This window comes from Phoenix dactylifera, chromosome 8 (assembly GCF_051530095.1).
Source record: "Phoenix dactylifera cultivar Ajwa chromosome 8, Ajwa_hap1_PhDact_Kaust_v1.1, whole genome shotgun sequence".
NCBI classification, from domain to species: Eukaryota; Viridiplantae; Streptophyta; class Magnoliopsida; order Arecales; family Arecaceae; genus Phoenix; species Phoenix dactylifera.
In genome coordinates this window covers 20,535,544-20,607,632 of record NC_143197.1, presented here as the reverse complement: position 1 = coordinate 20,607,632, position 72,089 = coordinate 20,535,544, and the positions used below count along the sequence as shown (strand labels likewise).

At 42.5% G+C, this 72,089-nt stretch overlaps 2 protein-coding genes across 7 annotated transcripts; one reads left to right on the top strand and one right to left on the bottom strand.

The window, feature by feature from the left end:
* Window positions 1–5,463: 5,463 nt before the first annotated feature.
* LOC103721715 (transcription factor bHLH112-like) lies at window positions 5,464–11,719 on the bottom strand. 5 transcript variants are annotated; one of them, XM_088703018.2, is made up of 8 exons: window positions 11,215–11,718; window positions 10,556–11,105; window positions 10,341–10,454; window positions 10,170–10,250; window positions 9,993–10,058; window positions 9,837–9,887; window positions 9,563–9,708; window positions 5,464–6,005 (listed from the first exon to the last, which is right to left on the bottom strand). In XM_088703018.2, the coding sequence occupies exons 1-8, from the start codon at window positions 11,562–11,564 to the stop codon at window positions 5,993–5,995; spliced, it is 1,371 nt and encodes a 456-aa protein (XP_088559144.2). In that variant the 5' UTR covers window positions 11,565–11,718; the 3' UTR covers window positions 5,464–5,992. The 5 variants fall into 5 exon arrangements, with proteins under 5 accessions (XP_088559144.2, XP_088559146.2, XP_088559145.2 ...); XM_088703020.2 differs by having other exon boundaries at window positions 5,641–6,005; window positions 10,170–10,235; window positions 11,215–11,717; XM_088703019.2 differs by lacking the exon at window positions 5,464–6,005 and having other exon boundaries at window positions 9,046–9,708; window positions 11,215–11,717.
* A 36,822-nt stretch (window positions 11,720–48,541) lies between these two features.
* LOC148702732 (uncharacterized) lies at window positions 48,542–66,126 on the top strand. 2 transcript variants are annotated; one of them, XM_088703014.2, is made up of 3 exons: window positions 48,542–52,447; window positions 65,227–65,346; window positions 65,637–66,126. In XM_088703014.2, the coding sequence occupies exon 1, from the start codon at window positions 50,605–50,607 to the stop codon at window positions 52,273–52,275; it is 1,671 nt and encodes a 556-aa protein (XP_088559140.2). In that variant the 5' UTR covers window positions 48,542–50,604; the 3' UTR covers window positions 52,276–52,447; window positions 65,227–65,346; window positions 65,637–66,126. The 2 variants fall into 2 exon arrangements, with proteins under 2 accessions (XP_088559140.2, XP_088559141.2); XM_088703015.2 differs by lacking the exon at window positions 65,227–65,346.
* The last annotated feature ends 5,963 nt before the right edge of the window (window positions 66,127–72,089 follow it).

Sequence of the window (72,089 nt, the reverse complement as noted above, 5' to 3'; positions counted from 1 at the left end):
CATACTAGGAGAAGACTTAAAGAAGGTCGTGTATAACCTTTTTGTTTTGGAGAAATTTCTGGATCTCATTGATCTAGATCTTAAGTACCTCTAAAAGCCTAGTATTTTAACCATACATTTTCGTATATTATTAATGTAGCCCGAATCCGATCTACCAATCGCGAGCTGATATGTTGCACTGAGATAAAAAAAAAACAAAAGAAGAAAACTTTCTTTAGTTTGGTTTAGTCTTTTTAAGCCGAGAGACCAAGATTCTGTTTTTCACTTGAATTAAGACTCAAAGGTCCAACAACATCTATAAAAAAAGGCTTGATATATCAAGTACGGATACAATACTATACGACACTTTCTCCTCTTTTTCTTTCAGGTCTTATTCTCCTTTGCTGGTCCCCAAAACCATTTCGCTGACTTAAACACCGAAGGGTTCTTGTTGGATTAGTTTCAGCAACCTTTTGTCTTCATTCTATATGCAGGTTAATTGGCATTCTTCCTCTCGCATAGGTCAATCGGCATTCCTTGGACTTTTAGATTGGGTTTTGGCTGCAACAATTATTATTAGAAATTTGTTTCTAAAATTTGCTTCTTGACTGATTACTATCATTATACATTTAAATGCATGGTTTTTAAATATGTGCTATGTAAATAGCAATAATATTGTTCCTGAAATTGACTTTATGGAATTATTTTTGGAAATTTCATGCTTGAAACTAAATTTTATGTTTATTCACTATAAAGAAAATATTTTAAAATATGGATAAAGGGAGAAATATTCTGCTTAAATACGGTGATGTATTTTAAGAACATATTGGTTTTATTTAGCGTGATGAAAATTTGTAAAATGAGATAGTTTAATTATATTATTGTAGTGGAAATATGTTTGAAAGTTCGTGAATATTTGAAAAGTCTATATATAGTATGTGACAGAAGTTATCGTCTGCTTTGACTATGGTTTGGGTCTAGTCAACAGAATTGATCACCGACAATATGCATTTCAAATTAGTTTCTTTTCGGCTTCCATTGTAGGGCTAAATATAATTTCGAGCCTATACCACAGGCCTAAATATAGTTTTAGGCTTTATCTTTGGGCTAATCTTGGCCATAATCACAAAGAATAAGAGAAAATCTATCAATAAATATTATTGAAAATTTTATAAAAATGTGCTTTCTCGATAATTATATTAAATATAGCTTTCATTTAGTATTTTGGAAGGTTAACCATTAAGTTGTTGAACATCTATAAGCCAAACACCTGAATTGGTAAAATGTTTTTTAACAAATCTACAATGATCTATATTTATTGAAAAATTTTCAATACTATGTGCTTGATCCAACCAACATTGTAGAGGTATCTTACTAGACTATTAGTTCATTATCTACTTTCTTGTCATTTGTAGATGCTAAGGAATAGTGCGAATTGCATCATAAGTTGTATCCTCAAGAGCTTAGGGTCTATTTGATTTTCTTATTTAGATTAAATTTTTGTATTGGAAAAATGTTGCGTACAACCATTTGATAATTTGGAGGCAGTGTCTTGGTTAATCTTAAATTATTAAAAAGGAATCATTAATATGATTTTTTTATGTTAGAGGTTATTGATGCTCTAATTCTTTTACCAGTTTTTGTTATAGTGCACAGAGGATCTATTTTGGAATTAAGAAATTGAATTTTTTTGCATGAATACCTTCCTAATTATCAAATTTTATATGAATACCCTTCCAAAATTGATATTTGCATGTATACTTTCGTAAAACACTTGTTTTGCTATTTTGTCTTTTTTTATCCTTGTTTTTGCATATGTACCCAGATCATCTAACATCGTTAAAAAATTAATGGTTTCAAATTAGAATGACTAAAATATCCTTAATGGGTAGATGTGCAAAAAAAATTATTTATAAGGCGATCGCAATGGGAGACCAAAAAGTAATTTCAAATTTTTATTTAATTTTTAATTAAAATAAATATTGTTCTTATTAATGGTGTTAGAATAACCGTTATATTAGGGGGAAAACAGTATTTTATGACAGTACAAAAATAAATATAAATTTTAAAAAGGTATTCATGCAAATTTGAATTTTTAGAAGGATATTCATGCAAAAAAACTCTAAAAAATTCTAGTGAGTCCTTGCATGTCTTATCGGGCCAAGCCCTATCGAATGTGTAGTAGTCAATCACGTGCCCGGCTTATGTAGTGAGGATGAATTGCTGATGGTGATATACCAGAAGATGGACTCCTTTAGCTGGTAGAGCAGCTCCCTCATCTAGAGATGATCTAGGATGAGCCTACATGGTGATGTAGAAGATTGAGTACTTGTGTAGAGAAAGTAGCCCTGTTAGTTGGAGCTAACTTAGGGTGAGTTTACTGATGTTGGTGCGCTAGCAACTTGAGTATCTGATAAGGGTTAAGTTCATGTTGGCTTATAGTGTTCCATGGGTCCAATTCAATCCCATAAAGAGGCCTACATTGTTTTGGGCCTATTGTATGCCAGGTGGTCAGCACATTGGTAGGAATTTCCCAACTAAAGTGAGATTTTTTTGGCTCCCATGCGTGGAGTGAGGGAAAAAGAGAAAAAAGAGAAGAGAGGGAGAGATTGGGGGTTGCTCTAGGCTTTTGCTAGAGAGAGAGAGAGAGAGAGGTTCTTGTACCAAAGCAAGGAGAAGAGTTAGAGAAGGGAGCAAAGACTAGTGCTATTCCTAAGTTTAGACAAGCTTCGAGAGAGGTCACTATAGGGTGAGAGGAAGAAAGGGAGATCGGTCTTATGTACCCCAAAACCTAAGGCAAAATTTTGAGAGATCATCAGATTTTTATACTGGAGTTCTCTTCCTGCCCTATGGTTTTTCTTCTGTATGAGAGTTTTCCACGTAAAATATTGTTGCTTTGTTACCGTTCATAGACTCGGTTATATATTAATGATACATCTATGATGTTGCTTGATCAATTTTCTCTATAGTTCTTAGTTGGATATGGTTGTTTTTGCCTATGCCATCTCCAACAAGTATGTTTTTTTATTCCCATCATGGCCAAATTCGACTGCTCTATTTCTACCTCATTCTAGCTATTTGCATATGTTTCTACCTATGGTTGCATAATTTAAGAATTAGGTTTGGACTCCTATTTCCATGGAGACCTGTTCCACTTGGACTTTGTGATTTCCTAGATTTTAATGACTGTGGTGTAGCGAATCAATGAAGCAAATGGACTCGATGGAGCAAGGCGTTGTGTTTGAGCGCGGACTTAATGTGGTGCACTTGAATAGAATTGAGTAGTAGCTCAGATGCAAGAGGGAGCTGAAGAAGATGCAAGTGGTATTCATACATGAGAGGAAGATTTTACTATCGGATGTGGGGCTAACTTTTTACACAGGAATTCTCGATATTTTCCTATTATCTTAAGCTTATAGGTTTAATTGCTTAGCTAATGTAAAACTAAAGCTCAGGTTCGCTGGTGGTCACAAGTTTGAATCACACTGATGCCAACTGTTTGTTTAATTTATCTAGTCCGTAGTCTAGTTTTCCGCATGCATGTCGGATTATGATGTCACTATAGAAAAAGCTAGATTTTCCGATGCTTTTTTTTCCGATGCTAGGAGGAAGCGTCGGAAAATCTTTGTTCGGCGCCAAACTTTGCCGACGCTTTTAAAAACGTCGGTAAAGCTGAACCTAAGACGACGCTTAAAAGCGTCGCCGAAGGTCTGAACGTAAGACGACGCTTATAAGCGTCGTCGGAGGCCAAATCCCTTCACAATCTCGATTGATGCCCTAACTACACCCTGCACCGACCCAATCCCTTAAAACCTCTCCTCTCCTCTCCTCCTCTCATACCCCTGCGCCGACCTCAATCCCTTAAAATCTCTCCTCTCCTCTCCTCCTCTCATCGTTAGATCTCTTCCCTCTCAGTCCCAGCCGCCATGCCCGACTCCTCCCTCCTCAAGCTCTCCCTCTTCGTCGCTGGCGACCCCGCCGACCCTCCGGCCGCCCGCTCCCCCCGGAGCTTCGCCGACGGTGCTGTTGGCCTCGACAACTCCGTCAGGAAGAGGGCGTACTTCGGCGACAGCTCCAAGGTCGTCATTGGAACCGTCCACAGGGTTCGTGTGGTACTCTTCGAGATGCCGCCATCACTGGGGCCTTCCTCCTTTTGGGTGAGCAACCTGTTTTTGTTCTTCGTTCTAGATTTCTTATGATAGTGTTTGGAAAGAAGATTCATCTTTCCCATTAACAAGCCTCTTTCCCTTCCCAGCCTTCTTTGAGCAGAGAAACACCTTCGGTTGCTTCAGAAATGCTTTCTTGGTTTGCTCGGCCATGATTGAATCAGGCGGAGGAGGGCCTTCGAGCGCGGGAAGGAGACGCGAGCAGCGGCGGTGGTTGTAGTGGGAGAGAGGCGGCAAAAAGGAGACTCTAGTGTTGCAGCCTCCCGAATAATCCATGGTGAGTTGTGGTTCTTGTGGTTTCTTGATAACAATCACATGGTGAGTTGCAGCCTCCCGAGTAACCCACTTTCATGGCTTCGACGCCGAGGTTAGGGCAGCCGCTGAGGGATCGAGCTCCGACTCGTCTTCGTCCTCACCGGCGGCTCATCTTCTGAAGAAAATTATTTTTTTAAAAAAAATTTGAGGCTTTTAGCGACGCTTCTAGAAAGCGTCGCTAAAAACCGATCTTTTACAATGCTTTCCCAAAGCGTCGAGAAAAACTTTTTCCACTCATGTATCGCCGACGCTTCAGCGACGCTTTTGATAGCGTCGGACGGACCTTTACCGACCCTTATAAGCGTCGGAAAAGACCTTAAAAAGCGTCGCTAATTCCCCTTTTTCTTGTAGTGCGGGAAACCAGCTATATATAATTTGCTCCAGGTCTTGTCCCATGTGCATCATCCTTCGTGGACTAGAAATATATACGCCATTTTTTAAGCCCTTAATATCAAGGTTAAACCAGGTTTGCTGACCTCTTTCCGGATATCATTCAACCTAAGATCGATATGGGGCTCCATCCACTTGAGCTTTAGCATTAGATCGATATTCCCGAATTGGTGTAATTGTTCCTAGAAACTACTATATTTTTATTTATATAAATATTATAAAAAAATAATCTACTCGAATAAAATCAGAAGGTTGAAAAATTAAAGCTTGTCTAGATCAAAGCATATGATATACACTGTTCTAAAAACATGATTCGCCCCTACAAGTAGGTCTATGGCGATTTTGTCCCCAAGGTACAACAATCCGGCTCAACTCGATCCTCCTTTAACGAGTACAATCACTGAGGAGGCTTAACTCGATCGACTCTTTCAGTTGCCCAGATGAAAAGAAAATTTTAAAAAAAGATTCGAAGGAAGAGAACAAGAAAAAAGAGATAAATTCTTTGTTTCACCTAAAGAAGCAGAGAAGTAGTAATGTGGATTGAGTATTTTAAAATATTGGATCCATGCATAGCCTATTTTTAGAATCTGCCTGGTGACCGAAATGGTGCAGTATTTCCGAAGAAGCAATGTTTTAGAAACATCGCAAACCAATGTTATCGCAACTCTTCTGAAAGAAACATCTGAAAAAATAGATAAGAGTTTTAAAATTTTTAAACTATTTAAAATTTAGAAAATCAAATTAGTATATTTATTTTTTAAAATTATTTTTTTAAAGTTAAAACTCCAACGGTACTAAGACATCCTTCTTCTCCAAAATGAATGAGGCTCTAGTACGCTCTACTTAGGTTTCTCCTCCTCCCGTTTGATTAAAATACTCACTCCCATGCATGCATGCGTACGTACAAATCCACAGATAGACATACTGAATGCAAAAGATGATAATAGAACTTTTTCCATCCTATTAAGCTAGGTGATACTTAAAAACTGATTTCTATTCAGTAACAAGGTTTTATTCCAGCTAATCTGGAACCTCCAAAAGCCCATGTCAGTAGAATAATTAGTCAGCAAAACTTAGGCTTGTCTTCCATGAGCAGCGTGGTTTAGTATTTGTCCCAATACGACTTGTCCTTTTTTAACATCTTAGACCTTGCACCTGCAAGCATTAAAAAATAAGGACTGGAGCAGTAAGAACTTAGGTAGATACGCATGATGAACTTCTAGGAAATGCTGAAAAACGATGATATGAGTTGTAAGGGGAATTATGCAAGTAATTCATTTTAAAGAACATATGCTCCTTCTAGATTGTGCCCTAGCTAGGTTGGACCTAGCACCTCTTGGCATTTCTATAAAATGTTGTAAGAAATCCAGACATACTGCTAACAGCATTTGAATACCTTTAAGTTACTCTATTTTAATTTAGGGGGATCATAACATACATGTACGTACATATGTATGGACATAAATGCATGTGTCTGTGTGTAACCGAATATTAGCTTCGTTAACATCCAGAGAACTCCATTAAGATGACCATTTATCTAGCTGTGATAATCAAGATCAATCTTGGCATGGAATAAATGGACAATTCTTGTGCAACATAGCAGCAAAATTTAGGGGATACAAAGTTGAATTTTGTGGGATGACCCCCATTCTCCCACTCATTTCTCAAAAAATGATATAACTTTGAATCTTGGATATTTTCACCATAAAAATACATGATCATTTCATTTATCTGGCTGGACTGTTGATTATAGAAAAATATTCAATACTTCAAGAAAGTTTTCTTGAATCAAATTTTAATTTTTGCTTAGTTCCTTGTGGTCCCAGCTTGCATTATATGTGCACCAAGCAAATGCTTTCCAAGCAAAAACAATGATAACCATTTTAATATGAAATTCAAATTATTGATCATGATGCATGATATCTAAATTTGTACAAAAATAAAAAGTGAACTGTTGTGGAGTTTTTTCAAGTGATCACAAATTGATAATAGTGATCACAAATTGAGTTCATAAACTATTGCAAGCTATATAATTTTAGAATGCAAAATGTTAATCTAGATCTACAAATCTTCAAGTACATGCAAACCAAAATCCAATTGATTTGGATGATTATAGACCATAAATCAATTAAAATATGTACAACATTTTTGTAGCTATCTACTTATCTAGGAAACCTCATAAACAATTGATATTTTACGTTTTAAAAACTCTAGATGTTGTAATTTAATTATGTTCAAAAGTGTAGAATTCCATCTTGAAATGGCCGTAACTGATTTTTCATGAAATATATTAGCATGGTGATGGAGGACCGTCCATTAATAAAGAATCTAGCATTAATGTTAGGCACAAATATAAAAATTAAAAAAAATTATTTTATTTTAAAATTAAAAAATTTTATTCTATTTGGATTCTAAAATTTTATTTGGATTCTAGAATTTTATTTTTATGCACTCATATTAAGGTTTTGGGTTGTCTATATAAACCCATTAATATATCAATTGAGAGCACAATTCAAATTATTAAGATTATAGGATATTGTGAATTCCTTCTTCCTCTCCCCCTTCATCTTCCTTTCTCCTCCTCTTCTTCTCCTTTCTCTCTCTCCTCCTTCTTCTATCCTGAATCACATGGTTTTTTTACGTATATGATGATGTGATGGTGGTGATGATGATTTTTCGAGAAAAATAAATAGCAAATTTAGAGCAGCCATTATTCTTGGAGGGCTTGGGCCATATTCAGAGTCTGCAAATCTCTATCCATACTTTATGAGGAGATGGCGTCGGGCAAGTGCTCCCCAAAGTTCACAAAGAAAATGCCCTCATTATCTTAAACAATTTGTCAAAATCTTATTGCAGGTTTGATGCATTGTTTAAGGATGAGGAACCTTGATTTTCTATGATCCTTTTCCTTTTCATTTCACAACTCACAAACACATTTTGCTTCCTAGTATAATTTTTTTTCGTATATGCAATGGAGAAACAATATTGTATGCTACTGAGAAAGGGCAAAAAGCTCTTTAATAATTAAAGAAAGCACATTAACAGATGCCATGGCGGAGTCCTTTAACAATTTTTCTTTACTTATCATATGATACTTTTTCTCTTATAATTTTGGAGAATAACTGTGTGACCAGGTTTTCTAAGAGATGTCTAAGGTTGTGGGCATTACTTGCTTCAAAAGATGGGGGAAAGGTTGCAGGCACTAAAATGTTTACACATGAAATTCCTAAGCTTCTTCTAAATTCATGGAAAAAAAGATTTTGTTGCACAAGCGAATGCTTAGGTTGCATTTTCTGAGAGGCCTACTTTTTCCCGTTTCTTGTGAAGTACTGATATTTAGGAATCATATGAAGGAAAAACAAATCCGAGGGGCGTTCCTCAAACCTACTTCCACTACTTCGTCCATTCCCTTTCCATCCATGTCTTCCTTCTTGACACTAGTTCCATTAGATGACCTCTAGACACCATCAGCATGGATGCTCCAAATTTTTCCCGCAACAGCACCATAGTAACACATTATCAGCTTTCAGATAAGGTATCAACCTAATAGATAGTAATTTACGCAAAAGAAAAGGGAAAGCACCTACTTGTTAGTGGTGCCAAGATAAAAGCTGAAGTATTTGGTATTTTCTTCTTCGAACCAAGTTAATAGATCTGTAAAGCCATTAAACCCTCCAACTGCATTACAACCCAAAAAACGAACATACTTCCAGACAAAAACTATAGCTTTACATTTTTTCATCTAAGCTTGAAGAAATTACTTTTTCTCTCATCTTGTGTACTTCACATTCTAACCCAACAACTACCCAATTAACATCTATTAGTTAGAGGACTATGTAAGTATACTTAGCTGGCTGCGGATGTCTATTCTTCTCTTCCTTTTCTTTCTTTCTATTATTTCTTTGATGCAGTACTGCAGATCTCATTTAACAAAGAAAACATAGATTAAGAGAAGTTTTGAGAGGGATAATCAATACTTGGGAATATTATCATGCAACAGAGATTGAAGCATTCCCCACCCTTCCATGCCTAAATATTCAAGAAGAGAGAGAGAGAGAGAGAGAGAGAGAGAGAGCTAATGGGCCTCCCTCTGACTTCCACTTACCATACCCACAACATTTAAATTAACTGAAAAAGTTATATCCCAGAACAAAAAGACCACAAACCTGTACGTCCTACTCTGGAACTCAAATGATTTCTTGTTAATGTTATTATTTTTATAAAAAAGAAAGGTGGTGGCAACCTTTAAAGTTTATACAATATACAAACACCATACTGGAACAAGACCCACTTCTCTGCCCCTTCTTCACCTGTGTCCACTCCCTGGTGCTAAACTCAGAAATTGACAACAATGTCCCCACACCCTAAACTAATCCCACATTCCCTGCCACATTTGGCACCTGTTCCCATTCCAATATCCCACCACTAAATATAATACAACACTGAATTATTCTCTTCCAGAGCTCTCAACTCTATGGCCAGCCTTACATCATTCCCCTTAGAGCTGTCCCAACATACCTTGTCTGTAATGGGCCATCTCCTTTTGCTTTCCTTCCTCTTTTCTCCCTCACCACTAAATGTCATATGGAGTTATGGGCTACATCCTTCTTCTCCTAATCTATCATTCCCTACATTCCTTTGTGTTAACAGCATGCTATTTATAGAAGAGAATACTCTGTTGTTCCTCCTCAACAGGCTAGCTTTTACCTTACCGATATGTTCCTCCAAAGGTTGGAGTCCAGAAATCAACTGGAGTCTCGCTTGCCACTGCAAACGTGCTGGATAACGGCACAAGGCAAAGCCCTCGGCTTTTGAGGTCGAGCTTTGATCCTTCTCCATCCCTTGTTTTATCCAAATTCTGCATATAAAACCCAATCCTAAACAGTTCATTGTGCAGCTTAAACTCAGGATATTGCATTCACTCCTTGAAAAGATAATAAAGCTAATTGGAAAAATATTTCTTCATTAAATGAACACTTAAATTACCTGCGAGTGTTGGATTTGATGGCCATTCTTCAAATATGGAGCACTGAGAACCTGCAATGATATAAAAGTATCAGTGAATAGAGTTTCTCTCTTGTACAAGAATAGAGCTAGTAAAGTCCTGCTGCTTGATAACAAGGTGTCCAAGGAGAGACTTACACCAACTTGTTCATGAAGAAACTTGATGTAATCAATGGCCTCGTGGAGAACGGATGCAGTATCGGTCTGGAAAAAAAATGGAATTCAGTTATAAAGGCGATAACAATGCTTATACAAAAACCTAACGAAAAACTTCGAGCTCTACTCATCGGGGGAAAGGGAAATCAAAGGCCTCACCTTTCCAAAAGGCGAAACCAGCTGCTGTAATGCAGTGACCCTGTCCCCTAGCTTCTCTTTCCTGACCTGGTGCAATAATAACTTAAAGCTCTTATCAAAGTTCACATAGTGAAGAAAAGAGAGTGCATCAGATCTCCATTGATTAAGATCTAAAATAGAATCCGATCGTACCTTAAAAGTTGGCAATGGAGATGGTGTCTCTATCCTTGGCTTCTTGAATGCTGGTTCATTGCCACTTTTCTTCATTGCGTTCGAGCTAGAATCCCCAACTCCCTCTGAATTAGACTACATATAATCAAGAAAACCCCATTCAGACCACAACAAGCCTAATTATCTGAACAAGAAATAAACATTTGCCCGTCCAAGGGTCTGATGGCAACACTAACCTTCACCAAAAGTTTACTGCAATTTGTTTTTCCCTTGAAGGCATGTGGGGCTATCTGAGTTGGTGTCGAAGAGTAAAGGTTAGAGGTTGTTTCAGTTGTGGCAGTAGCTGAGGGATTCCAGAAGGGAGTATTGTTGGCGAAATGGAGTTGCTGCTTCATTGGCAAGGCCATATTGAACTGTGGCAATTTAGCCACTTGAGATTGCAACGACTCGTTCAAGCCACCCTGATAACTCATCGGAGAATCCATCTGCTGATTGTTAAAAGGCTGCTGAGGTTTCATTCCGGGCCCCAAGAGACCTTGTAGCAGCGTTGGAGGTAATCCAAACGATGCCGGAAAGAGTGGGTAGCTATTAATGCTGGAGCTATAGTGATGTTTGTCTTGCATTAGCCCTTGATTCAAGTCCTTTAAAAGGTTGAATGAGGAACTTTCAACATTCATATGAGTTTGATTGGATTCGATCGCCGGTTCTTGTTGAAGATTGGGTCTTGAGTTCATGCCCTCTTGGAGCAAGGCATGTAAATTTGTCTCAGATCTTCCACTAGTTGTGCTACATCAATTTATCATAAGATACAGATTTAGACATCAAAAAAAGTCCACAGGCTGATATATAAAATGATAAATGATCCAAAGAATGAGAGAAATAAGGGAATACTTACAACAAAGGTTGATGCCAATTGATTGATGGGGAGGAGAGGCCAAAACCTGGTATTTGTAACGTGGAATCCATTATTGGGTCAGCGACCAATTGATCGGAGGCTTGGGGTTTGTGGGTGTCTTGGAAGGTTATAGAGCTGTTTGAGACTGATCCTGGTGACTCGTCGGAGGACCTCGACTTGACCTCCACCATGTCAGCAGGCACCGCCCAATTGACGCTCCCACCGATGCCGGTGAGCTCCGTCGAGCATGAGACTGATGTCGATAACATCGGGCCATCGAAGCTGCTGGTCCTTGCGGTGCTCCACCAGCTACTACTACTACAGATCCCTCTCTGGAATTCTTCTGCCATGGCTCTCTCTCTCTCTCTCTCTCTCTCTCTCGCGTTGGGAGGTCTTATTGGTTGTTAGCTGTGATGGAATGACTAGAATTTGCGTTGGTGGTGCTTAGCTTTATATAAACCGTGGGGAAATGTGGATAGCGTTGGAGGAACAGGTTCCGGTTTAAGATTTGCCATGTTAGAAAAGCAGACAGACGATTAGATCCATCTTATCATGGGAAAATATCATTTCTTCCACTTATCTCTAGGTTTTTCTTTTTCTTCTTTTTTTCTTTTTCCCTTCTTGTCCACCTTGCCCTAAAGTTCAAGCAATTTTACTGCCACTTCCATGCATGCGTCACAAGAAGTTGTACCGTCAGCTTTGCAATCGAGTAATTTAGTTGAAGGTTTCTAATATTGTAACAACCCTGGACCTCATCCAAAATGGTTAATCGAAAAGTATTATTTGGGTTCATTGATCCTATATAAGTACTCAAGATATACCCAGCGAATAACCGATGTGGGACTAAACACACGCCCGCACGGGTCCTCACATACTCCCTCCGTTCAAGCCCTGACGTCCTCGTCAGGCTAAGGATTCAAATCTATTCAAATCTAATCACAAATACCATGATTAGCCCATGGTCAGCCCCAATGGATCCGTGCTGTAGTGTCCCCTAATCCACATAGGTTATGGGCCGGGTCCGCTCTGATACCATTTGCAACAACCCAGGACCTCACCCAAAATGGCTAGCCGGAAGGTATTATTTGGGTTCCTTGATCCTGTATAAGTACTCAAGATCTACTCAGCGAATAATCGATGTGGGATTAAACACACGCCCGCACGGGTCCTCACATACTCCCTCCATTCAAGCCCTGACGTCCTCGTCAGGCTAAGGGTTTAAATCTATTCAAATCTAATCACAAACACCATGATTGGCCCATGGTCAGCCCCAATGGATTCGTGCTGCAGTTTCCCCTAGTTCACATAGGTTATGGGCCGGTCCGCTCTGATACCATTTGTAACAACCCAGGACCTCACCCAAAATAGCTAACCGGAAGGTATTATTTAGGTTCCTTGATCCTGTGTAAGTACTCAAGATCTATCCAGCGAATAACCAATGTGGGACTAAACATACGCCCGCACGGATCCTCACAAACATACCATCTTTTACTACTAGAATTCATATTTCTTAAGATTGTGCAAATTCTCTGGTTACTCCTTTACCACCTCTAGGACAATTCGTAACTTGCTTTTCTTTCATAAACTACTATTATTCTCTTCTAAGTACAGGTGGCCACTTTATACAAAATTTCAAGGATGGTTATCCTAGACTTGAATATATAGTTGTTTAAGGAGAAAGAAACCTAGTAAATTAATTATTTATGCCCTAGGACCGATGGTGCTAGGTAGCTTGTTGTTGAAGTATTTTCGTGGTTGTGTCAGCGGCTGATTGGGGTTTAGCAAGCATGCATTATGCAACTACAACAAAAAAAAAAAAAAAAAAAAAAAAAAAAAAAGGCAATGAAGCTTTGACATATATTTAACAGTAAAAATAGAAGAATATAAAAAAAAATTCTTTATGGGGCGTGAATGATAATGTTTTTTTTTTCTTTCATTTCCTTTTTTCCGTGGAGCCCAAAAAACTAAGCGCCAGCCAATTAAACAAAAACAAGGGGGCAACACATGGCTAATGAAATATTTGGTGCTTCCTTGCATTTTACTAAATCATAACTTCTTTTAGCAAATGACGACAACCTAATTCTTCTTTCGTATAAACACAAGGTTAGTAGAACTACAATCAATAAGGTGATGCTAGAAAAACCTAAAAAAAATATTTTAGGAATGAACCTAACCAACAAAAGAGCAGAAAATTTTTGAGATCAAGTGATCTAATATATATTGCATATGTGAGAGTGTCTTACTAAGTTAATATCTCATCATAGTTTATTCGGTTCATGCATTGGCTAATTCTCTATTTCCTTTCCTCTCAACGACTTTTCCGACCACTACAAGATAAAATCTATGTCACATTCTTTTCAAATGACCAAAATATCCTTCTTCATCTTGGGCCTTACCATTTCTTTCGATTACATCAATACATAGATTTAATCTTTTAATCATGCCCCTAATCTTCTAAGACCTTTGCTTATAAAGGATTATTGTTACCACACTTGAGTTTTACCATTTGTTTTGGTGCACATTGTATAACATTTTAGGCATGTCCCCATGAACAATGTTGTGCAAGAGGAGGTCATTTTTGTCTGCAACTTATTTCTTTTCTTCTTCTCAACAACTATGACTGGTGGATTTGACCATAAACATCCAAAGCTTGCGCACAAAACGTGATGCATGACACAAGCCAAGGTCGAAGGCAAAGCAATTCTCTTGTTTTTGCTTTTTTTTATGTGGTAAGAAAGATAAAGTAATATTCTTATGTTAATACTTAAAAGTTTATTCTCATAATTTTAAATTTCAATTCTAAATTATTCGACCGGCGACTCCCTCCACTACCAACCCCTTTTCTTTAATGTCCTTCCCCTTTAGCAGGCCAGCAGCCCACACTTCATTATTTCCTATGGAAATTAGCAAGCTGGAAAGAGGGAGCATGTATTAGAAATGGGCGTGCCTTTATCAAATACTTAGCAAGGGCGAGAACCGGCTGACGCCATGCTCGTGACCCGGGCAGCGTAGGTCAAACCTGGGACCCACGTGACTTGCACGCGTGCCGGGGCTCGGCCGCCCCACCGGAGTCAAATCCCGAGAGCGACTCCTTCTCAACCATGCGCTGGCGTAGCTCGCACGTACCGACAAAACTTTGACCAATTTCGTCTAATCCTCCAATTCTTTTCTCGTGTACCAAATTAGTCAAGATTGCCTTGCATGACACGTTTCACAACGAGCTTAACATTCTCTTGAGAAAATAAAAAGTTTAACATTAATTATATACTGAAAAAATCTTTAATACTTATAATATATATATATATATAATAGCTTTTTTTAATAAAATTTTGAGTCGTGTAAGTATTAAAGGATTTTTGGATTAATCACAAGCTAATTATAGTATCATCTATTGCGGTGTCTATTTTCCACCACTTATTTTTGTTTCTTATCCTATGAACTGTACTATTGGTTAGATTGCTACCTTTTGCATAACTAATAATAGCCTGTGATTCAACTCCCTATTTTTCATAAGAATGTAGTTCATCTAATTAGAGTAAGTAATTTAGGACTCATCCGTTCTGTGCATGTAAAAAATTCTGGCACCAGATGATTAGTATAACTAACAATATTAATATATAGGCCAAGCAACTTTAGGGCGCACAAAAAAGGCACCCCAAAGCCTTTCTATAGTGAAACTTAGAATTCCTAGTTGGTTAACCATGAGTGAATTGATGTAAATAGGTTGACAATATATGATAATAATATCCATTATGTAGTCCTTTTGATGAGGATTAATATCTCTAGTTATACCAGAGATCATGTCCTATATATATTTACAATCTTGCATGAATGTAGATTGAAGAAAATAAAGTGGTGTGTAAAATTATTGCTCGGTTGGCAAGAGGTAGCATGATGGTGCTCCTAGACTTTTTGGTGGAGAATTACGGTGGGATCACAACTTAGCATGACTTTAAGGAGGGAGCCCAACCTAACATGATGCTTTTACTTAGTTGACTTCACTGCTAACAATTTACAAAGAACAGGTTCCATTTCACACGTGCTAGGCTCACTCCTCAGGGTCAATTATTTTGCCAGAAATGCCGAGCCAGGCAAAAGAGAAGCTTTATTAGACAAGGGCACAAAAGAATCCCTTTCAATCATGCCTAAAGTTGGTCGATCGATTTCTTCTTCTTTATTTTTTATTTTTGCTAATGTATATATGGTGGGAAGATCCTGATGTTACTAGGAGCTCACATTACGAGCCCATTAATAAAAGTTTTGACCTTTGGTGCAACCTGGTCGCATCTGGTCTTCCAAAAGATGAAGGGGTCGTACCCTACCACCCAATCGCCTTTTTGCTTACGCCTTCGTATGCTCTCTCTCTCTCTCTCCAAATATTCTGGTTCTTTAAATATTAGAAAAATTGAATTATGAAATGAGATGTTAGTGATCATGTGTCATTGTGCACCAAAAATGACTGAAAGATGAGTTCTAAAGGATGTTAAAAACAATGCACAGGCGTCCTATTTTCAGAAGATAATGATGCTGCTGGTGTTAGTGGTTGGCGCCAATTGGCGGGATATATCATAGAGTTTAAGAAATTAACCATGTGTCATGTTTTTGTGTTTTTACGTGGAGTAAATAACTGTGGTTATAATTTTTTTTTCAACAAAAATGATCATAAATATTTTATTTCTCAAAAAAATCAGGAAAAACATGTCAACTAGTTTTAAAGGAAAAAAAAAAAAAGGCACAGAAAGCAATAGAGTTAAAGCTCTCATTTCCATACAAACAAAGTGAGAGATGTTTAAGAACTATGAGTTAAATGACTTTCAAACTACATTTTGATGACATATAAATGGATTGGGATGAATATATTATTCTTGCTACAGCTTGTTATTCAAGATTGTTTTGGCAAGTTGTAGCTTTTGGCACCTTCAAATTGGACATTCTCATAAAACTAAATTAATAGTGACTTTCTAGGATGCTACATAAATTTATTTCAAATAAAGTTCGATTAATTTGATTGGAAAATGGTCGACAATTAATCATAATGTCCTATCCCTTTCTCTCTCAGATGGCCTGAATTATACACGTTGTAGATGGTCATCAAGAAAGAGCTTTTGTTTGGACCTCAAAAACTTAAGCTAATAGGAAAGGCCAACAAAATGTATAAGGTATAACTGAGTTAAGAAAAACCAAAATCAAGATAATAAATAACCAGGAATAATTAAAAAGGTCCAATGATGTATATCAGGCTTAAAAAAGTTTTTCAAGAAGTTATGGTGACTAAAACAATGAATAAAGATGGTAGAAAGAAGGGACAAACATCAAAACTCGGTAGTCCCAACAGATGTTGCCTCATATTAGTAGTGGACTAAATATTCTTCGTTTTTTTTTTTTGGGTAAAAATGGGTACTCATGTCATATAAATCTCACGTGAGTACAATCTGCTAAATCACGAAAAAGGATATTCTTCATGTTTAGAAAGACTGTATTTCTTTAAATCTTCTTTTTTTGAGAAAACTTTTAAATCACATACTTTTATGATTAGTTTATTTAATTAACTTATTGTTTAGTTTACCACTAAGAACTAGGAATTAATCCTCTTCTCTAAGGTATTGAAGCATATTATTTAGGACAACCTTTGCCTGCAAGGTCAGCTAGGTACTTTCATTACCATCGCCCCTATCATCTACATGGCATATACTTGAGAAGGATATATTAATACTAAGCTACTAAAAATCTTTTGCCATTCTCAATCAGACCATAATCACATAGTCAAGTTGATGCCCAAACCTAAATATAATGGAATGCTTGCATGGAACTACGTAACAATGATGTCAGGCTGAGGTGAGAAGATGAGAAAGTGAACAGCTAGCGGCAGAAGATAGGAAGAAGACGCGGTGCTGGAAATAATACAGAGCAGGCCGTGAAGAACAGGGTAAGGTGGTCCTCAGTTCCAGCGAACCACAGGCGCGGTGCAGAGAGAGGCGTTCGGCCCCACTCATGTGAGTAGAATCCCGTGTGGGGAAAAGAGGAGGAAAAATAATAGAAAAAGGGGTTGACAAATCCCATTTGGACAGAATGAATCAATCGATCAATGACTTTCCCCAAGTCAAAACGCGGTTTTGGAAATTGTGCACCATCCACTCTGTTTGCATGCTTCAAGCAGCTGTCCCGTAGATCAGTTTGGCATTCTAGATTTCTAGGTGGGTCCTCGAGCCATTTCAAACAAGAAAAATCTGAATACGTTTTCCGATAGTTTTATCTGTCTGCCATATTCTATTTTCTTTCTGAAATATAAGTCTAACTGAGATGAATAGTTGTGAATATCATTTGGTTAGATAGGCAAGAACAAATGGATGAAAGATAAATTTTTCAAAAATCAAAATGAGTGAAATCACCCAAATAACTTGAATTATAAAGTTATCCAACCTTCTCCAGCTGATTATTTAAATTCTGGTACTGAAACAAAGACTACGTACGTGGGTTGCATTAAAAGGAAGAAAACTATGATATTTGACTGAATAAATTTGTGATTCATGATTTATATTTCTGTTAGTACTATAAGACGAGGTGGTCTAGGAAGGCATGGGGGAGCAAATATATGCCATTGTAGGATAACCATATTGGAGGTACCTTCACCGAAAGCCATTCGTTCATGGCCATATCTTTTCTGCATTTTTTACTGTTTAGTGGATATCTGGTTGCATTTGGATTGGACCGTCGTTTAGTCCTGCACTCCTTATAAGTTTAATCCAATCTAATTCATATTCAAAAAATATCAAGCAAAGATGGACATCCACTTCGGCTCCTCAGATTAATGCTCGTTTAATCAGCACTGTCGTCACTAGTGTATGCTCAAACATTATACATCTGTTTAAATGTATATACATGCACACGAGGAGAGAGAGAGAGAGAGAGAGAGAGAGAGAGAGAGAGAGAGAGAGAGAGAGAGGAATAAACATTATTGAGTTGTCAAAATACTGTCTAAGCTATAATATTTATGGGATTGAGGTTCCATGTAGGATGTATTCAACTAAACGAAGACTTCCACATAGTTTGATTATAGTGGGTGGGTAAAGTCATTCAATTAGTCTGGCAGATGGGAAAGTTGGGCAAATTGAATGATGACAACAAAACTACATGCTTAGAAAGTTCGGATCGGATATACCAAGACTAAAGTAAGAGAAGAGAAGTCTAAAGCATGCTTCTCACTTCACCAACTTTATATTAAATTCTTACATTGGTGGCTGAGTAGCTTGGTACATGCAGGCTCTCTAACAACGCCCACTTCTCTTTCACAACCTTTGACAATCCCTAGAATTAGTTGTTCCAGATGCATCCTCTAGACTACAATCTACTTTTTCTTTAGATTGACTTTTCTTCCCTTTGGAGTTGAAACTTTGTGCTAAGTTTCAAACCTAAAGAATTCATTATCCATTGACCTTAACAACATGAAATTCCACAATCATTAGTAGTATATTTGTGCTACACATGCAACCTAGGGCTGGGTACTGCTCCAACAACAACAACAACAACATAAAAATAACACAAAAATGAAACAAATTCCTATTACTTGAAAACTTGCCTTATTTTGATGGGCCAAAAATTTATGACAAAATTCATTTCCCTTATAAAAAAATTAATCACTCTAATGAATTATTATTGGATGAGACCCAGTGTTTTGTAGGCAATAAAAATCTGCCATATATATGTCTATAGGACTTTTCTTCTGAGCTGTGGTTTTAGTGGATTCGTAGACTTTAAAAAAGACATCAGCCCATTGTTGGTGCATCTATGTGCCCTCATGCAACCTCTAGGAACATGAAAACGTTTCATTCTTTATCTCCTCATTTTTACTTCAATTGTCACAAGTGTTCTATCATATTGAGAATTTTAATACTAATCAATCTTTTTTTTTTTTTTTTTAATTGGTTATCCTACATGCACGAAGGTATGCAGAAGGTGGTGCTAAATGTGTGGCTGTCCTATTAATCCAGACATAAATATATGAATTAGGAAGAGCTCCAATTCTAAATCTAAGAACATGATTTCCATGAAGTGTCTAATTTATCATTTCTGGTCATCCAAACCACATCTCTATCCACCAACAATAGCATCCCAGCGGTGCATTGCTTTCCTTATTAAGTGATGATTTATACAAGCGGAGAGGACTATTCCACAATGTAATAGATTGAGTGCTTGTAAAAATTAAAAAAAAGAAATCCACATCTTGTCTACGTAACAATTATAACTTTTTTTAACTTATCAACAAGATAGATTATACATGACACCAAGTGCCCCATAGGAACAGTCCGAGATGAGATAAGGGGACGACAATCCAAGACGAGCCACATGATGAATGAGGCTTGTAGGAAGGTGAAATCTGATTGGCATGGTGCACTGTTGATATGGTACACTTAGTGTAGGGTATAATTTTCCTATGAAGAGGGGGATAGCACAAAAATACAGAATTCCAAAATTTAAGTTATGTGGAAAAAAATGGCTCTGAATTTGTAAAAGGATTCTTGCTAGAAAAGGTTCACTTTATTTTCATTGTTGGAGTTATAAGTGTGAGGACCCGTGCAGGCATTTGTTTAGTCTTACATCGGTTATTTGCTGGGTAGATCTTGGGTACTTATACAGAATCAAGGAACCCAAATAATACCTTCCGGCTAGCCATTTGGGTGAGGTCCTGGGTTGTTACAAATGGTATCAGAGCGGACCCGGCCCAAAACCTATGTGGACTAGGGAATACTGCAGCACGGATCCATTGGGGCTGACTACGAACTAATCGTGGTGTTTGTGATTAGATTTGAATGGATTTGAACCCTTAGCCTTACGAGGACGTCAGGGCTTGAACGGGGGAGTATGTGAGGACCCGTGCAGACGTGTGTTTAGTCTTACATCGGTTATTCGCTGGGTAGATCTTGGGTACTTATACTGAATCAAAGAACCCAAATAATACCTTCCGGCTAGCCATTTTGGGTGAGATCCTGGGTTGTTACATAAGACACATTCATTAGTTACTTGTTCATTTAATTCCAAGAGACAGTCTATTTTGGATTTTGTTGTATCATACTCATTCCTTCATGAATACTATAAGAAGAAAATTTAGTCGTGTACTATATACGTACCCTTTCCATCACATCAATCATATTGTGTGTATATCTGTTAGCCATATGTATGCAGCTATGAGCTAAATATGTCCATTTATTTTAGACATGGGGTATAATGGTTTAGCAAAGTCCAATAAAAAATATCCTTTATGGAATCAATAGCAATCTTTTCTAGCCAAAGCAAATTTTTTTTTTTAGCAAAATCCATATATTAAGATCTAATCAACTTTCTTAGAATTTTTGAAATTTTATCATCTCACCAAAAATGTCATCAAAATTTTTTCTTAAGAAAAGAGTTAAGGCGTCCTAACCTCAAAATATTGTTAGTAAGTAAAAAGAGAAAGAGGTTACATGGCAGGGAAGATTGTGATTATATGAAGGAGATAGATAGATAGATAGATAGATAGATAGAGATAGAGAGAGAGATAGATAGAGAGAGAGAGAGAGGTAGGTGGTAATGAGGTGTAATTTAGAAAGATGGGCAAGAATTAAGGACAAGAGGCAAGAGGGAGATTTCAAAAGGGTGTTAGAGCCAACAGAGGTCCAATCTTTGTGAAGGAAGAAGATTTGCCGATGACTGCCTGTTGCTTGCCAGGACGAGGGCAAGGGATGCACGGGCCTTCCAGAGGGTGTGACTGAGTATTGTGCAGCGTCCGGGCAGAGAATCAATCCCAGAAGTTATCTATACATTTCAGTCCGAGCACGGAGCGGAGGGTGGGACAGGAGATTAGGGCTATATTGGGGATGCAGGAGCAAGAGGGGGCACTAGACTACGTTGGAGTCCTCATCATAGGGAGAAGGTTGCAGATGGCGGAGTGCTCCACTTTGGTGCAAAGCAGGCTTGAGGGTTGGAGGGCCTCATAACTCTCTATGATGGGCAAGTTGACGCTGGTCAAGTCAGTTCTTTGTTCCATGCCTGTTTACCTTATGGCCCATACTGTTGTGTCGAAGACGGTGCTGGTGGGGATAGAGCGGCTCATGCGCAGCTTTCTGTGGGGCTTCTTTGGGAGAGGCCACGTGATACATCTAGTAGCCTGGAAGAGAGTTTGACTGTCACTAAGCGAGGGTAGTTTGGGGGTGCAGTCACTTCTGGCGAGACGAGAGGCACTTCTGGCGCGGCGGGCAGTGCAGATCATTCTGGAGCCATATGGACTCTGGAGTCTGGTCATGATAACGAGATATGGTTGGGTAGGCTCAGCTGACCAAGTGGTGGGCAGCCGGAGGAGCTCCTTTATGTGGCGGGAGGTTGGGAGGTATTTGCCTATGGCCCTGGCACATTCCATATGGTTGATTAGTGACAGACGGAGCATTGATGTGATGGAGGACCCATGGATAGATGCACTTCCGTTGAGTTTGTGGCCGACGATGATCAGTGGTGAGAGGGTTGCGGGGCTCCGGGTGTGCGACCTCCTCAGGCCGGGGGAGGCAGAGTGGAACGACGACGGACTGGGTTAGTTATTCGGGGAGCACTTAGCAAAACAGATATGGGCTCTCCCCATCCCGAGATCAATAGGTCCAGATTTAGGGTATGGAGCACCACCTGCAAGGCTAGAGTTAGGGTTGGTGATATTTCTCGGGTTCTCCAGCAGGAGTCAGAACTGGGTAAGGATTGTGGCTGGGTATGGAGATTTGGGCTACATCAGAGGGTTGCACTATTCCTCTAGAAGGTGGTCTGGGACCGCCTGCTGACAAGTTCGGTGCTGAGCCGACGTGGTGTTAGCATCCCTCTCTTGTGCCTGTACTGTGAGGTGGACAAGTCAGTGGATCATGCACTATTCCAGTGTGTTTGGGCGAGGTGGACATGGAGGCTGTCCGGAATCCCGGAGGGTGCTTGGAGCCGGAGGGATTGCTTTCTGGAGGAGGTTCGGTGTTGGTCTAGCTCCCCTCAGATGCGCTTTGTGGCTATTAGGGCGTCCTGCATAGCTTATCAGATATGGATGGCCAGGAACGTCCGAGTTTTTGGCGAGCTTAGTCCGTCCCCATGGTTCGTGATGGAGCGAGCTCGGGCACAGGTAGCAGAGTTTCTTCATACAGGTTCAGATCATAGACCTCTGATAGCTCGGGACACCTGAGGTCCCCATACTGCTTCGGCAGCTTCTCACACGGTGTTTTTCACCTGGGAGCCCCCAACCCCAAGTTTCCTCAAGGTCAATTTTGATGGTTCAGTCCTGGATAGAGGCAGGAGGGGAGGGGCCGGAGTTGTTATTAGGGGTCCGAGCTTTAGCACGGTGGCAGCAGCAGGTTATCAGATCTTCGACACCTCGGTCACAGAGGTAGAGCTACGAGCGGCTTGAATGAGACTGTGGTATGTGCAACGTATACTTCAAGCGAGCTCCATCCTCTTGGAGGGCGATTCGGCTACGATGGTCAGCTGGATCCGGAAGGGCCCTTACAGCGACGAAGGAGTTTATCGTTTGCTCCGTGATATATGGTTGATGGTGAGGGAGGTGATTACTTTTCAGGCTATGCACGTATATCGTAAGGCTAATAGGGCAGCGGATTGAGTAGCGGCGTATATCGCGAGCCACTCAGGAGGCACCCTATGAGTTAGAGAGAATGACTTGCCTGGTGCATTCCAGAACCTTTTGTTTGCAGATTCTATTGGGTGTATTTGTACCCATGTTATATGAAATGCCCGTTTTAGCGTAAGAAGAAGAAGAAGAAGAAGAAGAAGAAGAAGAAGAAGAGGAGGAAGATTTGCCGATACCACTTCAAATTGAAGTATCCTCTTGTTGCTTTCTTTCCAAAGACACCAACAAATAAATAAAATTAAACTGTTCCAAGCTGGAGGAGGTCATCGTTTTTTTTTTTACATCAAATTGTTCGTGTAATTTTTCTCAAGTTCCACAGGATATTAACTGACATGATGTTTGGTCCTTCATTGAGTCAGCTCTGAATCATCCTATGGAATTTCTGAGATAGGGGTTGTACAGTAAGGAATTTCTGGAGCAGGTAGCCCATGGTGATTGAGAGGATTTTAATAAAACAATGTTAGCATGAAATTTATGTGCTCATCTTTTCTGAATATCAATGATAGTTCTGTTCTCAAAAGAGAGGTGATAGTACATCATTTACATTTGAAGATATGTGGTAAAAAGGATAGATTAATATATAAATTGTGCTTGTTTCTTTGGAAACATCAGGCTTAACTTAACTTTCTCTAAACTAGATATGATTTTGTCCTTCATTGGGTCAGCTCTAGGTCCCCTGAAGGACCCTTTAATTTAGGAGCCACATCATAAAGTAAGGCATTTTGGGTGTAGGGATTCAAGTTCTTTTAAGCAACAAGGTCTTGAAAAATCCATTGACCCATGAAATTATTTGAGGGGCCCATGAGTATGCCTCATGATGGTAAGAAGGAGACTGAGGAATGAGTTGGACCTACTCCTCGCATTTGCTTTCTTCATTACCATCATTACTATGGAAAGAAGATACCTTGTTCATACCTATTTGTCCCGATACATCTCTATCTCTTTTAGTACTCAAAAGCAAGCAACAACAGGATTTCTTTGCCCACAAGAATGCAATAATAATATATACGATGAGGTCTTCTTCAAGATGCAAATTTCAATGCTATGCTATATCCCTAGCTCCCTTGATAAGGATAAGGTGGAACTAAACCCGATGCCTTCTTGTTTAAAAACCTTGAGTTTGTTTCAGGTATTCGAGAATCAAAGGAGAGTAATAATTGTTAAAATAGTTTAATCTGGGCAGTAGCATTATTGAAACCATTATAAACTACTATCCACTGTCTTTAAAAAAGAAAAGAGAGGAAGTCTAATTACCCCTTGTAGGACACCTCATGGTAGAATGTTTTGTCATAGTTTATAATTCTTTATTGGTAAGAGAATATGAAATGCCATCTCAAGCCACCAAGGAATAACTGAAGTGTCATGCAAAGAAACAATCCAGACATATTTATTTCAAGGAGAATAGACAAATATTCTACTAAATGTTCTCTAGAGTTCAGAGGAGATGTTCACATATTTGTTTCTTTTAAGGAGGGCCCAACCAGCTGCTTCATTAAGATAATGAAAACCTAAATTACAAAGGGTGGTGCCTTCAAGAGACCACACACCAAGCAACAGAAAGAATGAAAACTTAATAAAAGCAAAAAAAAAAAAAGCAAAGAGGAAAAAAACCCCGAAATGGCTGGCATGGCCATAAGATTTTCTTTAGTTAGAGAGGATCAGACATCTACTTCAAATTCAACACCTTGAACACAAGAAGCAAATTCTCTTTGGTTACATTGGTGTCTTCTTTCACCAATCTTCTGGTTAACACTGAATAGTCTCAATTAGCTACTAACATGATCACTTGCTAGTGTTTAGAAAAAAGAAAAAAATTCTGACGTCCTATGCTCCACCAAATGACCATTAGAGTATCCCACCTTGTCTTCACTCAATGCTAACTTTATTCAGACTCCACATCAAGTCCATAAATCCATCAGACTGTCTGGAACCAAAAGGAGAGACACAGGCCAGCCACTCATTTAAATGCCTAAAGAAAGCAACATGGTGCATATAAAAGAGAGACAAACGAACCAAAAGATAAATTGCAGCTAAAGCTTTAATAGAGCCGAGGTTGAGCTAACCTGTGCTTTTGGATTAATATCAAGCCAAAAATGACACTCCTTGATAGTACACAATGTTCCCTCAATACGTATCTCACAGAACAATCACAAGTCTGCTGATAATTGTTTGCAACTTGTTGCTGAAGGAGATCACCAGTCTTCTATCCTTGATATGTGATTTTTCTTTTTTTTTCTTTAATTGTAAGAAGAATGATCATCATATTAGAAAGGAATGAACAGTCAAATTGATTTAAAGTGATCAATCAAAGCTATTGACCATTTTGACTACCTTGACCTTACTAATAGCTCATCAGTTTGACTTGTCCATTGCTTTGATAAAACTTGGGCAATCTAACTACAATGACTAGTTTACGAGTCGAACTAATTTAATGAATATAACTGATTTGCTTGACCAGTTAGAGATTTGAGCAAGTTTAACTGACATAATCAGCTTACCTGCTCGGCAGACCGATGACATAAGACAGCATCTACTTTGCATCCCAAATATAGTCAAGGAACTCCAGTTCCATAGATTAGAATGGGATTTCCGATATCTTATCCTTGTCAACCAATACATATTTTCCTGATCGTTACCCATATGTGCATTTATTAAATGTCCATGCATTATTGATGCCAGTGCTTGGGCACGTTTATTAGAATGCTTTTATATTTTTATAACAATCATTATAGTTTTTTGATGTAAGATACTTCGAAAACAGAGACAGGGATATTCAACTGTACCATGCGCCGCATATTAGTGCAGACAAATGCAAGCCAACATTCACTAAGAAGACTCTCCAAGGGTTTAGACCACCAAATCTCAAGTTTTTGCGACCTAAGAGTGTCGATACTTTGAACACAAAGAAACAGACGCATTGGTCGACCAAGGGAAAAACAGCATGATCTCAGTTACTTTCATACTAAGAGACAGTATTAGTTAAGCTCCAAGGATCAAATCCCTAGATAATCCAAAGGAAGGTTACAACTGCTCTTAGACCCGGTACCATGTCCACTGAGAATCTTTACCTACTTTATAGGTACCCCATCAGTTGCCAACCCTTGCGGTTGGGCAGTTGATCATCTGGTGTTCCAAGAATCATTGTCAGATTATGGTATGTTGGTTGGATTAGCTAAGCATAACATATTGGGTCAATTTGGTGAAAGCTATGGTTGAAATGCAGTTGAAAGCCCTTTTGGGCTTCTCTGTCAAGGTCTCAAGCAGTTGAAATGCCACTGACGTATTGAGGTTGGACCATCATTCTCTTGTCAAGGAATGTTGGCAAACACCTAACCTAACAAGTAACTTGTCTTGAGAAGACTTCAACATGAGAGTCATCTGAATGAGTGCAGTAGTATTAAGAGTCTCAACCTCTATTATGAACCTAGTTTGGTTTGCCTTCCTTTGATGGAATGGTGGGTCACCTACTCTAATGAGAGTATCAAATATTCAGTGAAATTTAAAAATAAATTCTGGCCTGGGGAGAGTTGGCCCAAATCAAGAACCATAATCTGAGCCGACCAGCGCACCTGCTTACTTCGCAGTTTCGTCTCCAAGCCACGCCGCAACCGTAACTCAACATCTTCTCTTTGCCGTAAAATACAAACCGGTATGGTGACTTTCGCTTGGCTGGTCCTTGCCCACACGTGAAATCATGGGCCCGAGTTTATAGACTGGGCTGGACCTCTTTGGTCACCATGCCAACGAGCAAGTAGAGCGGGCACTTTGGAGCGCTGTGAAGCAGCTTGGAATGATAATTTTCCCACTCATCTTACCTCCTGAGGGAGTTACTTTCATGAGATTGTAGTAAAGTTTCTATAGGAAAATAAGAATATGTAGAAAAAAAATATTATGGAGAACCTTTTTTCTATCTACTTCATTAGGTAGTCATAATGTATATTTATAGTTGAAAATGTACAAGAAATTACAACTAGGATGATATAAATATAGAAAGAAATAATAAATAGATTCCTAAGATCAATCCTAAATTTATCATATTTAAAATTTAAAATTCAAAATTCAAAATTCAAAAATTCAAAATTTAAAATTCGAAATTCAAGATTCAAAATTTCTAGAATCATAGATTTTTGGCATGTGGCTCGATATGAGGCTGAGATGAAGATACTGCCAATACTCGCCCGCAAGCTAAAGTGGGTACCACAGAGAGCTTTGAACACAACTGCTGAAAGCGTTGGGAGGCAAGTCCTTTAGTGAATATATCAGCAAGTTGGTCATTGGAGGAGACGAATTGGACATGAAGCTGACGATGAGCCACTTGCTCTCGAGCAAAATGAAAATTAATTTCAGTATGCTTGGCCCGAGCATGAAATACGGGATTGGTAGTGAGAGATATGTCTGATAAATTATCACACCAAAGTATAGCGGCTTGAGAAAGTGAGATACCCAATTTCTGTAGTAAAGATTGAATCCAAATTAATTCAGCAATAGCGTTGGCATGCCCTTTGTATTCGGATTCGATACTTTAACGTGCCACAACGCATTACATTTTAGCACTCTATGATATGAGATTATGACTAAGAGAAAATATTGAAGCTACTTACAGAATGTCAGTCATCAGGATCATCGACCCAATTGGCATCGGAATAGGCATGAAGAAAAGAGGATGTGCCTTCGATTAAATAAATATCATAGTCGATAGTATGTTTCAAATAGAGAAGAATACACTTGACTGCAAGCCAGTGCATGAAAGCGGGTCTATTCATGAACTGGCATATTTGGTTGACTGCAAAGGCAATGTCAGGATGTGTAAGAGTAAGGTACTGAAGCACACCCACAACACTTCGATATTGAGTTAGATCAGAAAGTGACAAACTATCAGAATGAGAAAGTTGGGACCCGATAGATATAGGTGTCGAAACAGAATTAGAACTATCTATATTGGTTTTGAGAAGAAGATTAGAAATATACTTTGATTGGGTCAGATGAAGTCCATAAGTTGTAGTCTTAGCCTCAATGCCCAAAAAGTAGTGAAAAAGGCCTAGATCTTTCGTGGCAAATTTAGTTTGTAAAGAAGCAATAAGATCATCCAATGGAGCAGTAAGAGTGCTAGTAAAAATAATATCATCAACATAAATTAGAAAAAGTGTCATATATTCTTTGGTGCACTTAATAAAAAGTGAGACATCAGTCGTAGACGCGTGAAAGCTAAGAGTATGTAAGTAAGAGCTTAATCGCTGAAACCAAGCATATGATGCTTGTTTAAGACCATAAAGAGAACATTGTAGCTTGCAAACATAAGTAGGATGATCTGGGTCCGTGAAACCAAGAGGTTGTTTCATATAAATATCCTCGGTGACATGTCCATGGTGGAATGCATTTTTGACATCCAATTGCCAAATGGGCAAGCTTTCGAAAACTGCAAGAGAAAGAACAGTGCAAATTGTGACAAGCTTAATAACTGGGTTGAATGTTTCATTATAATTAATATTCTCTTGTTGATTGAAGCCTTTAGCAACTAGGAGGGCTTTGTAGTGCTCTATAAAGCTATTAGATCGTCTTTTGATTTTGAACACTCATTTGCAATTAATAACATGTTGTGAAAGAGAGGTGGAACTAAAAGATAGGTACCATTAGAGAGCAAGGCATTGTACTCATCTGCCATTGCTTCACGCCATTGAGGATCACGTTGAGCTTGAGTGACGCAGGTGGGCTCGATAGGGATTGTAGAAGCCACAAGTGCCGAGGGATATTTTGTGCTAAAGCGATGTGGCTTGAGCGTGCCATCCTTGGAGCGTGTAACCATATGATGACTGCCAATGTGAGAAGAAAAAGTCCCTAGTTCAGGAGCAACAAGTTCAACAATGGCTATAGAACAGCATGTCGTAGTTGGATCAATGTTATTTTTTGTAAAGAACTAGGCCGAGTTTGAAGACTTGAGACTAAAGATATGGGTGGATTAATGTGGGTTGATGTTACTGGATCATTGGGCTCAGGTGTAAGCCATGGTAAATAAGAGTCATTAGGAGAGCTACTGGTTGACTTGGAAGTGTCACTAGAAGAGTTCTGTGCATAAGAAAATACTGTCTCATCAAAGATCACATCATAAAATTTGAAAATGCGCCTAGAATAAGGATGATAGCACCGATACCCATGAAAACTTGTAGGATATCAAAACAGACACATGGAAGAAACGATATTTTAATTTATTTTTATCATAGGAACAAAGATAGGGAAAACATAAGGAGCCAAAAAAAGGAAGAAAATTATAATATGACTTTTTATTAAACAATTTTTTCTAAGGTAAAGTAAAATGAAGTGCATGTGTGGGTAAATGATTAATGAGAAAATTAGTCGTTTCAAAGGTTGTATCCCAAAATTTAGAAGGAAGATTTGATTGGACAAGAAGAGCAAGGCCTACTTCTACAGTATGGCGATGTTTGCGCTCTGCAGTCCCATTTTAGATTGCTTACCCTATGACTTGACCCGAACCTGGTATATCGTTAGGACCCATAGGGTCTCCAACTCTCTATTCCTTTGTTCTTCTTATTTTGAGGACGAGAGAGAATATAAGAGACTGTCTTTTGGGTACTGTCGAATGGCATGAATTTTATATTAAGATTTAGGTTAATTACATTAAATGAGAATACTATTCTATTATGAAGGAAGTTCAGACTAATGAAGGCAAAAAAGAGTATAATTTTGCCATATGGAAGAAAATGGATTCATGATGAGTTCTTTGTAGCTATTGAACTTTGTCATGTGTCATTATCAATACTATATTCCTCATCTTGGCCCATGCATGCCTTTCTAGTAGTATGCTTAGAAAATATAGTAGTAGATGCATTCTGACAAATTCGGGAGATAGTACTGTTAAATAAAAAGCATTAGAATAGATGCAATTATTTTGTACTCAAAAAACAAATATTCCATGCATAAACAGATTTTTTTTTTAATATCTAATAAGGTTGAGCTTATTATTATTAGGTTAGTTTGTTATGGCATCCTTGATACGTAGGCACTTTCATTTGTACGGTCATGATTAATTTGCCTTTTGTAGTTTTCACTCATTGCAAAGACTCTAAGTACAGGAAATGACAAGTACAGGAATCCAATCCAATCCTGACTTGGATCCGACTCAGACTCGACCTAGATTCGACCCAGAGCAAAATTTTTTGGGTTGGAACCGAGTTATACATGGACCTGACCCGACTCGACCCGAATGACTGGTTGGGTTAGAAATTATAGCCGTAGACTCGATCCAATCTTCTATATATTGGGTTGGATTTGGGTCCAATATTAAGATTTGAACAAGAAACCGAGTAGGGTCGGGGTCACTTATCACCCGGTCTGACCCAACCCATTTGAACCCAGAGAGTATAGTATTATAAATATGGAAAGAGAATTATGTGAAGTGTTTGGAGAGAGTTTTGATGTGATATATATGACATAAGAAGATAATTCTTTTTGCGTGTGGAACATCTTTACGTAGGTTTCTTTGAGAGAGGGAGCCAAATTCATTGTTACGCTTTTATTTTGTATTTAATAAATTTGTTTTCTCTCCCAATTTTTTTTTTCCAATATTATTTTTTCCTTACAATTCTCTACAAATATTTTTTTTTATGTTTGGTGTTTGTTTTAGAAGTTAGGCCAACATGGCCGATCTACTTTGGGTAACATGCTGTTCTGCACCTCTTACACGCTTCTTTCTACTACTTCTTATGCATGCACAAAATTGCAAATGGAACTGCATAGCATTCATTTTCCTTATCTATTATTTTATTGGATTTTTTTTACATATACTCCCTTGCACACAATCTTATTATATATAAGGATTGCAATAGATTGATATGGACCGCCTAAACTATCACCCATACTCGCCCGTATTTATCTTGGAGCGGGATGAGGAGGTGAAAGTCTTTAGATGGGATATGACAGCTAGAGTTAAATAGAACAAGTTGGATAGATCGGCTTAGGTAAAACTACAAATTTTTTCATGCAAATCATTTTTTTCTTTTTTTTGCCTTGGGGAAGGTTCGTGATATATTTTCTATATTCGAATTGGGTTCGTGGCAAGTTTTACCATTACCCATACCCACCCCAATCCATAGTAAAATCTGCATCGAGTTAGATCGGATAACCGATGGGGTGGAGTAAATCCCCACCCCTAATTATATATTTTATCCTTCAAAACCACTATTTGCTATATACCTCTGGCAGTATCATATTTTTACAACAGTAACCGACCCTTAACTATCCTAAATATTAAATAACTTTATGTTCTTTTGCATAATACCCTTAAAATATTCACGTAAAGTATACCTCTTCACTATAGACGAGATATACAATTGGGACAGACGAGATACCACGATCAAGCTCGTTAATCTTGGCATAACGACACACGCAAAATAAAAAGGCTTGATCCAAAGGAACCATCGATGGGGTCGGCCGGGCAGGGTTCAACCTTGATTTCGGCCCCAAATATGAAATCTCTTGATCAGGGCCAACAATGAAATCTCTTGATCAGGCCCAACAGGGCCCGCAACTTGGATCAAAAGTGACCAAAGTTCCAGAGTTCACCTCTTGGGCGTTCCCCTTTCCCACTCCCCGTCTCTCCCTACCTCCCTTCTCAACCACCCCCAATCTCTCAATCAAGCAAGGTTTCCGATCTTGTCTGAGGTCAGTGATCAGCTAACTTTGCATCCTTTGGCTTCATTGATTTTTCTTTCTCTTTCTCTAATCTTCTTGATCTCGTCTTTCCTCTAATTCTTTGAACAAATGGCGGACTACGCTATATTTTATTTCTTGCTTTGTTAACTACAGATTCTTAAACGCCAATACTGACGCTTGATGTTTTATTGCTAAAGAAGATGAAAACTGCTCGTTCGGTGGCTCATTATTCAGGTTTTCTCCCTTGTTTTCACCCTTTCTTTTCTTTGGATTATATATTTCTATATTTCTTGAACTGAATTTATTGTCTTTTAGGTTTACTTCCGTTTAACAGGCATAGACCATCCATTTCGATTCGGCAATCCAGTAGGACCAATTTCCAGTTTGTTAAGGTCCACCGGACATTATGCTGATATTTTGGGGAATTTGTACATCTTGCAAGCTTACTTAATCCATTCTGTAATTTATTTGTTTTCTTTGCAGATCTCAGGGATACCAATTCGGCAGTCATCTGCCAGTTGTAGGCAAATAAAATGTGCTGCAACTGGAGGGAATGGCCATCGAGAATTGATGTCTAAAGATGTATTTGATTCTTCGGAGCCGTTTTGGTTGAGTATGATCAAGGATGTTTCTTGGTAACTGATAAATTTCCTGGTTCTTATGTAAATAAATGTTTGCTATTTTTATACTTGATCTAATTTATTAATTTTGATGAACATATTTATTTTAACTGTTTTTTTTGCAGGAGTCTGAGATCGTTGGCTGTCTTTTTTGTTGAGCAGCCTATTCAGTTAAAGTATATAGAGTGGCCAACCTTCCAAGGCACGGTATGTGTGTCTCCCTAAATGAAGAAGGAAAAGGAAACACTTCGTTCATCATTATGCATATGTTGTAGGAATTTTTGTTTTTACTAATGTGTCGGTGGAATATGTTCGTCATTTGTGTGTTAACTAACCAGTTGACCCCAAAAGCTTAAGGTGTTAGGGAAGGGGTCAATAATTTATATCAGGCCTTAGCAACGCTGCCAACACTTATTGGGTGCTGTTTTTAGACGGCTGATCTTGATCAGGTAGATGATGCCTAATATGATGAATCTAAAGTCCCAACTATCAGGCAGGACAAGGTGAAGTTGACCCTTAGTGTGTTAACCAGAGGAGGGCAACAACAAACTCCAAAAGCAAGCACATACCATGTCAACTAACCAATGGACTCTAAAAATTTGAGGTGTTAGGCAACGGTCAACAGAGTATATCAGGCCATAACATTGCGGACACGCCTTTCCAACATTTATTCTCGTGCTTTAATTGGTAATTACCTTAAAATCGAAATGATACTTTGATGACTGGAGATATTGGAGAGATGCTTGTACTTATGTTATAGAGGGAGTCAAACATTATGCAAAGACACTGGTCGAACTAGAATTATGATTATTGGTAATAGTGGCAGTCTTGTTTGACACCAAATGCAGTGAGTCAGACTTTAAATGTTGATGTAGTGGAGTAGGTAATTCTTCTTACTGTGTGCCAACTAGTTAGAGGTGGCAAGTGAGTCAGGTCGAGGTGTAGGTACTCAGGAATAATTTTCAAGTTACACATAGCATGTCTAATAAAGAAGTCAGAATTTTATCTTTGATCTCCAATCAAAGTTTTGAGATTTTGGTCTTCACATTGGACTAGTGCATTTGTAGAAATTAGGACACATTTAAGAGAGCACTTACTTACACATTTTCTAGATGGAGGAGTGGTTGTATTTTGATGATCAAACAAAAGACAATATAGAATAGGTAGAGGATAAATTTGAGTTTCGAGGGGCTGAATAGTCAACCCTATCTTTATCTTTGTGTTTCTTGTGTGATAGTTTATAGGAGGGTGTTGCTGGGGGTCCAAACCGAGAACGATTGGCACAGCGGTGTGAACGGGGTTCCCTTTGAGTTGCTTTGGTTGCGCTCCGCCTTCCGCCGTGAAACCTGCAAGCAAGCCTCGCACCACCATCGGGGTAGTGGGGGCCCTTCGACGATCAAGTCAGAGGAGATCGAAGGAGAAGGAGAAGGAGAAGGTAGCAGGTGAGATGATACTCTGGAAGATATATCTTACCCTCCCCCTTCCCCCCCAGCCTCATATATATCAGGCTGGGGGTTTTTCCGGGGATTCGTCATCGTGTGGCACGATGGGGCTGCCACTGACATGGCCGTTACAGGGCGTCGTGGGGCAGCGCTGGGTACAGCCATGGCAGGGCATAGTGGAGCTCCGCTTTGTACGGCTGTTACAGGAGATCGTGGGGCAGCGCCGGATACGGCCGTTGCAGGGAGTAGTGGAGCAGGGGGCCGCGGCGTGCCTCAGAGGAACAGTCTGTTGTTGTCGAGAGATTGCCGACTCGGGGTCGGATTGCTGGATCAAGGGGCAGCCGACTCGGGGTCGGGCTGCGGAGCCGAAGATATCCGACCCGAGGTCGGATTGCTGGATCAAGGGGCAGCCGACTCGGGGTCGGGCCGCGGAGCCGAAGATATCCGACTCGGGGTCGGATTGCTGGATCAAGGGGCAGCCGACTCGGGGTCGGGCTGCGGAGCCGAAGATATCCGACCCGAGGTCGGATTGCTGGATCAAGGGGCAACCGTAGTCTTCCTGGGCGCGCGTGCCGGTCACGTGGGGCATGGTGGCTAAGTTCCCCCGTAACAGTAGCCCCCCACTCCCGAGCCTGGAACCAGGAGGGGAACGGGTGAAGGGAGTGATGCTTCGAGATTGCCGCCATCCCTCGGGAAGGCGCGCGCGCTCCGAGCTTCCCGCCTTCTTTATGGCGTATGGCAGTTGTCGCTGATCTGGCGGTCTGCGGATTTCGGCGGACATCCTTCCTTAATGGCGTCGATTCGCCTTTGGGGCGCGAACAAACTTTCGGCAGCCAGGCGTCCTCTAGCGTCACCGAGGCGTCACCCGCCTTTCCGCCTATTTAACCGGGGGCCCTCCCCCGTCCGCCTTTCTCTTCACAGGCATCTTCAAGTTTCTCCCTTGTACCGCTGCCAAGGTTCGCCGTACCGGTACCGAACCCCGTACCGGTGCCGCACTAGTATAGGCGTACCGAGTGTCGGTACGGTACCATACGCTCGGTACCGACCGTACCGACATTGGTGTACCGATACCGGTACCCATCGGTACGGGTACGATACGGTCGGTACCGACTGGTACCGACCGGTACAGCAAACCTTGACCGCTGCCGTTGCCGCCGAACTGTTCGTTCGCTCCTCCTTTGACGCTCTCGGAGCCGTTCTTCCTTCCTTTCCGGTGAGTTGCCCCACTCTTCAATTTAGGGCTCTCCGTACTTTCTCCTTTCGTGTTAGTGTACTCCAGTCGTTCCGGTGCCTTCCCCCCTCTTGACCCCGTCCTGACCGTAGGTTCACTGGCCATTAGGGATGGACGAAGTAAGGGCGGACCGCATTCAGTCAGAGCTGGTCCCTGAAGACCTAGATAGGTTCGTGGCCCGGTACCACCTTCCCGAAGCCTGCAACATTACGCTCCCGGGGCCTGAGGAGAGGATGTCCCATCCTCCTCCAGGGAAGGTCGCCATCAATGAGGACATCCTTCGAGCTGGGTTCCGCTTTTCCCCCTCGGACTTAGTCGTGCAGGTGCTTCGGGGTTTAAGAGTGGCGCCGACGCAACTGGTGCCGAACTCATGGCGTACCCTGACGGCCTTCCAGGTTCTCTGCCGCATGCACGAGGTTTCCGCCACCCTGAACGTCTTTTGGGAATGCTACGGCCTGAGCGGCCACCCCCGGGACAGAGGGTGGTGGTGCTTTGCGGCGCGGCGAGGGTGCGGCCTCGTCAAGGATGCTCCTTCCTCCATTCACGGCTGGAAGGAGCGTTTCTTTTTCATTGACGTAGATCCCTCTTGGGGAATCGGGACAACCTGGGAGACGCCGATGAAGTCCCCGATCGGCTTATCGAGGTTGTCGAGGGAGGAGTCCGATGGCGTTGCCGTCTTGAGGGGGCTGGTTGCCGAGGGCCGGCTTCCCCCGGTGGCCCGCCTTATTTCCGAGGATGCCTTGGTGAACGTCGGTCTGAGCTCGGTCCCCGCCGACCGTGAGCCCGCCACCACTTCTTTTTTAGCTCTTTTCTCCTCTTTCGTTTCTTCTTTCCACCAGTTTCTCAGTCTCCGACCATCTCGTCCTTTTTGCAGAAATCGACGACGTCATGCGGTCGGACAAGGCGATGGCTGTCAGTAGGGCGTCCCTACTGGAAGCGGTCCGGAGGAAGAAACGGACTCCTCCGAGCGGGGTCCCACCGGCGAAGAAGTCCCGCCAGCAGGCGACTCCGACGCCGACAGACGGGTCCGGACCCACCGGTCAGGGGGACGCCACGGGCTCGGACCGACAGTTGATGCCGTATCAGCCCTCCGGTGATGAGACTACCGCTTTTCCGGAGGCGTCACCCGGGCGCGCCCGAGACGTCCGGGTCGGACGCGATCGGTCCCCAGCCCGGCCTTCGACTCGGTCGGCTTCGGACGATATGAGAAGGAGCGCGCCGAGGCCCCGGCCGAGCGGGACCCTGTCGATTTCTGGAGCGGCCCCCGCCCCGAGCACGGTTAGCACGACTCTCCCCCAAGCAATGGGTAAGGGTAAGGCCGCAGAACCACCGTCCGGCTCCGGGGCGAAGTCGGGGTCAGCCTTCACTTTCGCCGGCGCCCGAAACTTCATCGAGACGGTGCTGCTGGAGAGTGACCGTAGGCGGGTCCGGCAGATGGGGATCCCTGACGTCGGAGCTGCCAGCTGCGTCTGTCTCATGTCGGTGAGTGTTCTTCTGGCCGCTTTCGTCATTTATAGGCTCTATTGATCCCCGCCTGACGCCCTCATTTTTCCTATCTCTTAGCTCGCCCAGTACATGATCCGTCTGGAGGAGAGCCACGAGGAACAGGCGAGGCTTCTGGCGAGGGCCGAGAGCCGACTGAAAGCTGTAGAGGAGGGAGGCCAGGCTGCGGCGGGGAGGACGACCAGGGACCTCGAGACGAGGCTCCAGGCGGCCGAAGAGCGGGTCATCGGCTTCGCCGCCCTCGAGAGGCAACTGTTGGAGACTCAGGAGCAACTCAAGGTTGCCTCGGGTCTCGAAGGCGAGATCAGGAAGGCGGAGGAGCGAGCCGAAGAGCAGTCCCGGAAGGCTGCCGACTTCCGGGAGAGGTGGGAGAAGGCCCAGCAGTCAGCCGACAACGCCCGCAACCGAGCCCGATCTCTTGAAGCCAAGCTGGCCGAATTGGAATCGGCCTTGGAGGAGTCCCGCGCGAGCAACCAGGAGCTTCATTCGCGCCTGGAGGAGGCTGAGGCTGCTCGCGTTGCTGCCGAGGCGAAGCACATGGAGGCTCGGGCCGATCTGCTGAGGGTCTCCTCCGAGGCGGACGACCGGATTGTGGCGAAGGTCATGGAGGCGAAAGCTCAGATTACGGAGCGAGCGGAGGCGGCGCTGGCCGAGAAGAGCGCGGAAATCGGACGTCAGGCGGTACAGGCCTATCGTCAGTCCGCCGAGTTCATCCGTGACATGTCGGACGCGGGGTCCGACTCCTTTGTCTTAGGCTTCGATGAAGGCCTGGCGAGGGTGTCCGCTAGATACCCCGAAATTGACCTGAGTGGGGTCTCCCTCCTCGACTCCCCTTCGATGCCATTGCCTGCTGATTCTCCAACTGTCTCCCTACCCCTTGCGGGTGTGCTCGCCGTTCCCGACCCAGGGGTTCCTCCAAGCTGACCCTCTGTATTTTTCTTTGTTCTTTTCTTTGTATGTTGGCGTTTTGTCATGTTGTATGGGTCTCGGCCCTGATGCAACGAAAGTTAATGCAAACAAAGTGTTTCCTCATTTCACTTTCGTCCTTCCTCTTTTTAACTCTTGGTAGCGTCTCGCCGACTCCTGACTCTTGAAGTTCCTCCGGCACTAGGCCAGGCATCCGAGGGTTAGGCCTCAGGAAATCCTTCCGGCGCTAGACCAGACATCCGAGGGTTAGGCCTCAGGAAATTCTTCCGGCGCTAGGCCAGGCATCCGAGGGTTAGGCCTCAGAAAATTCTTCCGGCGCTAGGCCAGGCATCCGAGGGTTAGGCCTCAGGAAATTCTTCCGGCGCTAGGCCAGGCATCCGAGGGTTAGGCCTCAGGAAATTCCGCTCATTGGTCGGCCAAGGCTGGCGCAAGCCGAGGCGACCGGTCGGGGCTTCAGGCTAGTCTGCTCCCGGGATGATCATCGGGTTAGCCTGGCATCCGAGGGCCGAGCCTCGGGGAATTCCGCTCGTTGGTCGGCCAAGGCTGGCGCAAGCCGAGGCGACCGGTCGGGGCTTCAGGCTAGTCTGCTCCCGGGATGATCATCGGGTTAGCCTGGCATCCGAGGGCCGAGCCTCGGGGAATTCCGCTCGTTGGTCGGCCAAGGCTGGCGCAAGCCGAGGCGACCGGTCGGGGCTTCAGGCTAGTCTGCTTCCGGGATGATCATCGGGTTAGCCTGGCATCCGAGGACCGAGCCTCGGGGAATTCCGCTCGTTGGTCGGCCAAGGCTGGCGCAAGCCGAGGCGACCGGTCGGGGCTTCAGGCTAGTCTGCTCCCGGTATGATCATCGGGTTAGCCTGGCATCCGAGGGCCGAGCCTCGGAGAATTCCGCTCGTTGGTCGGCCAGGGCTGGCGCAAGCCGAGGCGACCGGTCGGGGCTTCAGGCTAGTCTGCTCCCGGGATGATCATCGGGTAAGCCTGGCATCCGAGGGCCGAGCCTCGGAAAATTCCGCTCGTTGGTCGGCCAAGGCTGGCGCAAGCCGAGGCGACCGGTCGGGGCTTCAGGCTAGTCTGCTCCCGGGATGATCATCGGGTTAGCCTGGCATCCGAGGGCCGAGCCTCGGGGAATTCCGCTCGTTGGTCGGCCAAGGCTGGCGCAAGCCGAGGCGACCGGTCGGGGCTTCAGGCTAGTCTGCTCCCGGGATGATCATCGGGTAAGCCTGGCATCCGAGGGCCGAGCCTCGGGAAATTCCGCTCGTTGGTCGGCCAAGGCTGGCGCAAGCCGAGGCGACCGGTCGGGGCTTCAGGCTAGTCTGCTCCCGGGATGATCATCGGGTTAGCCTGGCATCCGAGGGCCGAGCCTCGGGAAATTCCGCTCGTTGGCCACGCGCCTGTCGCTTGCCGCTCGACGGGATTTCTCCGTGGCCAGCTACGATCGTGTTTCTCCTATTCTCCAAGCGTCGCCTGGGGAACACCAGAAGGGTATTAAATGCTAATTGAGGCGTTACCTGGGAAATCGGATCGCCAGTTGCTGCTTGCAAGGAGTGTCAGTTAAGCGGCCGCGATACGCGCGCTCTTCGAGGCGGATGCGGCCTGGGCGCGAGCGGAGATACGTGGGCCGTGGGATACACACCGCCCGGAGTGTCCTGCATGAAGAATGCAATTAAGGAGAACGACGCTTAGGAGATCGTGGGAGGATACGCCTCGAGAGCTGGAACGGCTCCGGATTCGGTGCGCCCGCCTTTATTGGAGCCACCCGCATCGGAACGACCGGGGGGCCACAATTTGGCTATAAATATAAGTGCAGGTGCGGTGGAGCCTCCCAAGCCGGAGCTATTCAGGTTGCCATGGATCGTGGACCTCCTCTCCGGCGTGTGGCTGGGGAACCCCTGCCGGAGGAACGGGAGGCGCGCCCCTCGCGACTTCCGCCAACTAGCCGTTTCATCTGGGAACAACAAGGAGGTTCTCCCCGGCGGAACTCCGCTCTAGGCGTTTCATCCGGGATCACATCCCCCCTCCTTTCAGCCCCGCCTCCCGATTGAGCTCTGCGCCAGACGCTTCATCCGGGATCGCGCCTCCTCGCGCTCTTCTCCCTTGTATTCCTTCCCTCCCCTTCTCCTAGGGAGGACCGGAATATCCCTTGGAGGTGGCGTTCCTCTGGAGGCAGCGTGAGCTCCTCCTTCGTCCACTTCTTCTTCGTCCGTGCCGGCTCTTCGTCTTTTACGTGAGGCGTCGACGGCGCCTCCGGGGAGAAGCACCCACGCCCGGTGGGATTGCAGCTGCTTCGGGTGGAGGGTTCGGGATCCCGGATCTTCAACTCTACGGAGTCCCCACCTCTTCCTTATTTTCTTTACTCCCCAATCCCCCTCTGGGAATTCTTTGTAATCACACGAACACGCCATTGTAACCAGGAATTATTGAAATGAAAAGAATTGTACATTTTTCGAACTGTCTTCCTGGCTTTGTCGTTCTACTGGTAATACGCCCGCAGGTTAGCGGAATTCCAGCTCCTCGGAATTTCTCGACCATCTGGGGCCTCCAACTGGTAGGAGCCAGGTCGGTTTACCCAGCGAACCCTATACGGGCCTTCCCAATTTGGCGCCAGCTTCCCACCTTCCGCGGGTTGAGATGCTTTGGCTCGCCTTAGCACCAGATCTCCGATTCTGAAAAGTTTCGGTCGGACCTTGGAGTTATAATATCGGGCCACCCTCCGTTGATACATCGCCATCCGAACCTGCGCCATTTCTCTTGCTTCTTCCAAGAGGTCCAGGTTCCCTCGAAGTTGCTCCGAATTGGCCTCGGGTCGGTGCGCGGCCACCCGGGGCGAGGGGAGTCCGAGCTCCACGGGAACAACCGCTTCCGTGCCATAGGTTAGGCTGAAAGGTGTCTCCCCGGTAGGGGTCCGATGCGTGGTCCGATACGCCCAAAGGACATTCTCGAGTTCTTCGACCCAAGCTTGCCCCGTCCGACCGATTCGCGCCTTAATTCCTTGGAGGATTGTCCGATTTGTGACCTCGGCCTCACCGTTGGTTTGGGGATGCGACACAGATGTGAACCGATGCTCGATCCCGAACTCCTCGCAGAAATCACGGAAATGCTTGTTGTCGAACTGTCGACCATTATCCGAGATGAGGACTCGGGGTACCCCAAATCGGACAATGATGTTTTTCTTCACGAACTTCCGGACTTGCGCCTCCGTGATAGTGGCCAGCGGCTCTGCCTCCACCCACTTGGTGAAGTAGTCGATTGCAACAACCAAGAATTTCCGCTGGGCTGAAGCGACGGGGAATGGTCCGAGGATATCCATTTCCCACTGTGCGAAGGGCCAGGGTGCGGTGATTGGTGCCAAGGGGACAGAAGGGACTCTCTGGACGTTGGCGTGGCGCTGGCAGGCGTCGCATTTCCGTACATGATCCTTTGAGTCCTCCAACAAGGTAGGCCAATAATAGCCTTGCCTCATGATCTTGTGCGCCAAGGACCTAGCCCCCAAGTGCGATCCGCAAACGCCCTCGTGAACTTCGCCGAGGACGTAGGCCGCCTCCGAGGGGCGGAGGCACCTTAAGAGGGGGGCGGTAAACGAGGTCCGATACAGCCTCCCTTCATAGAGTACGTAGTGGGCGGACTTCTTGACAAGTCGCCGAGCTTGATCTTCGTCTTCAGAGAGGATCCCTTCGGCGAGGTAGGCGACGAGCGGGTCCATCCAAGACGGCTCCGGATCAATCGCCATCACCGCTCCAGCCTCGCCGATGCTCGGGGCCTCCAGGGTCTCCAGGTAGATTGCCCTCGACAAGTTGTGCGCCTCTGCGCTCACCAAGCGGGACAACCTGTCGGCCCTAGCATTTTCGCTTCTGGGGATCTGCTGGATGTCGACACTGCCGAGATCGGGAATGAGTGCTTGCACCTTCCGGACGTAGTTCTGCATGGTCGGGCTCCGGGCCTCGAACTCCCCACGGACCTGCCCGACCACCAGCTGGGAGTCGGTGAAGACCTTCAAACGCCGGATGCCGAGCTCCCTGGTGAGTTTGAGTCCCGTGACTAGGGCCTCGTACTCCGCCTCGTTGTTGGTCACTGGAAATCCAAATCTCAAGGCATACTCGGCTATCACTCCATCAGGACTGGTAAGGACCAGCCCGGCTCCTCCACCCTCGGGGTTCGACGACCCATCGATGTGAAGCGTCCAGGTCGGGAGGTCGAGGCTGGGCGTTTCCGGCGGTCTAGGTTCCGCCTCCTGCACCGTGCACTCAGCGAGGAAATCCGCGAGCACCTGGGCCTTGATGGCGGGTCGAGGCTGGTAGTGGATGTCGAACTCACCGAGTTCTATTGCCCACTTCACCAGCCGTCCCGCATTTCCGGGGTTGCTGAGGATCTGTCGTAGTGGTTGATCAGTTAAGAGGGTGACAGAATGGGCCTGGAAATAGGGGCGAAGTCTCCTGGTCGCGGTCAGCAGCGCGAAGGCGATCTTCTCAGCCTTCGTATACCGCGTCTCGGCATCCCGTAGGACCCGGCTGATGTAGTACACGGGCTTCTGGAGCTTTGCCTCTTCCCGAACCAGCACCGCACTGACCGCGGTTGGGGAGACCGCCAGATAGAGGTAGAGCATCTCCCCTTCTTGCGGCTTGGACAGTAGGGGAGGAGACGCCAGGTATTCCTTGAGCTGGTCGAATGCTGCTTGACATTCGGCCGTCCAGAGGAAGTCTTTCGGGCGTTTTAACACCTTGAAGAATGGTTGGCAACGTTCGGCCGATTTTGCCACAAATCGTCCAAGCGCGGCGACCCTTCCAGCGAGCTCCTGAACCTCCTTTACTTTGGTCGGAGGGGACATACCTTGGATGGCCTTGATTTTGTCCGGGTTGGCTTCGATACCCCGCTGGTTGACAATGAAACCGAGGAACCTCCCGGCCGAAGCGCCGAAGGCGCACTTCGCTGGGTTCAGCTTCATGCGAAACTTCCGCAAGGTGGTGAAAGTCTCCTCCAAATCCGCGATGTGCTGGTCTGCATGGCGACTCTTCACCAGCATATCGTCCACGTACACCTCCATGTTCCGGCCGATTTGCTCTTTGAAGATTTTGTTGACGAGGCGCTGGTAAGTGGCGCCAGCATTCTTCAGACCGAAGGGCATTACCTTGTAGCAGTACAGCCCCCGGTCTGTTATAAAGACAGTTTTCTCCTCGTCCTGTGGGGCCATCATTATCTGGTTGTAACCGGAGAAGGCGTCCATGAAAGACAGCAGCTGATACCCGGAAGTCGCGTCGACCAGTTGGTCTACTCGCGGAAGCGGAAAGCTATCCTTAGGGCACGCCTTATTCAGGTCGGTATAGTCGACGCACATCCTCCACTTTCCGCTCGCCTTCCGGACAAGTACAACATTTGCCAGCCACTCGGGGTAGCTTACCTCCCTTATGAATCCTGCCTCCAAGAGCTTGTCTACCTCCTGGTCGACCACCCGGATCCGATCCGGGGCACAGTGTCTCTTCTTCTGCTTTATTGGTCGGTGGGTCGGGTCGACGTTGAGGGCGTGAGAAATGACCTCCGGGTCGATCCCAGGTACATCGGCCGCCGACCAGGCAAATACATCGGTATTGGCTCGGAGGAATTCCACCAACCGGGCCCGAGCTCCCGGATCGAGATTGGCGCCGACCCGGACCGCCCGGTCGGGGCGGCCTTCCTCGAGGGGGACTTCGACCACACCCTCGGCCGGCTCCCCCTGCCGCAAGGCCACCTCGTCTCTGGCATCAAGGGACTCGACGCTTAGGGCTTCCACAGGCTTCTTCCCTTTGAGGGTTGCTAGAAAACATTGCCGTGCGGTCGGTTGGTCACCTCGGACCTCTCCGATCCCGACCGCCGTGGGGAACCACATGAGCAAGTGGTACGTGGAGACCACCGCGCGAAGGGCGTTCAGCCCGGGTCGCCCGAGGATAGCGTTGTAGGCCGAGGGAACACGGACGACCAAGAACCCGAGTCGCACCGTGGCTTCTGCGGGTGCGACGCCCGCAGTCACAGGCAGCTCAACGACACCTTCCGCCGGGACAGCGTCACCGGTGAATCCTACGAGGGGGGTGGACATTTTGTGCAACAACTGTCTGGACAAGCTCATCTTTTGGAAGGCCTCGTAAAACAAAATATCAGCTGAGCTTCCACTATCCACAAGAACACGCCTTACATCATAGTTTGCCATAGTGAGGGAGATCACCATGGCGTCATCGTGGGGAGTCTGAACCCCCTTTACATCCTCATCAGAAAAGGTGATTACATTGCCGACCCTCTGCCTCTTTACGACGGCCGTCCCTGATGCTTCCGTCGAGCCCCCTGCGTTCCTCACGGGCCGAGAGCAGCCCCCAGTGATAGTGTGGATCACGCCCGCAACGGGTCGATTCTGCTTCCGAGGCTCCGGAGGAGCCGGGTCGACCGGACGCGGGTCTGCGGGGGGACGTCGGTCGCTCACATATCGACCGAGACGCCCCCGACGGATAAGGGCCTCGATCTCGTCCCGAAGCTGGAAGCAGTCCTCTGTGTTGTGGCCGTGGTCTCGGTGGTACTCACAGTACGCCCGGGAGGGCCTCTTTCCAGGGATCCTTCGTATCTGTCTCGGGGCCGGGAGGTCCTCCCGCCCCTTGATCTCCATAAGGATCTGGGCCCGGGGAGTCAGGAGAGGGGTGTACCGGTTGAAATGTCGGGGCGGAGAACGAGGGCGTGGGGCGCCGTGGTTATTCGCCGGCGACGGGCTTCTGCGCCGACGCTGGGGCGTCGGGCTCCTCCTCTGGCGTGCCTCTTTCCGCCTTTTCTTCCCAAGCTTTGGAGGGATCTCGGCAGCCTCCTTGCTCCGGTGGGCGGCCGCCTCCTCGGCGTCCGCATACTGGTTCGCCCGGGACAACAGCTCTGGGAAGCTCCGCGGCAGGCGTTTGTCCAGGAAGAAGGTGAGCCTGCCCTTCCGGAAGCCACGCTTCAGGGCTGAAAGAGCTACCTCCTGACTCAGGTTCCGGACCTCCAGCGTAGCCCTGTTGAAGCGGGTAAGATAATCCCGCAGGCTTTCTTCCTCGTTTTGCCGGACGTCAAAGAGGGAGTCGGAGACCAATCGCCGCCGGCTACTGACGGCGAAATGAGTGATGAAGAGGCGAGTGAACTGGTCGAAAGACCGGATTGAGTCAGCCTCCAGCCCGGCGAACCACGCCCTCGCCGGGCCACGGAGGGTTGCCGGGAAGGCCTTGCAGAGAAGGGGATCTGATGCTCCGTGGAGGAGCATAAGGGTCCTGAAACTCTCGACGTGATCCCGCGGGTCTGCCGCCCCGTCATAGGGCTCGATCGCCGGCATTTTGAACCCCGGGGGATTCGGGGTCCGCAGGATCCTCGAGGCAAGCGCCGGCTGGGAGGAGATCTCTAAGTCGGCGAAGGGATCTTTGGAATGGCCCTTCAGGACCTGGAGTTGTCGGTGGAGATCGTCCACCCGCCGGTCCAGGGAGCGCGACCGGTGGGTGGGAGACAAGGAGCGGCGAGTGGGGGACCGACTGGAGCGCGGGTTCCTCGAGGACTGGGGGGTCTGGGAACGCGCCCGGGCCCGCCTCTCGTACCCCGCGCAGCTCCGATGGGAAGGTCCCGGCAGAATAGACCGTGCTCGAGAATCCTCCTCGCGCCGGCGCTCCTCCCCATGGGAGAGGAAGGAGCGCGGGTTGAGGAGGACAGGCGAACGCTCAGGCAGCAGCGGCTCCTGAGCCCGCTGCGGCGCCCGGGACATCGCACCCTGCAGATTCTGCACTGCCTCCGCGAGGGTGCGAACCTGCTGGGTTAGCTGGTCGAACTGGGCGGCTTCGACCATCTGAATGGGCGGTGGGGCTGTGGAGTGTTGCTGAGAGCGTGTTGGAGATGCAGCGGCCTCCCGGCCAGCGGCCCGAGAGGCCCCGCGACCGGAAGCATTGGAAGCTCCACGACCACCTCGCCGTGCCATTACGATCGCTCTGAGATCCGGTCCCTTCCTCTAGCGCCAACTGTTGCTGGGGGTCCAAACCGAGAACGATTGGCACAGCGGTGTGAACGGGGTTCCCTTTGAGTTGCTTTGGTTGCGCTCCGCCCTCCGCCGTGAAACCTGCAAGCAAGCCTCGCACCACCACCGGGGTAGTGGGGGCCCTCCGACGATCAAGTCAGAGGAGATCGAAGGAGAAGGAGAAGGAGAAGGTAGCAGGTGAGATGATACTCTAGAAGATATATCTTACCCTCCCCCTTCCCCCCCAGCCTCATATATATCAGGCTGGGGGGTTTTTCCGGGGATTCGTCATCGTGTAGCACGATGGGACTGCCACTGACATGGCCGTTACAGGGCGTCGTGGGGCAGCGCTGGGTACAGCCATGGCAGGGCATAGTGGAGCTCCGCTTTGTACGGCTGTTACAGGAGATCGTGGGGCAGCGCCGGATACGGCCGTTGCAGGGAGTAGTGGAGTAGGGGGCCGCGGCGTGCCTCAGAGGAACAGTCTGTTGTTGTCGAGAGATTGCCGACTCGGGGTCGGATTGCTGGATCAAGGGGCAGCCGACTCGGGGTCGGGCTGCGGAGCCGAAGATATCCGACCCGAGGTCGGATTGCTGGATCAAGGGGCAGCCGACTCGGGGTCGGGCCGCGGAGCCGAAGATATCCGACTCGGGGTCGGATTGCTGGATCAAGGGGCAGCCGACTCGGGGTCGGGCTGCGGAGCCGAAGATATCCGACCCGAGGTCGGATTGCTGGATCAAAGGGCAGCCGTAGTCTTCCTGGGCGCGCGTGCCGGTCACGTGGGGCATGGTGGCTAAGTTCCCCCGTAACAGAATCTATCCCTAATTTTGATATATGTGGCCTCTTATCTTTCAAGTATTCAACTTTCCTTCTGAAGTCTCTCTCTCTATCTCTCTCTCCCCCTCCCTCCCTCCCTCTTGCTCTCTTTTTGTGAAAAAAATGGAAAAGTAATGCCCGACCAGAAACTTATTTGAGGTAATGAAAAGGATTGAAAAGGATTAAAAAAGCCTCAAAGATAGATGCCAGAGCATTATATACAGTAATCCAGCCAGATAGATGATTTCACTAAAGCTTTCCAAGAAGCAATAATTAATCTTCTGAATGAGGTGATCTTGATTGGAAACTTTGTTTAAGATGTTCTTTTTATTTTTTCGCCAAGTAATCGAGCAAACATTTGAACTTGAGTGATCCCAAGACACTTGAAGCCACACTAGAGTTTGGTATATTCTCCAAGAAGTCCAAAGTTGTAGTAACCAAGATCATTCAGACCTCTAATCTTTAGAGTTTCCTGCACCAGGTTCCATATGGTTTTATAAAATGACGAGATGATTCACTTATTGTACTTCTGCAGAATGAATATCTATTGCTGACAGGCCACCTTTTTGGCAAAAAGCTCTCTAGCGTCTAGGTTCCTTTTGAGGATCAGCCACATAAAGTCCATTATCTTGTCAGGAGTTGCTTCCATTCGCAGCACTCTGATTCTGGAGACACGATCCCACTTTGATTTGCTAGACAGAGAATGGTTTTACCATTAAACAATCCCTGAGCTGTCCCATACTCTGAGGTGGTTACGGAAGCTGAAACAATTTCCAACAGACTAAAGAGCTCTTCTGCTAGCACTGCATCTAAACAAAACTGATCATGATATTCTCTATGGAAGATATCGGGGAGGCTATCATAACGTTGAGTTACTAACATTTGCGGAATGTCTGAGAGAAGAGATCCACTAGTGGTTAATCACCCAGCCAACAATCTGTTCAGAACCTGTTCCCCTTTCCAGAATAGATGACAATGCAGTTTTTCCTTTCACAGCACCCTCGGTTTTTTGATTTAACCTTATAAGGTATCTTTTGACTAACATTATTGCTAACTTGGCAACTTTGTACAATATTGATCTTTTCCAAGAAATAACTACAGCACTGAAATCAGTGGAAAAAAGAGGAATCTGAAGAGTAACACTTATTTCTCTGATATTTATTATTGGAACATAATTCAAATAGGGATTTCTTGTCTTCATATTTCTGATGTTTAAATGTTTGCATCAATATTGATGAAATAAACAAGGATACCTTGACAGTGCAAAATTTTTGTTATGTCCCATCATGAAACAACAAGATACGCATTTCCAGCATATCTTTCTTAATGACACACTTGCTCTCCCATCACCTCATCATGCTAACCCCCAAACCATATGATCATATGATTGGAAGGTCAAGAGTGAAGCCCGCCTTACCCTCTTTGTTTTGCCTTGCTTCTTTCTTTTGTTCAAAACATGCCTCACCTTGGAGGAATGAAAAGACATGAGAAGGGAAAAAAAAGAGAAAGGTCGATCCAATCTGGTGATCGAGTGGTCCAACTACTCTGAAGTCCCAATCTAATATGCTGTTGAATCCTACTGGGTTACAGAACAGAGGAAAAAAAAAGAAAAACAAAGATTATTTAAATGCAAGCTTTGCAAGTTTTAGTGCATTAAAAGCTTGATTGCGCCATCATAAATTGAGATCCAAGAATATCTTGTGCGAAGAGCTTGCTAATTCCAAAAAGTTCCACATTGATATACAAAAATTTCCATAGCCATTAACTTCACTGCAAAGTGAACATTTTGAAAACAGGTTATCAAAGCATGCATTTCTCCCTTGTGAGATCTGTTCATAAAGATGAGGAGGCAGATGACCAGCTCCTTCATTCATCCACTCTTCACTATAATATTTAGGATTGAGGAAATGAGCCAAGCAATGAAGTGGCATGCTACTCTTTGTCCATCTTTGGATCAAAACTTTGTATACTTCATTATAGGACTACTTTCTTCGTTCACATTTTCCTTCTCATGCTTGAAAATCCTTTTCTGCACGTATGTAATCATAGAAGCAGGCATTGTGAAGCATGGGTATGTCAGTGATACAGTCCTGTAACATAGAAAAAGTTGGTTCAGCGGTCCAAAAATATTCAACCTTATCCCACGACGTGTCACCACTAACCAAGAGTTCTTTGATTTTTGTGTTTTTTGATGTCATTGTTTTTGTAGAACCTCCAATTTTCATCAATCACCATTTATTGCAAGACTGAAGTTACAACATGAATCTGTTTCACAAGAATAAGTGTATAAGCAAATCTACTTTTGATATCTCCAAGAAGCTTCAATTTTGAATATTTATTATATATTGTTCTTAGCAAACTATGATTAATCACAAAAGATTTTTAATCATTCTCACATTCTCATCAATTTGACCAATCCATTCTAATTGTTCAGACCTTTTACTTGAGCCTTGATCCAGTATGCAATTAGCTTTCAATGAAAAATTAAAGAGTATGCGTGACACAAGGTGTCCAAAAGATAGTAGGATATTTTGCTTCAACTCTTATAGCAGCTGCCTGAAGCATGGCCTGTCCATATTTGATTGTATCACATTTGTAGGCCCATCTTCATTGATGACTTCAATAAGCAACCTTGCTAGATGTTCCACATTCTTTATTTGATCAGTTGCATCTATTGCTTTCAAAAACACTGGCCCATTTTCGAATGCCGCCATGAAGTTTATCAAGCTTCACTCTTTATTTGAATCCATCCACCCATCACTAACAAACGACACTCCCTTGCAAGTCAATGATTGCTTGATTGCTTTGACGAGCAACCTCTTTGAGGATGATAGTGTTATTTTGATGATTAACAAGCAATTATCTAGAGCTTGCTATAAGTTAAATTGATACTTCATTTATAAGTTCATTACTCTCAGTATATTTGTTTAATTGAAAATATATATATGGTCTTGTTCATTTGGATGGATCTAATCTTGAGAATGCAGCAAAGTGTGAATTGAGTCGACCCATAGGTTGATTGGGTCAACCCCGGGACTTAAAGGAATCATCTGGCACACTCATGCAAAAACAGCACAAATGAACAGTGAGTTGGGTCGACCCAAGGTAGGCATGAGTCGACCCAACCTCCAAAGAACCTCAAAATGCAAAGAAAAAATGCTCTCTGGATTTACTGAGAGGGTCGACCCACACAGTGGTTGAGTCGACCCAAGCTTGAGTCGACCCAAACCCTGAGAGGGTCGACCCAAAGGCAAGACAGAAAGACAGACAGAAAATGGTTCTCTGAAATTACTGAGAGGGTCGACCCAAGAAGAAGTTGAGTCGACCCAAGTGAACTTTGAGTCGACCCAAACCCTGAGAGGGTCGACCCAAATGGAAGACAGAAAGACAGACAGAAAATGGCTCTCTGAAATTACTGAGAGGGTCGACCCAAGAAGAAGTTGAGTCGACCCAAGTGAACTTTGAGTCGACCCAAAGAATGGTTGGGTCGACCCAAGTGAAGGAAGTTTGAAATTCATGTTTCTGTGTTCTCTGAGAGGGTCGACCCAAGGAATGTTTGAGTCGACCCAAGGCCAAGTTGGGTCGACCCAAGGACAGGTTGAGCCGACCCAAACACGGGCTGAACAGTAACGGCTAGTTCTGCAGATGTACTTTTTGTCCTTCCCAAGGCATGTAACGGCTAGTTTTTCAAATCTGACCAATGGGGCTTGTCCAAGGAAGGTTGAAAACTATTTAAAAGGGCACTATTCATCAGAATAAATAACTTTTGAGTGGAAAATCAAAGTATACACAAGAAAACCAAAGAGCCCTAATCTTCTTCATCAAGAGCTTCATTCAAAAATCAAAGAAAGGGATTGAGCAGATTCAAAGAGGCATCAAGAGCTCCTTCCCCCATTGAAGAGTGAAGCTTCCTTGACAAAGAAGAGCCAAGCGACTTCAAAGCGATAATTTCTTTCTAACTCTTCTTCATTGCTCATATTGTTCTATATGCTCATTTAGGAGTTTAAATCTTTTCTTTTCATTTGTTTGAAAACTTTGTAAAGGTTCGTTGGTGAGCCCGCAAAACCAACAAAGGTTTTTGGTAAACCCGGAAAACCAAAGTTGTAAAGGTTCGTTGGTAAGCCCGCAAAACCAACAAGGTTTTTGGTGAACCCGGAAAACCAAAGTTGTATAGGTTCGTTGGTGATCCCGTAAAACCAACAAGGTTTTTGGATTGTGAGCCCGGAAAACAATCCAACTGTAATCCGCGAGATTATAGTGAATTCCCAAGGGTACGCTTGGGGAGTGGACGTAGGTGCTAAGGAGAGCACCGAACCACTATATATTGTTGTGTTTGGATTGTGTTTGTGCTTTCATTCTCTCTTGCTTTACTTTCTATTCTTGCATTAGTTTAACTCACTCTAATAACCTAAGTAAGCATCCATCGCAGTTAACTAAGAAAGTTTTAAAAGCACTAAAGTAAAGAAGAAACCAATTCACCCCCCCCTCTTGGCTTGTCACCTTGGGCAACAAGTGGTATCAGAGCAAGGTGCTCTAATAGTACTCATTGATCTAACAATCAAGAGTTAAAGATCATGACAACCCAAGTGGGATGTGCAATGAGTGAGGGACAATCCACAAATAGACCTCCTCTATTTAATGGCACAAACTACACATATTGGAAAGCCAGAATGAGGATATTCATTCAAGCTTCAGATTATGAACTATGGCAAATCATCACTAGAGGACCTCACACACCCACACTTAACATAGAGGGCACTATCATACCCAAACCAGAAATGGATTGGAATGAAAATGATAGAAGATTAGCACAGTTAAATGCAAAAGCTGTAAATATACTTTACTGCTCTTTAGATGTAAATGAATTTAATAGAATATCCACTTGCACCACCGCCAAAGAAATTTGGGATAGACTTGAGGTCACACATGAAGGGACCAATCAAGTTAAGGAGTCTAAGATAAACATATTAGTACACAAGTATGAACTGTTTAAAATGGAATCTACTGAGTCCATAACTGATATGTTTACTCGTTTTACTGATATTATAAATGGGCTTAAGAGTTTAGGAAAGTCTTATTCTAACTCTGATTTGGTGCGTAAAATTCTCAGGTCTCTACCAAGGAATTGGGAGGCCAAGGTAACCGCTATTCAAGAAGCAAAGGACCTCAACACACTGCAGTTAGAGGAGCTTCTAGGATCACTCATGACCTATGAGTTGACAATGAGGCAAAATTCAGAAGATGAGGTCAAGAGGAGAAAGCCTATTGCCCTAAAGACTACCACCCCTAGACAACAAACTGAATCGGAAGATTCAAATGATGATGAAGATATTGATGAAGAAGGGATGGCAGTGCTTGGGAGAAAATTCAGAAAATTCATGAGAGGTAAGAATAGATTCCATAAAAAGAAGCCCTTCATTAAAGGTAACTCAAGCAAAGAAAAGGGTAAGGACAAAGAAAAGGAGAAAGAAACTCCCATTTGCTATGAGTGTAACAAACCCGGGCATTATAAGATAGATTGCCCAGATTTGAAGTGGATGGCAAGAAAATTGAAAAAGAAGAATTTTATGGCCGATTGGAGTGAGAGTGAGGAATCAAGTTCGGAGGACGAAGATCATCAAGACACGGCCCAAATATGTCATATGGCCAATGACGATGAGGTAGATTCTGAACTTGACTGCGATTTTACTGTTGATGAATTACATGATGCATTTTTAGAACTCATGGAAGAACATAAAAAGGTAATTAATAAAAACAAAGCTCTAAAAGAAGAAAATCAATCTCTCATTAAAGATAAGATAAAACTGTCTCATAACTACGAAACATTAAGTAGGAAACTTGAAAATGAAACCAAGAACTTAATTGCTGAAAATATTAAGTTAAAAGAAGATGCTGAAAAATATAAAACTTTGGTAGATAAATTTACTCTTAGTTCTACCAAATTAAATTTGATTCTTGATAGCCAAAAAGCTGTATATGATAAGGCCGGTTTAGGATATAAAACAAATAGGAAACAAAAATTATTAAAGAATATTTTTGTAAAAGCTAAAAATGAAAATATTACTTGTTATTATTGCAATAAGTTAGGACATAGAGCATATGAATGTAACTTTAGAAAGTCTAGTCAAAACAAATCAAGTAATAATCAAAAGATAAAATTCAAAAAAGTTTGGGTTCCAAAAGGAACATGGAGTACTAACCCTAAAGGACCCAACTTAGTTTGGGTACCTAAAGTTTCTTCTTGATTTTGATTGCAGGTGTGTCTTGCAGCTGACAAAGTTGAAAAACGTTGGTATCTAGATAGCGGGTGTTCAAGACACATGACTGGTGACGAAGATCAATTTGTCACCTTGGAACCAAAGAATGGTGGAGTAGTAACCTATGGAGACAATGGTAAAGGGTATATCATTGGAAAGGGTAAAATTTTCATTGCTCCATCTGTTTTTATAGAAAATGTCTTATTAGTTAAAGGTTTGAAACATAATCTTCTTAGCATAAGTCAGTTTTGTGATAAAGGATTTAAAGTTACATTTGAAGCATCTGTATGTATAATCACAAATCCTAAAGATAATAGTATTGTACTTGTAGGACAAAGGCAAAGGAATATTTATTTAGTAGATCTTCAAGAATTAGGCAAGAAAAATGGTTTATGCTTAATTACTAATGAAGAAAAGAAAAATGAAACTAGTTGGCTTTGGCATCGAAGACTAGGACATGCTAGTATGGAATTAATATCAAAACTAGTTAAGAAGGAGTTAATAAAAGATGTGCCAAAATTGACTTTTGAAAAAGACAAAATATGTGGACCATGTTCATTGGGAAAACAAACTAAGTCATCCTTCAAATCGAAAAATGTAGTCTCAACAACTAGACCATTTGAACTCATACATATGGATTTATTTGGACCTACTAGAACTACAAGTCTAGGAGGGAAGAAGTATGGACTAGTTATTGTAGATGATTTTTCAAGGTACACATGGGTTTTATTTTTGGCACATAAGAATGAAGCATTTTCAGAATTTTTGAAACTATACAATAAAATCATAAATGAAAAGAAACTCACATTGGTAGCAATTCGAAGTGATCATGGCACGGAATTTGAAAATCAACACTTCGAGGAATTCTGCACTAAAAATGGAATATCACATCAATTTTCAGCACCTAGAACGCCTCAACAAAATGGGGTTGTTGAAAGGAAAAATAGGACATTGGCAGAAATGGCACGCACAATGTTGTGCGAGTCAAATCTTCCAAAGTACTTTTGGGCTGAAGCTATAAACACTTCTTGCCATATTCTAAATCGAGTCTTAATACGACCTATAACTAGGAAAACTCCTTATGAACTTTGGAACAATAGGAAACCAACTGCAAAATATTTTAAAGTATTTGGATGTAGATGTTTTATCTTAAATAATGGCAAGGAGGACTTAAGTAAATTTGATGCCAAGTCAGATAAAGGTATCTTCTTAGGATACTCCACATCTAGCAAGGCATACAGAGTATTCAACAAAAGAACCTTAGTAGTGGAAGAGTCGGTCAATATTATATTTGATGAGTCTGATAGTGAGTCTGCTAGGAAAGAAAGTATTGTTGATGATGATACAGGAATTATAGACTTTGAAAAGTTGAATATAGATGACGTGCCAAATCAAGATAAGGGAGAAGATTGCCTGCCACCACAACCCCAAGACGTGCCAAAAGAATGGAGGTATGCACATGGACATCCCAAAGACTTAATTATTGGTGATCCATCTCAAGGGGTAAGAACTCGATCTTCTCTTAGGAATTTAAATGATTATCTTGCTTTTGTTTCACAATTAGAACCTAAAACTTATGAAGAAGCTGAAAAAGATACTAACTGGATAAATGCCATGCAAGAGGAATTAAATCAATTTAAAAGAAGTAATGTATGGACATTAACTGAAAGACCAAAGCATAATTCAGTAATTGGAACAAAATGGGTATTTAGAAATAAATTAGATGAAAATGGAGTAGTTATAAGAAATAAGGCTAGACTTGTAGCTAAAGGATACAATCAGGAAGAAGGAATAGATTATGATGAGACGTTTGCTCCTGTAGCTAGATTAGAAGCTATAAGATTACTTCTAGCATTTGCATGCTTTATGGACTTTAAATTATATCAAATGGATGTGAAGAGTGCATTTTTAAATGGTATTATTGAAGAGGAAGTATATGTAGAACAACCTCCAGGATTTGAAAATCATGAATTACCAAATCATGTGTTTAAATTGCATAAGGCATTATATGGATTAAAGCAAGCACCTAGGGCTTGGTATGATAGACTAAGTAAGTTTCTCATTGATAATGACTTTTGTAGAGGAAATGTAGATAAAACTCTATTTCTCAAAAGAAAGGACAAAAATCTACTAGTGGTACAAATATATGTAGATGACATAATCTTTGGTGCCACTAACGATACTCTATGCAAAGAATTTGCTGATTTAATGCATGGAGAATTTGAGATGAGTTTGATGGGAGAATTAAGCTTCTTTTTAGGATTACAAATCAAACAAACCAAAGAAGGTATTTTCATTCATCAAACTAAGTATACAAGGGAAATACTGAAGAAGTTTGGTAATGAAAATCATAAGGGAATTGGCACTCCAATGAATCCCACTAATAAGCTAGACAAGGATGAAAAAGGGAAAAGTGTAGATATTAAGCTCTATAGAGGACTAATTGGATCCTTGCTCTATCTTACGGCTAGTAGACCCGACATTGTATTTAGTGTAGGGATATGTGCTAGATATCAATCGGATCCTAAGGAGTCACATTTAAGTGCAGTTAAGAGGATCCTTAGATATTTAAGAGGAACCACCACCATTGGATTATGGTACTCGAGAGACTCATGTCTAGATTTGCTCGCATACTCAGATGCAGATTTTGCCGGATGCAAATTAGATAGAAAGAGCACAAGTGGCACATGCCAATTCTTAGGAAACAATTTAGTATCATGGTTTAGTAAAAAGCAGAATTCAGTAGCACTATCCACAGCCGAAGCTGAATACATAGCTGCTGGTAGCTGTTGTGCTCAAGTATTATGGCTCAAGCAACAACTAGAGGACTATGGTGTTAAACTAGAAAATATTCCTATTAAGTGTGACAATACGAGTGCTATCAATCTCACTAAAAATTCAGTTCAGCACTCTAAGGCCAAACACATAGAAATAAGGTACCATTTCATTAGGGATCATGTGCAAAATGGAAATGTATGCATTGAGCATATATGCACGGAAAAACAATTGGCCGATATATTCACAAAACCACTGAGTGAAGATAGATTCTGTATGCTCAGAAGGGAATTAGGTATATGTGATCCTTTTATTGAATGAATATGAAAGGAAGTTAGTAGTCTCATGATACATTCTTCTAACTTCAAAAATCCCATGAAACATGAGTCAAATTTGTTGTCTATAAATTTCTCACTCATGTATCAATGTCCCATAAGGAGCTTATAAGGATTAAAAGCGAGGAAAACTTTTTAGAAGCAAAAAAGGAGAGAAAACCAAGTTCTGCACTTGGGTCGACCCAACCCAGAACAAGGGTCGACCCAACGTTGAGTCGACCCAAGAAAATTCTTGAGTCGACCCAACGTCGGGACCCCACTGTTAAAAGGGGGCCCGAGAGCTCATCTAGGGCACTGTTTGCCCTTTGTCTTCTTCCGAAAATCCTTGTCCCCACTCTCCAATCTCCACTAGACTCCTCCAAACAGTAGATTTCTTTAAGATCTTGGAGAAATGGGTCCCAAACGAGCCGTAGCCAAAAGATCCGGAAGAGTGAGCCGAGTCCAACAAGAGGAAAGGCGCCCTACCGAGCCTTCTCCCGTGTCTCCACCGCGTGAGGCACGTGCGGAGGTCCCTCCTTCCCCCTCAGTGCTCCTTGCAAGATTTGCGGGTAGGCCGGTTACTACCGGAAGAAGGATCCATTCGGAGTTTTTCAACCAAGAAGGATTTCGAATTTGGGAATGGATCCAAAGACAAGGATGGGAGTATCTTTGCTCCCTTGATGTGGTGATATACCCCGGGTTAGTCCAAGAATTCTACGCCTTCCTCAAGACTGGTATGGGAGGGCTTGTTTCAGATGTTAGAGGGGTTCGGATCCGTGTATCCGAGGAGAGCTTGAGTGAGCTTCTACACCTACCTTGCACGGGAGCTATTCCGGAAAGATCAGATAACAAAATGAGAGCTCTTCAGCTGATCATGGAAAATGAGAACTTCGATTTCTCTCAGAAGGTAATAGCTAGTTCTCTTTCCGCCGAGATGAGGTTGTTGCTTAATATGATAAATAGAATTTTATTTCCGAAGACCGGGAGATTCGATCTCATCTCAGAACGAGATCTTGCAGTTATGGAGTGCATGATTAGGGGGATTCCCCTAAATCTTCCGGCCATGATATTGAGGCAAATGAGAAAGGTAATAAGCAGCAACAGGGTATCATTGCCTTATGGCATGATACTTACATTGATCTTCCGTCAGCACGGGTTACCTCTCGAGGAGGAAGCATTCAAGAATCTGCAACCCACAGACACGTACACTGCACGGTCACTCATACGCATGGGTTATGAGAAAGTGAACGGGCAGTGGATACATACTGGTGCAGGCATTCAGGGTGAAGCACCAGAGGGAGAGGCACCAGAGGGTGAGGATGAGGAGCCTATGGATCATCCTACTGCACCCTCAGAGGCTGGACCATCGTCATCTGCTCCTCCGACAGATACGGATGACTTCTGGAGCAGGATGACAGAGCTCATGTCAGCTCAGGCGAGGACTATTACTGACGGGCTCACGAGCCGATTAGACGTCCGGTTGGATGTCATGTCTGCTGATATCAGTGATCTGAGGCAGCAGATTGGAGCACTCCGGAGAGAGAGGGAGACACATGGACCATCTGTGCCACAGGCTGCTGAGTCAGAGATATCGGCACAGAGTCATCCAGCTCGACGTGCTCCACGCCAGACTCAGTCTCACCAGGCTCGACCTCCCCTCGCCACGTATGCTAGGAGGATGAGGACTAGATCCCAGCCATTAGATTCTCCCTAGGCTGATCTTAGTATCTATGTTTAGAGCCTAGGCTAGAAATCTAGTTCTCATATGTATCTTGCTTTTTCTCATATGTATTTTGCTTTTGCCTTATATCTTTAAATCTTGATTGAGGAACATTGTACTTATCTTTATTTTGGGCATTATTGTATGAAAATGTTCCTATTTTGATCAATGAAGTCTGAAGTTTGTTCTTTATTGCATCTTTTCCCATATATATGTTTTTTGATGATAACAAAAAGGGGGAGAAGAGAAGGAAAGAGTATATAAAGGAAACGAGAAGAAAAGAGTATATAAAGGGGGAGAAGAAAAGATAGAGTATTCACTTCGAGAAAAGAAAGAGTATTGATTTTGGGAGAAGCAAAGATAGTGTTTAAAAACAAAAATATTAATTTTATGAGAAAGAGTGAGTAAAGAAGTTATGAAAAGAAAAAAAGAGAAATAAATGGGCAAACAAATTGAAAATCATATAAGAAAGCTTATATATCTAAGGGGGAGCAATTTGTAACAATAAAAACCATCAAATCAAAAATTTCTATCATAATTCAGAATTTGGCACATATAAATTCAAAATTTGGCACGCTCCTCTCTCACCCCGATACATAAGCTGAAACTCATATTTTATCTCAAATTTTTGAAGTTTCATTGCTAATGAATTATAAATGAAAGGGGGAGCCATTCAAAAAGTCAAATTGGCAAATTTTGAATAATATAGGGGGAGATTTCACTTATATATATGAAAAGCTGAAATTCAGAAATTCAATCCCTTTTATAAACTGATTTTAAAGACAAGTATCAATAGGCTTATACTCTTTATTTTGTAATCATCAAAAAGGGGGAGATTGAGGATGATAGTGTTATTTTGATGATTAACAAGCAATTATCTAGAGCTTGCTATAAGTTAAATTGATACTTCATTTATAAGTTCATTACTCTCAGTATATTTGTTTAATTGAAAATATATATATGGTCTTGTTCATTTGGATGGATCTAATCTTGAGAATGCAGCAAAGTGTGAATTGAGTCGACCCATAGGTTGATTGGGTCAACCCCGGGACTTAAAGGAATCATCTGGCACACTCATGCAAAAACAGCACAAATGAACAGTGAGTTGGGTCGACCCAAGGTAGGCATGAGTCGACCCAACCTCCAAAGAACCTCAAAATGCAAAGGAAAAATGCTCTCTGGATTTACTGAGAGGGTCGACCCACACAGTGGTTGAGTCGACCCAAGCTTGAGTCGACCCAAATCCTGAGAGGGTCGACCCAAAGGCAAGACAGAAAGACAGACAGAAAATGGTTCTCTGAAATTACTGAGAGGGTCGACCCAAGAAGAAGTTGAGTCGACCCAAGTGAACTTTGAGTCGACCCAAACCCTGAGAGGGTCGACCCAAATGGAAGACAGAAAGACAGACAGAAAATGGCTCTCTGAAATTACTGAGAGGGTCGACCCAAGAAGAAGTTGAGTCGACCCAAGTGAACTTTGAGTCGACCCAAAGAATGGTTGGGTCGACCCAAGTGAAGGAAGTTTGAAATTCATGTTTCTGTGTTCTCTGAGAGGGTCGACCCAAGGAATGTTTGAGTCGACCCAAGGCCAAGTTGGGTCGACCCAAGGACAGGTTGAGCCGACCCAAACACGGGCTGAACAGTAACGGCTAGTTCTGCAGATGTACTTTTTGTCCTTCCCAAGGCATGTAACGGCTAGTTTTTCAAATCTGACCAATGGGGCTTGTCCAAGGAAGGTTGAAAACTATTTAAAAGGGCACTATTCATCAGAATAAATAACTTTTGAGTGGGAAATCAAAGTATACACAAGAAAACCAAAGAGCCCGAATCTTCTTCATCAAGAGCTTCATTCAAAAATCAAAGAAAGGGATTGAGCAGATTCAAAGAGGCATCAAGAGCTCCTTCCCCCATTGAAGAGTGAAGCTTCCTTGACAAAGAAGAGCCAAGCGACTTCAAAGCGATAATTTCTTTCTAACTCTTCTTCATTGCTCATATTGTTCTATATGCTCATTTAGGAGTTTAAATCTTTTCTTTTCATTTGTTTGAAAACTTTGTAAAGGTTCGTTGGTGAGCCCGCAAAACCAACAAAGGTTTTTGGTAAACCCGGAAAACCAAAGTTGTAAAGGTTCGTTGGTAAGCCCGCAAAACCAACAAGATTTTTGGTGAACCCGGAAAACCAAAGTTGTATAGGTTCGTTGGTGATCCCGTAAAACCAACAAGGTTTTTGGATTGTGAGCCCGGAAAACAATCCAACTGTAATCCGCGAGATTATAGTGAATTCCCAAGGGTACGCTTGGGGAGTGGACGTAGGTGCTAAGGAGAGCACCGAACCACTATATATTGTTGTGTTTGGATTGTGTTTGTGCTTTCATTCTCTCTTGCTTTACTTTCTATTCTTGCATTAGTTTAACTTACTCTAATAACCTAAGTAAGCATCCATCGCAGTTAACTAAGAAAGTTTTAAAAGCACTAAAGTAAAGAAGAAACCAATTCACCCCCCCCCCTCTTGGCTTGTCACCTTGGGCAACACTCTTTTTTAGTTTTCTTAGCTCATTGAAGTGTGGTTTGAAGCCTAAGTTGGAGTGTACCCCTCCAAGGAATCGTCACATGCATGCTTTATCATGTCTTTGAAATAAGGCGACTGATCAAATAAATGACAAGCCATTGGCATAGAAAGCATGAACAATCAAAGAGTCATGCTCATCTTTTATGGAAACATTGAGATATTTAAAGAGAGTGTTATTCCCTTTTCTATTCTTCCCTTTTCTATTTAGAAAAGATGTGTTAAAGCCACTAAGGACTTCTTTTAATGTTTTCTTTGTTTTAGCTATATCATCAAGTTTTTTGAAGTTGGCTAACATTTCATCATCAACAGCTGACCATACTATAATTCCATGATTTGAGAGATGATGGCTCTAACTTAACAATATGTTCCTTTAAATTGTGCTTTCCAAAATTTGCATGAAAAATGTGCAATTTCCACCACCTGATTGTAACTTTCCCATATTTTCAACAAATTGCTACAAAGGTCCACCATTTGAATTATCATCGTTTCTTTTCCTTTGCCACTTCCATCACTAGCCATTCTATTCTTAAAGCAGAAAATTAGGAAAAGGATTTTCAATGATTGTTTATAGTACAATACAGGAAAATGAAATGTTAAATTTTCCTTTTTTTTTCAATTGCACTAGATGAAAGTTATACAAACATGCCAAATATCAGCCTAAAGGTAACAATATGATCTTGTGGAATAATGGCATTGAAGAATGAGAGGAAGTGGGGAAGGAGTTTGGATGGTCAAGTCCATATAGGGGGAAAGAATGTCCGAGGGACAGTGGTAGTTTTTCTTAAAGAAAGGTGAGACCTCATAGTTCTTGGTGCTGTCGTTCTTTTGTCCTGTGAAGGAGGAAAAGGAAAAATAAAGCCTCTTTGTCCTATCTTAAGCAGCGGAAAGAAAAAGGAAAAATAGAGAAGGGCTGAAGGGGGAAAGATAGAAGAGATCAAGAAAGTGACATGACTTAGGAAAAGATGCTGGGAAGAGGCGCCCAGAGGTGGAGAAGCAGAGAAGGTGAGATTCCGGCCCTATCCTTGCCTTCTATCGTCACTTATTTCTGTTTATTTTTTTCTTTTTTTTCTCGTTTTGCCACCTAGTTGGATTAAACAGTAAATTAGATGGGACATTGGAGGAGGTTATGCTGCCTAGTCACTAGATTAAATCGGCCTTTCTTCTCTTTCCTTCATGTGTTGCTTTGTTCTTCCAAGGCGAGGCATGCTTTGAATGAAAGAAGAAAGGTGAAACAGAGAGGCGAGCTTCAATATTGATCATCTATTACCCATCTATGCAGTTCAAGAGGGAGGGTGAATTGGGTTTTTCAAAAATTTAAACTAAGGTGCAGTGGAATGAAGATTTAATGTGTGTGATTAGAAATATGAGCTACAAGTAAGAAAGAATGCAAGAGAATGAAGCACACAAATCAATCACCACAAACACAAGAATTTATAATGGTTCGGTGCCAACCCTGCGCCTACATCCATTTTCTAAGAAATCCTTCCTAGAAATTTTTACTATAATATCTCCAAAATTACAGTACGATTGTTTTGACCTAGCTCACAACCAACCTAATAAATTTTTACTGTAAATCAACCAAAACAACCACCAAGTCTTTCCTAGGCTTAACACAATCCAATTCCAGGTTTGGATGGATCTTTTTTTCAAGTTTCAATCTCTGAAACTTGTTACGATAGAGTATGAGGAAGATAAGTAACAAAAAAAATTACAACTCCTTAAAGACAAATATACAAAGATTCAATGGAGCTTTGGAAGCAGTTGGTTGGCTTTGAATGAACTTTAATGCTCTTCACCAACTCTCTCTGACAATGAAAAATGTGCTCTTTTGGCTCTCACTGAATGCACTTGAAGTTTTTCTTTCTTTTCTTTTCTCTCTTTCCCTTATGCTTAAATCTTTTTCTTATTGTTCTTGTCTTCCTTCTGTCGTTCCCATGCATTTATATTATCAAGAAGTGGTTAGAAGATGTTTCTAGCCATTAGACAGGCTGAAAGAGCTGTTGGAGGCGAAAACGGCTATTTTGATTTACAGAAAAACTAGCCATTACTATTGTCAGGTGCAGACGAGTCGAATTGACTTTTTCAAAGATCCACTTGTGAGCTTCAGAGGTCGACTAGTGATAGCAGTTGTTTTTGTTGCACTCTATCTTTCGTCTGTGATCATTGTGAGGTTGACTCTTCTATTATTTGGTTCCAAGGTCGACTCAATAACATGCTGATTTTGGCTACTTTCTGTCTTTTGTCTATGGCCATTCTAAGGTCGACTCTTGTTCAATAGGAGTCGGCTTGTTATTTTTATGGGTCGATTCGTGAAAGTATAAACTTTTGCCTCCTTTTATCTTCCTATTGAGACTGTTCTGGGTCGACTTGTCTAATTCAAGGGTCGACTTGTGAAAGCGTGCCAGTGCCAAAGCGACTCGTGTATATTCTGGGGCCGACTCTTGAAACTGCCCAAAGATGAAGTCTTTTGTTTTTGCCTGTGAATGTTCAGGGGTCAGCTCATAGTGTTCTTGGGGTCGACTCCTCTTGTGCAGAACTTTATAATTTTCAGTTTCATTCTTCCACATCAAGAGTTATAGATTGATGTCTTCTTGGCTTTTTGAGAGCATTATAGTACACTCCAAGCAAGTGATTAGTAGACTTCTTACTCAGACATTTTGTATCATCAAAATCAAACCTTTTAGGTCAACACCATCTAATTATATGATCAGATCGTTTGGGGCTTAGCGCATTGGAGTGATGATAGAGGATGCATGTCATTGAGAAGGATACAGGGGACATGCATATCATGTTGTGTTGTAGTGGGACACGCATTGCTATGGCCAAGTACCAGTGATGGTAAAGAGAGGACACTACTGAATTTAGCGGTGCAGTGGAGGATGATGAAGGGGAGCATGTTGATGAATTTAGCGCCAATCAAGAACAAGAGGATGTGGTGAAGGCGAGGATGGGGAAGAAGCAAAGGTGGGAGACATCTTAGAAGTGCAGTGAAGCAAGGAGAAGATGGTGAAACTAAGGATCTGTGAATCGAAATGATTAAGGGAAAAGGGATGTAAACAAGTAGAAGAGGCTGGATGATATAAGTTAGATTTTAGTTTGATGCTAGATATAGTATTACTTCTTCACTTAAAAAAAAAATTGTTAACTTGGGCTAGAGCTTGGCTACATCATTGTGAGCTTAGGTCCATGTCCAACTGATGACAGAGCCTGAGCTATTGTTGGAGTTCTGACCTATGGGGCCTTACCCTATATTACTTGGTTCATTGGTCCACTTCATACAAATTTGACTTCATAATTCAAAATCCACTACCTACAAATGAACTCAATTTGATGGGGGTAAGATTAGAAAATACATTCTAGGTAGTTGAATAAATTAGCATTATAGCCGGTCCCAACTAGTTTTGAAATAAGGGTTAGATGAGTTGAGTATATTTGAATATATATCAAATTTGTGTCAACTGTCAAGGAAGGTGGCCATTGGAATCAATTCCATTTCAAATTCCTAAGCAAAAGTACTAAACCATTTGCTCCATAATAGAAGACTAATAAACATGTGATATGGTTTAAAAGTCTATGCACTGTCCCATCTATATGGGATTTATATCAATTTGCGACTTCCCACATTGAGAGATCCCAAGAACACCTTCCACCTCTTATCCATGTTGTTTACTAACTACCGGAAGCCTTATTTCTAGCGTCCCAACATTCCTGATCCCAAGTTGAAATCTTATGCATGCTAGCTGCCTCAGTCTTCACCAAATAAGGCAACACTAAAATTTAACTCGTGATCTTATCGATTCAGATAAACCTTCAGTCTTTTCAGAGTTTGAACTATAGCAAACTGTATTGCAATAGGTATGAACATACCAGTTTGTAATACGCCTATGTGTTTAGTGCAAGGTCTGCGGAACCGTCCCGAACCGTCCAATTCGGGGTGTTCCGGGCCGTACCGGCGGCGGATCGAGACGATTCCGCAATTGAAACCGAGACACCTCGCCGGAGGGGAAGGAGAAGAGGAAAAGGGAAAGAGAGCGGGGAAGGGAGGGAGAGGGAGAGGGAGAGGCCGGCCAGGGCCAGACGGAGGCCGGGGAGCCTCCGAACAGAGGTGGAGGCCAGGGAGATGCAGAGGTGGGGATTTGCCTCCGGTCCCCAGTTTCATTCGAAATAGGAGCCCGAAGGGGGCCTCTTTTACTTATTTTTTTTTTAAATTAAAAAAAGGATTTGCTGACTTCAACTTAAAAAACTCAAAAATAAAAAGGCCCCCCTCCGAGGTCCTGCTTCGAGTGAAATAGGAAACCGGAGGCGGAGCCCCACCTCCGCGTCTCTCCAACCTCCGCCTCCTCCGTGTGGAGGCTCCCCGGCTTCCGCCAACCGGCCCTAGCTAGCCTCTCTCTTTCCTCTTCTCCCTCTCCCTCCCCCCTTGCTCTCTCTCACTCTCTCTTTTTCTCTCTCGTTCTCCCTCTCCCCTGCCATAGAATATGCGTCGGTACAGGCCCGCGTCATGCTACAGGCCCGGCACAGCATGACGCGGGCCCGTACCGACTCGTCCCACGGGCAACTGGTACGGTGCTCGGTACCAGTTCCGCCGACATTGGTCTAGTGTTTTGATTTACCATATCACAATTATGATACTCCTTTTTCTTGGCCCATTGGATCTGCAAGGGTATGTGACCTAAAGTTATCTTGAAAGACCTTTCTTGCATTACTGCCTTAAACAAGCTTTGCTCAAGTATGATCAGGTGTCTTCCATTTGTAGTTACAGGCTTTCCCATACATTTTTCCTTCCTTTCCCACAAGCAATCTGAACTAGAAGTCTCAGATTAACTTTCAATAGCATCTTTTAGAACTTGCTTCCGTTTTTTATTATCCAGGAATATTTGTCAATTTTATGCTGTACAGATTACTTTCATACACTAGAGAAACCACCTTAGCAATTGCACTTTGCCATGATGCTACAGTGCTTGGGCACAAGCTATGCAACTGCATGGGCCATTTATCTTTTCCTTCATGTGATATGATGTCGACCATTTTATAGCTATTTCTAGTGTTTAACTTGACTAACCCTGAGAAGTGAAGAAGTCCTAAATGAAACCTGTTCAAGGAATTACAGACATGTTGGCAAATTAGTGATTGGCTACACAATTGGTACACCTCTAATAATAAGCATGGGATGAAATTATTGATAAGGAAATATGCTGTATATTTGATTATTTTGACTGGAAATGATAGCAAAACCTTGCATTGATCTTCTTCCAGAATGGTTAAGTTCCAAAACTTTCAGTGAGAATGATGCTCCTGCCAGACTCATATTGCTGGATCTAGTTGTCAAGCAAACATCTGTCATATATGTTTGCTAGTCTCTTTATTATCTATGATGTATACTATCTTTTAGTCAGTTAGTAGATGTGACTCTAATTTTGATATTTGTGGAATTTTTTGAAATTAAAGCCTCTCATGATGCAGTTTTTGTCCTAAAACTTTATTCAGTTAACATGTATCTGGAACTCCAAATCTGGGAGAATTCCCAATTGCTTTCTAATACGATAAGTTTGGGTTTTCTTGTAGGTGAAGACAGCTTCCCTAACCCTCATTCTTGTTGCTTTTCTCATTGTTTCGTTGTCCTCCATTGACTCAGCCCTCTGTTATATATCAGCTTTACTGCTCAGGAAAACTGCATAATTACAGGTGTGAAGGTCATGTGCTGCAATGATTTTTATGTATTTCATATCTCATCAGTTGATAGTGTATCATTTGTACATTGAGCAGCAGGCTGCATATACCTGACTAAATATTTAGTTGTTATATACTAAATGCCTTGTATTAGTACTTTTCCTCCTCCCAATCTATCAGAATTTTTGAAATCCTGGATGCCAGTGAGTGAAATTAGTTTCTTGACATTGATTTCTTAAATAGCAATAAATGCCTTATTGACATTAAGTTATTTTGCTTATGGGAACATCGGCTTTTGGCTGCAGAGCCCCAGTCCAATTTGATGGTGGTGCCAAGATCAGAGAAATCTTTAGATCCCCATTTCTGAGGGAGCTTGTTATTGGGCTTGTCATCTTCTGAATTTCTTCTTAAGATGAATAGTGTTGATTGCTTAGTTAAGGAATAAACTTTTGAGTTATGAGAGAGCTGCTTTAAATTGAAGATTCCCAGAATAGTTTTTCAGGGGGCTTTGATCCAAGGTTGTGGCCAAAACGCAGAAAATCTATGGTCCTGAACTGCTGGTTTCTTGTGTATCGAACCAATGTTTTGGCAGCCCTACTTGATGTCATGTTTGTTAGCCAAAGATTGTAGATAAGCTCTGAGTGAATGGTTTGGTAGAAAATAAGCTGTTTTTGGGAGTGGGAATCCATTATCTTGACTGTCGAAGGACAATGTGTAATTCCTTTAACATGTTTGTGTTGCCATATATCCATTACGATGCCATTAGCATAATTAGAAGCTTTTTCATCCACAAAATTTTCTTGGAAGTTCCACTAGAGCATCATTGTCACCATTTTTTCTTGTCATATTTCCTACAAAAAATGAGCATTACAACTTTATGTTTCTTATGTTGCCCCCAAAGGGAGGGTTTTAGTCAAAACTGTTAAAGTCATCTCGCAATGTCAGGATGCTATCAGGGGTTCCTTCAAAACATCTCTATGATGCTAGTCTTTTTCAGTGCCTTGACATGATCATAATAGGGGTGTTTCTTTCTAGCTGGATAATAGCAAACCATAAAATGCTCCTTAAAGTTAACTATGTGCATTGCGTGGGCCCAAAACTAGTGTATTTAGCATCAGTATGTCTTGTTCAGGTACCTAATGATAATTCCATCTTATGTTGCCTAGGAATTTTATTTGCGCTCTACTATAAGCACTGTAAGCTTGCATTTCCCAACCCAAGCCATCTCTGAGGCCTCTGACGCACTTTATATCTCCAACCTGGTGCTCCTGGAGCCTTCCTTAAGACACACTTGCACACGAAATTCTATGCAAACTCAAACCTGCAAGAACTGCGTTGTGATTTGCGAATCACATCTAGCCTACTCCATTTGGCATCCATGGGCATATGGGATACTTTTCAAGGGAATTTTAAGTGACATATCTGGCCCTCACACATGACACTGCATAAAAAAAAATAAAAACAAATCGTAAGAATAAAGTTCTCCTGCATTTATAAATAGTCCATCTACTTCTACTTTTGATAGGCATGCAACATTGTTCTGTCAAGCTGTAGAAATGGGGCTTTGGAAATCCAGAACTTACCATAGTTTTAGCTGTAGAAATGCAAACTTAGCAATCATAATGGCCGGCACATATTCATAGTGTGGATTGAAGCAATGCCAATTGAAAACAAGCTAGCTTATTGCCATTGGTCTCTAATCTATGTAAAAAAAATATATTTCAATTGAACTACTCACAACAATGCAAAACCCTAGAATTCATATTTAAATGCATAAATTTAAGCAAGTATATTTGCCAAAATAAAAAAAAAGAAAATACACAAGCCTAAGGTGGAGAACTAGACCATTTCAACCTCGTAATTGTCTCACCAAACCCATTTCTTTGAATCAGTAGCTTGATCTTTCCCCAATCTTTCTCCTCCCACAAATTTCCCTTTCCACCGAATGCCCAATATTTCACCGCGTTCACCGCGTCCCTATCCTCTTTAGGCGTTTCTAATTAGTTCTATTCTAACGATAGTAATGGAACAAATTCTCACTCGTTAATGCCAAGGGTTTCGCCTCTATTCCTCGACTGGCAACAATATAAATTTACACCCACCTACCCCAAGAACTACAAAGGTAAAAGACTAGACTCTGCCATTATTTGTATGTGATTGGTACGTTGTGATGCACAGAAGAGAGAGCACAGATAGCCAACTATTGTGGTACGTCTCTTTCCATCGTAGAGTCGCATGCACCCCATAGCCGTTTTTTGCTATCAATTGGGCTCCAGTGCTTTTTTGTTACATATAGGAGATCTCACCGCGTTGACATTAATGAGAAGCAAGTCATACCACAATCAAGTTTGAATCACTGCACAGTTCACATTGGAAGTCACAAGATTCATCAGATACCCACGCCTTATATGTAAGGCCATGAAGCTCTACTTTTTGCGCCAAGAGATTTGTTCAGGGTCCTTGAGCTCCATGTCCACATCTCCATCAATGGCTCGCTTGCTTCTCTTTTGGTTGGTCTTTCTTGTTCTCATCGCCAATCTGGAAATGGCTCGGCTGAGGCCTATGGAGGGCGAAGTGGTAGAGTTGGAGCTCGGCGGGCCTGAGGAGGCCACTGGACCTTCCATCGGTGTAACCCCCCATTGCAGGGAGTTGGGGGAGAGCAAGCAGCAGCAAGTAATCAAGAATCACCAGTGCTCGAGGAAGAAGATATTGGGAGGTCATGTGATACTTATTGGGCTCACGACCACCAGCATTGTGATAATCCTCGCCTATGTCTGGGTCACTAGGGGAAGAAATAAAAAGAGCATGATGATATAAATGACTTTGTTCCGTTTCATCCCATATTTTCTTCTTCTTGCATTATATTAGTACCTGGGAGCGAGTAACGGGGTTGGCAAGAGATGTGCATATTTTATACAGAAATTTAGAATTATAATAGAATGATATGTAGAGAAATTTGAACCAATGTAATTTGGGTGATCATATTTTAACCACTGTTCTCATGAGTTTGATCTGGAGCTCATTATTCTTTTACGTTTATTTAAATATGTGTGTGGGTGTACGTGCGAGAGAGAGAGAGTGAGAGGGAGAGAGAGTTGAATGTATGAGAACTTTGACGGCATGAACCTATACGGTTTGGTCTCCATTCATCGGCTTCATTGAAGAAAATCTTTCCTTTTTTGTGATTCTTTTTTTGAGTGCGAAGACGTGAACCAAATTGTTAGAGCTAATGGCTTTGGTGATTACCAGTTTGTTTATTTCTTCATTTTTTGGGTAAATAAAATCGAGTTAAGTTACTTGGCAACCGCTTCAACACTTTTCACTTAATCCTCCAAGATGAAGTTAATGGCACTTTCGTCAAGAAGCTCGTCTTCCTATTTCCTTTTTATTATAAATTCCGGGAAGTTAAAAAAGAGCCGGTATAAAGAAGTTTGGAGAAGAAACTCCAGAAAGAGAGAGAATTGGCTTGAGGCTTTTGTTGATATATTGGACAATCAGAGATTAGACAAGGAAAAAGGGAAGGTGGTCATATAGTCCCAATCGATGGTCCGTGTCTACGAAGCTATCCACTCTCCATGACAGGAAATATTTAGCAATGAAGATTTAGGTCCTACTTCTGAGTTGGCAAAAATACTGGCCTGTCATGAGGACCCAAGTCTGCAAAATATAAACTCACTGGACAAGAAAAGATGTAACAATTAATGAAGTAGTGTATTATTAGGAAGAGGATAGTCACAAAATCAAAAAGCACCCATAACTTAGTAAAATTCTTTGCATCTTGCTTCCTAGGCTTTCCAACAATAGCTTTTAGCTTTTCCCTTCATACCATCCTTGGTTGCCTTTTTATGGTCACCGCCAAAATATTGAGTTATAAGGTCCGATTTGACCTTCCCTTCTCTCTACAGTTCCAATTGATTACTAGTGGCCTGCAATCCAAGAATGAGGGCAATGTCAATCCCCAGGATGGGTACTAATTGTTTTCCAAATCAAAAATCCTCCTTATCATCATCCCAGAAAGACAGATAAGAATCAAGACAGGGCCTACTCTACTTGATATATAGAAAGGTGGGGAGATGACCAAGGGAGTGCCAATCATCACATGCTTTTTCTCAGGGTATATCAGCTCAATGAGAGTTGTTCAAATTGACAATATTCTTGGGGCCAATGGAGGTACTTGCCCTCTCTTAGATCCCTGAATTTCTTTTCCTTCCTTATATTAGTAGCATTGCTACTCGACCCACCATTTTGACCTAATCAGCATCTACATTAAAACTAACATTCGCATAAAAATCCTAAGAAACTACTTATAGAAGTATATATGATTTTTAATTTGTATAAAATGTCATACATAAGAACAAAATTCATTCTAAGTTCATATAATTAAATATTGGATATGGTAGTCATCTATTAAATCTGAAACAAGTTAATATTCAAACATGAGTATAACAAAAAATGATACATGTTTTACTTTTAAAGATACTAGCATACGTGTGTGAAAATGGACAAAGAGTATATGTATGGCTTTATTACTTGTGTGCAATTGGTCGGTAAATATGTCTGTAGTTGCACTAATAGTGTTCATAAAATAGTATTTTGTGCATAGTATAGAAGTCAATAAGTATGTGCAATTTTATATTAAGTTTATCCAAGGGGATAGAAATTGTGTGTACAATTTTTAATTATGTGCTAGTGTATAGCAAGCGTCTGCATCTTTATGTTAATTCTATGTAAGTGAATAATTTTTATCATTAGTAGAAAGGAATTTCTACCACACAATAGGGAATACTTTTTTTTTTCAAATAATGATAGCATTATGCATAAGACGTAAAAAATCAGAGAAATTAACAACCTAAACTAAGAAAATTTAAATTCAATTTTCTCTTGGTCAACATAGTTGATCTATACATTGATATAGAATCAACCAAAATTAATAAAAATAAGATAATAGATATTTAAAAAAAAATAAGTAGAAATAAAAATCAACATCATTTTGTCTAGAGACGGATGGTAGAAGACTATAGGAGCAGTGGTGGAGGTCAGCGGGAGCGTCACTACAGTATTCGAGAATAGTGGGAGGGGTTGCCAGGTGTTGGGTTACTATGTCGGAGTGTAGATAAATTGCTAGACCGTCGATAGTAGACGGTGAAAGGGCTAGTGTGTTGGAGAGACATATAGAGCATAAGAAAAGAAAAGTATGGAGAGCGGAATAGAAGACGATAATAGAAGAGAGAAACATTGATTATGGAGAAATCGACTATAAGAGAAAAAAAGAGAGAAATGCTGATTAGGGAGGAATAGGTGGAAGCTAGAGATTGGGGTATGTGGGAGAGACTAAAATGGCTAGGGTGCAGCATAGAGAAAGGATATGGGATGTAGCATGGAGATTGGAAGAGAATGGCAGGATGTTAAAGAGACGATAGACAATGCAGAGGAAATTCAAAGGTGGGTATAGAGTGCTAAATTAATGATTTGAAGTATGAGGGGCATATTGGTCATTTTGTACTTCCAGTAAGAAGAAAGTAACCAGGAGTTAAAAAAAAAGTTTCGAATTTGGACTACATATTAAAGTCACGGTCAACATGCACTCCGTGTTGTAGTTTGATTTGTAGGAGGGTCGGACAATAACTATTCCTAAAAGTTACTCAAGGTTGAAGGTAGCGTATAATTGGGTTGGGGGAGTTTTGACTAGGTTTTATCTAGGATTTTAACATTCTTTACAATTTTTATGGTTTTTGTTAGCTGATTTTAGACGAGCATCATGACCTATTGTCTTCCTTCAACCTTTATTGGAACTAATCATACAAGAAATCTTTAAGAAGGTATATGGGATTTCTATAATAATTATTGTAATAAATTCAAAAAAATATTATTCTATTTTTCTGTATTATTGGAAAGTCCCAAAGTCCTACGGTGATGGAAGAGGCTATGATTGAATCCTCCCAGGTTTATCCTAATAATTTGCACTATGATATTCATAATCTATTGATTTAACAACCCAAATTAGGTTAACATTTTTGCTTACATGCCAGCACCTTGACGTCACATATCTAAATCCCTGATCCTTGAGATCTGTGCTTGTATCATAGACGTAAACTCTAGAAGGCCTTGGGAAATGTTTTAACTTGCTAGTTTGAGGTATGGGAAGAGCAATGAGGAAGGGTGAAGGTCATTTCAATATTTCTTAAGATAATGCACACTCAAATCCTATGGCTCTTAATCAGTGGACTTGTGGAACATCCTAGTATAGGTGATTCCTTCTCAAGGAAATGGGTGGAGTTTGCTGGTCAAGTTTTAGGACAAGGTGTGAAGAAGATAAACTAAGGTAGGAAGGGGTGTTAGGAGGTAGGAATAGGTTCTAGGAGTGGTTATTCAAAAAGAATATGGTGTTTAACTACTAACACCGACATAGGTAAGGGTATTGATGTTTAAGTTTATTAGGTGACTATAACTTTTGAGGCAAAAGTGAGTCTAAAATGAGGGATACAGATCTAAAAGTTGTGTTTGACTTCAGATCGCATGACTTTGCTGGATTAATGAGTCCTAGTTTATAGTCTCAAAGATGGGTGTACTTAGAAATCAAAACTACATAACACTATCAATTAGACTTATTTATGATCCAAATTTTATGGTTTAAGGGTCTAGTTTCTGGTGGTGAATAGAATTAATATGGAGATAGGGACATTTTACCTAAAGGTGAAGGTTAGATCCAAGGCTAAAACTCATCATTGAATGTATGAATATATTAACTTGAGCAAAAG

What these genes read in the sequence shown, in the direction of transcription:
- LOC103721715 (XM_088703017.2), bottom strand. Translation starts at nt 11,564, where the DNA reads ATGGCAGAAGAATTCCAGAGAGGGATCTGTAGTAGTAGTAGCTGGTGG. An exon ending in TGGTTTCGCCTTTTGGAAAG is followed by an intron (nt 10,059 to 10,169) that starts GTGAGGCCTTTG and finishes TTTTTTTTCCAG; the next exon opens with ACCGATACTGCATCCGTTCT. An exon ending in ATCAAATCCAACACTCGCAG is followed by an intron (nt 9,709 to 9,836) that starts GTAATTTAAGTG and finishes TTTTATATGCAG; the next exon opens with AATTTGGATAAAACAAGGGA.
- LOC148702732 (XM_088703015.2), top strand. Translation starts at nt 50,605, where the DNA reads ATGACAACCCAAGTGGGATGTGCAATGAGTGAGGGACAATCCACAAAT.